The 57,112-nt window shown below is 38.6% G+C and overlaps 2 protein-coding genes across 4 annotated transcripts; one reads left to right on the top strand and one right to left on the bottom strand.

The window, feature by feature from the left end:
• Positions 1–1,129: 1,129 nt before the first annotated feature.
• POLD2 (DNA polymerase delta small subunit) lies at positions 1,130–49,826 on the top strand. 3 transcript variants are annotated; one of them, XM_088980074.1, is made up of 16 exons: positions 1,130–1,937; positions 2,655–2,739; positions 2,868–2,997; positions 3,231–3,337; positions 3,429–3,555; positions 26,508–26,615; positions 28,897–29,012; positions 29,116–29,199; positions 29,966–30,034; positions 30,335–30,406; positions 30,494–30,585; positions 30,703–30,830; positions 44,691–44,792; positions 45,103–45,170; positions 45,640–45,707; positions 49,487–49,826. In XM_088980074.1, exons 2-15 carry the CDS (start codon positions 2,680–2,682, stop codon positions 45,697–45,699), a joined length of 1,323 nt encoding a protein of 440 aa, XP_088836200.1. In that variant the 5' UTR covers positions 1,130–1,937; positions 2,655–2,679; the 3' UTR covers positions 45,700–45,707; positions 49,487–49,826. The 3 variants fall into 3 exon arrangements, with proteins under 3 accessions (XP_088836200.1, XP_088836201.1, XP_088836202.1); XM_088980075.1 differs by lacking the exon at positions 1,130–1,937 and having other exon boundaries at positions 2,288–2,739; positions 45,109–45,170; XM_088980076.1 differs by lacking the exons at positions 1,130–1,937; positions 44,691–44,792; positions 45,103–45,170; positions 45,640–45,707; positions 49,487–49,826 and adding an exon at positions 36,726–37,019 and having other exon boundaries at positions 2,288–2,739.
• A 2,156-nt stretch (positions 49,827–51,982) lies between these two features.
• On the bottom strand, positions 51,983–55,654 carry LOC148863865 (GDP-L-galactose phosphorylase 1-like). Its single transcript, XM_088979532.1, has 5 exons — positions 54,965–55,654; positions 54,426–54,853; positions 54,131–54,316; positions 53,736–53,996; positions 51,983–52,551 (listed from the first exon to the last, which is right to left on the bottom strand). Exons 1-5 carry the CDS (start codon positions 55,068–55,070, stop codon positions 52,210–52,212), a joined length of 1,323 nt encoding a protein of 440 aa, XP_088835658.1. The 5' UTR covers positions 55,071–55,654; the 3' UTR covers positions 51,983–52,209.
• Between the last annotated feature and the right edge of the window lie 1,458 nt (positions 55,655–57,112).

Raw genomic sequence — 57,112 nt, forward strand, 5'->3', positions numbered from 1 at the left:
TTTATTTTTATAGTTCTATCTTCATATCAATCTACCCAAGCCCTTTTTGTATATTTTTTGAAATTGATTTATTTTTAAATTTGCTCATCATATCAAGTGCGCAAAGATTAAGTTGCAACTTTAAACTATCCTTTTTTTTTTGTTCATAAAGTTTGTATTGATTTTTTTGTAGAAATCAACCTCAATAGTAATTGTATGGGCATTTTGGATATTTTCATGCTTTTTGTTAGAGAATTTTAACATAAGGGGTCTACCAACAATAGTGTTAGAAAGTTTAGGGGAGGTGATTGCAATTACTCAACATCTTCAATAATGGTCAAAAGTTTAATGGGAGGTTTTAGCAATTTACTCTCAAGAAAAGTAAGGGCCCACTTGGGGTTATGAATCATAATTGGAATTGGAATGGGCCATTCCAATTCCAATTGTTTGGTTGGGTGGAATCAAAATCCCATTCCCATTCCTGGTGGAATGGCATTCCCCCATTTGTGGAAATGGCCATTCCCTCCTCCATTGGGAATGAAATCCCTTTTCGACTGATTCCAATTCCTATATGAACCAAACACACTATGGGAATAGACCATTCTAATTATGATTATGGCAGATTCCAATTTTGATTTCATTGTGAACCAAATGAACCCTAAGTGTGACAAAGAATTATTATTATTGTTGATGGTATAAATAAAACACAAATTTAAAACCAACATAGAAATGGAATTATTTTCTTGTTCGATGTAGAATCAATAATTCAACCTAATATCATATTAAATAAAAATAAGTATGACAAATAAGAATAATTTGTAGGGAGAATGAAGGTTCAGCCTAGGATCTGAATTTTTAGGCCCAAAGTACGGTTGGGGTAGCTGCCAATTCGGAATTGACATTTTGAATGTTTATAGGTGTGCAATGGAATTCAAAAATTTGCATTGGACCTGTCCGTATTTTTCCATAATTTTTATATGTATAGAAATATAAAAAAATTGTATTATATTTTGAAAATATATTATTAATTATAATTATATATACATATATTTTTTGAATATACATGGAAAAGATATGGGATGAGATGGGTTATCCCAGGTAACCGGTTTCAAAAACAACCATTTTAATCACATTTCAAAAAAGGGGGACTGTTCACCTTTTGATTTCCTTCAAGCTCTCAACCTAGCAGCGACAACCCTCAATACCTCCGTCCAACTCGGTCCCCCTCTTTCTCATTTTTATCTCTTATGTCTCTCCCCAAACGCAAAATACCCAGTGGGTATTACCCACTATTCATCTTCTCTATTGGAACCAACAGCGGACATACAGAGGACTATTCACATCTTTCGAGCCCTTGACACAGCAAAAACTAGTGGCGGCAACCTTCCCTCCGATCTCTCCTCATCTTCTCTCTCTCTCTCTCTCTCTCTCTCTCTCTCATTTTTCTCTATTCTTTTCTGCCATATTCTTCATCTTCTTATCTTTGTTGCAACCACCTCGCCTGTTATTATCTCCACCATTGCAACCGGTACATTGTTCACTTTCATCTTCAAACTCTCAGCCGAAAAGAGCAGCAGCGGCAACCTTCCCCCGACTTCTTCTCCCCTTCTTTTTCATTCTCATTTTCTCATTCTTTTCTAGTTTTATCCATCACCATCTTCTTCCTCTTATTCTCTTCGTTGCAACTACTTCCCCTGTTCTCCCTTTCACCGCTACAATAGACCCCCCTGTTCACTGTCACCTCTATTGTTGCCGAATCCAAACTTTTCCCTTCCCTCTCTTTCTCCCATTATACCTTGTTACTGTAATTACAGCCAAACCACTACTACAACTCCAAGCAGCAAGCAGTGTTCTCTCAGAATCCCAGCTTTCTCTTCGTCTCTCTCACTTCTCTCGAACCCTCTCTCTCCCACAGCATCACCTCCACTCTAATTTCCTTGCAGCTCTAAGCACCGAAGGCAAGAGTGGATGACCTATACACTCTAATTTCCTTTTTTTTTTCATTGCTGACTTCTAATATCACTTTTAGTTTTTATTTTGGATATTTAAATTTTAATCATATTATAAAATGATTAGTTAGCGGTTATTAAAGTAAATCCGGTAATTGCTGTAAACGTGTACGAAGCATTGTTAAAGATTTTGAATACAATATGATTTTCCATATCATAATCGGGTACTGGCTTTGCAGGCCCGGGCCGGGCCAAGCCTCTGGGTTTGGGCGCCCAGAAATTCGCAGGCAGGAGTGATTACCCCTTGGCCCTGGCGGGAAAGTTAATGTATATCCGTATGGCTAGCATTGCTAAAATTTATTTAGATAAAAATTGATTCAGTAGTGTACACTTTAACAAGCATTTCAAAGGTGGAAGTGACAGTCGGGGAGATGGCGCGAAAAGCATAGATATCCGAAACCGGAGATATTTTTCAAGTTTTTCCATTTTTTTCTTTCTTTATCTTTATCTATTAAGAGAAAGAGCGCGAAGAGCAAAAATTATTATTGTTGTTGTTGTTTTTTTTAATTTAAAATTCTCAAATCTTCACCTAATTTCTTCAATTTCTGCTGAAGCAAGCCCAGATTGCTTATGTTTTGAGTTTTGACTTTGGAGGATCGTTTAGGCCTTAGGGTCTCCAATTTTTTGTTGAGAAGCGGTTTTATGGTGGTTGGTGCTGTCTGATAGGATTTTGAGTTGAAAAAAAAGAAGCATGGAAGTCGATGCTGTTGCAAAAAATTTCCAGAGGAAACTATCCGTCTATCAGTCTCTGGTATTGTAATCTCCTTTCCAAGTGTCTCTCTGTCTGTGCATTTCCGTTTTAGATTATTTTCTGTTTTGTGGCATTTTAAAGTTTCACGCAGGAAATGGGGTTGTTTTTCTTCCTTTCTCGCTCTACAGGATGAGAGGTTCGAGATTCAGAAGGAGATGTATAGAGGGCAGCAGTACAGCCACATTTACTTCATTCGTCTCCACAAGATGAGAAGTCTCCTTTATTCCGTCGTTGAGAAATGGAAGCCCGATGTACCCGGTACTTCCCAACTTACCGATTCTTGTAATTCATTGGCATGTTAAGAAAAACCCCATCGCCTTATGATGTAACAAAGGGAACTAATAACTAACCAATTGATCAGAGCTAGAAGCATAAAATACTGAGGTTTGGTTTGGCAAAGATGACTTTTAAGGTTTTATTTGTTAACTTTTGCATGTTTGAGTAGTTTAATTTTAATTTTCTATGCTTTTGGGGTTTTGATCCTGGTGCAGTTTGTACGGTTTTGGGACTTAAAGAAGGAAAAGAATGCATCATTGTTGGAACTTTATACAAACACATGAAGCTCAAACCTTCGGTTCTAGACGAGTACTCAAAAGAGGTATGAAGGTTCTTAAAGAAGGTTATATGAATGTAAATTAAGATTATCATCTGTTCTGTTCTGAGCAATTTTGTCTAATTTTATTTTTCAGAGATCTGTAGCTCCTCTGGTTAAACCTCATAATTTCATGCATCCTGATGACCAACTTGTTTTGGAAGATGAGAGTGGTAGGGTCAAGCTTGGTGGAACTTTTCTTGCACCATCTATGTTTGTGACAGGTCAGCTGGCCAAAAAGTTGGTTATATTTGAAGCTTACATTGTGTACAAGTTGTTAGGTTGTAGGATCTGTAAAAACTATTGGTCCTGTTGGATTGAAGAGCGTGTAGGAGAACCACCACTGTCTTGTATGTTTTAGAAAAGCCAGCAGGATTGTGAAAAAAAAATTTCAAAGGGGAATAAATTATTGACTTAATGTGGCAAACAATTTTGCATGGACACAAACATGTAATTAGCAGGTGGTGGAGATTTACATGTATCAAATACATATTTATATAGATAGAAAATAGGAAATGATTACAAAGAGTTGCAAACAATATAAACAAGTGAACAATATGTACCATGCATTCTAATCACATCCACTTAACGACAATATGATTCTTTAATGGAGTTTTGGGATTTCATTTCCATGTATACTTTGGTTTCTTTGAAATGGAACTAATTTGTGATTATTTATGAAGGATCAGAGCAGCATTGCGAAACTATGGAAAAATTAAATGGCTGCTAGAAATCTTGGGATAAAACTTTAGAAAATGAAATGGTGAAGACATGTATGATTTACATGATAAACAGCAAGTGGTAGAAGCTGTTGAGCAAGCCTGAAGCTAACAATCTAACATCCAAGTTATAAATGAATAATGGTTCATATCTATGGTCATGAATTTCAAAAATGTGAATGCTTAAATGGATTAGTGGTAAAACTAAAAAGGACAGGATTAGAAATGAAGTCGTACAAAGGAACCTAAGCATAGCTCCAGTAGGCAGTGATAAAATGAGAGATAGTAGATTGAGGTGGTTTGGTCATGTGCATAGAAGACCATCTACAGTACCTGTTAGAAGAAGTGATCTGTTACAAGTAGAATGGCCTAGAAAAGCTAGGTGAAGATTGAAAAGGACTTGGGTGGAAGTCGTGAGAAATGATTTAAGTGGCAATAATTTAACAATAGAATAATATGGCACTGAACAGTACGGAATGTCGAATGACAAAACAAGACTCATGTAGCCAACCTCATTTGGTTGCGACAAGGCTTAGATGATGGTGATCCATGGTCATAAATTTCATCTTCTGGCTTGTAACATAGAACTATAATGTTCATAGTGCTTTCTTTCAAAATATTGAATCCAAGCTAAAATGTGGATTGGTTGTAGATGAAAATATGTGAAATAGTTGGCCTTCATTATATAGATATATTTTTTTAATCATTGTATGAACTGTTGTGTTAAAAAAAATATATTTATTTTAGTTTATTGCTTTTAAATTTTGGAGATGTTGGCTCCTTGTTACTATTACTATTACTATCATCATCATCATTGTTATTGTTATTGGAAAGATCATTTCTTTTGACCTATTTATGGATTTATTTTGCCTCCTTTTTTTCTATGTATGCAAGGTTTGATATTTGTACTAACTCTTAGCTTAGTTCAGCAAAGCCTTATCCCAACCATGTGAAGTTGGCTGAATGAGTCATGTTTCATCATTGTGCTTTATTTAGTGCAATGCCCATTGTTGTATTGTGATTTGTAGCCCCCTATTTGCTAATGTTCATTCATTCATCCTAATAAAATATCTTCTTAAAAAGCAATTAAAATTATAAAATGATTATTTTTTGTGTGAGAACTAAGAATCTAAAACCCTAACATGGACTTGTTTAGGCTTGCCTTGAGGGGTGTGGCACAAAGGCGGCTCGTGGAATCAGGAATGTAATATGTTTTACATCACATTAGCTACTTGAAGTAACGCAATTGAGGAAAAAAAGAGATTGTGGGTTTTACATGCTTGAAAATGTTATATATGTTTGATTTTATTTTTAAATTTTCATTGAATATGCTTTACATGTCATGTTTATGTATTTTAGTTTTAGATAATATGTTTTTTTAAATGTTTATTTTAAAATTTAAGTTTATATTTTTATTAATATTATGTTTAGTATAGTATTGTTTGATTTTTTTTTTTTTGCATTTTTGACATTTTTTGGAGTTTTTAGCATTTATTTTTGTGCCTGTGCCTTTTTTGCACCTTACGCTTTTAAAACATTGGCCTAAACCATCTTAGTCACTATCCTTCATTTTATAAAGTCATCAAGTCTACTCTTAGGTTCTTGTGAATATTATTTTTTTTTCCAATCCTATCTTTTTGAGTTTTTCCACTCACCCATGACTATTCTTAACTTTGTTCATCTCTTTTTTTTTTTTTTTAATTTTTTTTGATAAGTTAACTGTATTCATCTTTTGGATTTGTTGCTTCTTGATTTGAACACTTCCCATAACACTGGTAGTTTTATAGTCATCTTATAAAATTTCCTTTAGCCTGATTTGTATTCCTTGATATGCAACACTTTAGATGCATCCCAAGGAATATAAGTTTCAACGAAATCATAAAAAAATTGTGATTTTGTTTTGGCTTCAGGAATGGCTGGAATGAAGTATGTAGAGTACTATTTCCTTAGTTTTGGTCTAAAATTGATATAAAATAGGAGTCTTATTGGTTGTTTGGGTGATATCAATCATCTTTTTTTTTTTTATAAGAGATTACTGTTAATGAATTTGCTTGAAATTCTGATTTTGACTTTTAAAATTTCATTGAAATTCCAAAAAAAGAGGTTTGGAGCCATTGTCAAAAAGCTAGTGTTATACCTTTATGCACCCCTTTATTTGGTTCAATCTGACTCTAATTTTATGGGCAACATCCTCCTCATGTCTCCCGTACTAATCAAGGTAGCAGAAGAGGTCACATTGTGGTATCTCTCTGTCTCAAATTTGAATTATACCGCACTTGATGGTTCTAACTCCCATTATTGTTATATTTACATTGTGCGCGCAGACACACATGTATATATATATATATATATATATATATATATATTCTGTTTTATTCATACTTATCTTAAAACCTTTATTTTTACAGCTTCTCTCTTTAGATCTTATTTTTGCATTTAGTCACATTCTTATTTCATCAATCAATACTGTATTGCCAGCAAACAACTTACACCATGGAACCTCCTAACATGTTTAGTCGGTTCATATGGAGTATGGACTAAGTGTTGATGGGTCCTATTACTATTTGATACTCCCTTCTTTCCTTAAAACCACCATTTTATCTCTCTAGGAACTCTATCATATGCCATCTCCAAATCAATGCATGTAATAAATAAAGTAGTTTGTTACCAATCAAAGAAAAATAAAACCAAATTAGAGCTTCATTGGAAATGTTTCCATGTTTCAATAAAACATTGTATTTGTTATTATTATTATTATTTTGTGCTGTGGATGTAACATTTTGGCCAAAAAAGAGCTGAGTCTTACCGAAGTCTGAGAGGAACTTATCAAAGCTTGTAATATTTTTATCCCAGAAGGATTTCTGTATAAACACCATGAAAGTGGAAACATTTTAATGGGAATAGCTTTTGTTTTGATAGAAGTCCAAAACCATGCATATTACCAGATGGTACGTTTTAGCATGATAGTGAGAGAAAAAGAAAGATGAAAGTGCTCCTTTTATTGGGTACTTTGTGCTACACTTGAGCAGTTGTATGTATTTATTGCCACATTATGCATACTAAAGCTTTAATTATATGCTAACCATATGGTTAGAGTTTAAAAAATGTTGTTAGAACTTTTTATATTAGAGCTTTTAAACTTGTTTCCTTTTATGTTTTTGGATTAGTAACTGAAAAACTTGTTTTATTAATGTATGGAAAGAATTTGTGTGATATGTACAAAGAAATATGTCTAGGCATCCCATTGTAATAGGCTAGATCTGCTACCTATCCAACCCTTTTAATCTTTGTTTTTTACTTTATCTTTCAACTTCAGTAGGGATGATTCTCCAATACAATTGTGTCTTACATGGTCTTTAAACCCACATGAAGCTTGCTTTGACCTCCCTAGCTAGAGTTCTTATTTCTTTTAGGGTGCATTGGTATTGCCATGGGCCATGGCCCTGCACTTATTTTTTTTTAAGACACACCATTATGCCTCTTGAATCTTCTTCCATCAACATGTCATAATAGTTGAGTTCTTTCTCTAATCTCAGCCCATAGAGGACAATCAACAAGTCTTGTTTGGTTGAATTTTCATACCCTATAGGCCGGAAGATAATGCTGCAAGCATTCCATCATGGCTTTTAAATGCTCCCCCTATACCTGAAAGACCTGGATTCCTGTACTGCATGCTGCACCCATGACCCATCAAAGTTGAGCTTGACATTGTCTTTTGGAGGGGGAGGCAAATAGGAGGATACCAAGTTGATAGTTAATGAAAAGATGCAATCTGCTAGCCTCTCATGATATCTCCCATTGAGAAACGTTAAAAATAGGCAATATTTTAACCCAATGAGACACTTTTACTGTGATTTTCTCAATCATTGCCTCTTGAGAGTGAGATACTTCTTTTAATGTTTAATTAGTGCATATTAGTGGGTTTCATAGATAGCATCACATGCGTGCCATTGTTACATGATAGAAACTTTAAACAATATCATCATCACCATCATCCATGCCTTGTCCTAACTATATGGGGTCGGCTGCACGAATCCTATCTCACCAATCTATTCTATTTAAAGCCATGTCCATTGTTAAATTATTAGTGCTTAAATCATTTCTTGCTACTTCTACCCATGTCCTTTTTGGTCTACCTTGAGCTCTTCTAGCCCCTTCAATGTTTAACAAATCACTTTTTTAATTGGTGCAGTTGGTGGTCTTCTTTGCACATGCCTAAACCTTCTTAGTCTATTCCCTCTCATTTTATCACATATTGGAGCTACTTCTAAGTTCCTATTGGATAACTTCATTCCTAATCCTATCCTTTCTAGTTTTCTCATTCATCCATCTTATCATTCGCATTTTTGCCACATTTATTTTTGAACATGTTGTTTCTTGACAGCCCAACACTGTTTTATAGAAGTTTCCTTTTAATCTAAGTGGTATTAGTCTATCACATAAAAGTCCATATGCACCCTCTTCATTTTGCCCATCTTGCTCTAATTCTTGTAGAGATAGTGAGAAGATCTAGCAATGGGGCTATTTTTGTACTTTTACTTCTTTTGTTGCACATCTATTTTCTATACTCTTTCTTTTGTACACTAAGGGCAGATTATCTTTTATGGTGTCAATAGTCGTAAGGTGACACACCCATGAAATTGTTTGTTCTTTTTTCTCTTCTATCTGTCTTTTCGACTTGACTCTGACATGGTATCAGAGCAGGTCACGATCTGATCTGCATATAGTATCTTTTTAATTATCTCTGTTACTGCTGTCTCAAGAACTCTCTAACAGTATTTAGGAGGCTCTTGAGTGTCTTTGAATCTTCTCCCTAGAGAAGCTTAAGGTTTGAACTTTACAGATCATTTCTTTGGATTGTTGTGCCATAAGATTTCTCCTTTTTCTTGGATCTCCTTGTAGAGGCACTGGATCAACCTGAAATCTTAGATCTGGTGTCGTCTAGATCAGATCTACTGGATCCTTTTGGTTTGGTTTGCATCGGGTTTGATTTTGAAGGGTTTCAATCCACTTTTTAGTTCAGCAAAATACTACAATTACCTTTTTTGGACCTTGACTAAAAGGTACTCTCTTTTCTATCCTTTGGTTAGAATTTTATTGATTTCTTGGAAGCGTATAATGCTGTCTTTTGTCCTTCAATGGCATTAGAAAGGATGGAGGTTCTCCCTATTAAATTTAGTGGCACAAACTATGTTTTATGGGAGTTTAACTTTCAATACCATGTCGAAGCCAAGGGTCTTTGGGGAAAACTGGATGGTTTTGTAGCTAAACTTGATGATTCAGATATTAAGGGTCTTGTTATAATTCGGGTCTGCCTTAGAGTTCGGCCTGACTGAGTTCAGTTATGTAGAAGAAGAAAAAGTGATAAAGAAAGAGAGAGAGAGAGAAAGAGAGGAGAGAATTCTGGTTCGAACTGAAAGAGTCAACTTGACTTCTCCCAGTCGGCCAGTAAGTATTTATATTATTATTAAAACATGACTGAAAAGACCTATGTGCCCTTACTTAAGTTAAGAGCACATGTTTCAACACAACATTACAGATCAACAACATCAATCATGGTATAAAGACAGAAATACCCCTACTCTAACACTCCCCCTCAAGTTGGTGAGTATATATCATATACTCCCAACTTGTTACATATGTAGTCCACTCTTCCCCAACTCAAGCCTTTTGTAAATAAGTCAGCCCACTGATTTCCTGTATTAACATGTGTAGTGTCTTTCTCTCCATTCAGCACCTTCTCCCTCACAAAGTGACAGTCAACCTCAATGTGCTTGGTTTTTTCATGAAACACTTGATTAGAGGAAATATGAACTGCAGCCAGATTATCACAATAGAGCTTCATTGGAGTGTTAATGTTGTACCCTACTTCCTGTAGAAGGTTCCTTAGCCACACTAATTCACAAGCGGTGTGCGCCATAGCCCTATATTCTGCTTTTGCACTGCTTCTTGCCACAACCGTTTGTTTCTTACTTTTCCATGTCACCGGATTACCTCCTAGAAACGTGCAATAGCCTATTGTAGACCGCCTATCAGACATAGAACCGGCTCAATCAGCATCAGAATACCCTTCTATTTCAAGTTTTCCCTCACTCTTGTATATCAGACCGCGACCTGGGGCCCCTTTTAGATACTTCACAATTCTCATAACCGCATTCTAATGAGGAATCAGAGGTTTTTGCATGAACTGACTTACCACACTAACTGCAAATGAGATGTCTGGTCTGGTAATGGTTAGGTAGTTCAGTTTGCCCACAAGTCGTCGCTATCTGCCAGGGTTTTCAAACACTTCACCTATATCACTGCTTAGCTTGGTATTTGTGTCCATGGGTGTTTCAGCTGGTTTGGCACCCAACAAGCCTGTTTCCTCCAGCAAATCAAGCAGTGAGGTCCCAAGTATGATTATGATGAAGGGCTGAGAGTTCTTCTTCCATAGCACGGCACCACCCTGGAGAGGCAAGGGCTTCTTGGACATCTTTAGGAACAAGAACTGATGATAACAAGATAACAAACTGGCGATGGGAAGTGGAAAGGTGAGTAAGATAAACATAATTAGAAATGGGATGAAGGGTGTAAGTGCATTTACCTTTCCGCAAAGCAATGGGTAGATCAACCTCAGATGCTAAGTGGGGTTCTGGATCCGGATCCGTCGACGGAGATGTAGCCGGAGGAGTAGTAGCTGGTGCACGTGGGCGATGTGTATACACATGACGGATAGGTGGACGTTCAACAGGTGGTGGCACCGGAGGCAAGGATTTGGTCACGACTGGAACAAAGGGAGGAGGATCGACAACGGTAAGTGGAAGAGGAGGTGATGAGGAGGAAGAAGCATCACCAGGCTCCAAAAAGAACGGAGTAGACTCAAAGAAACTAACATCAACACACACAAAGGACCGTCGAGAACTAGGATGGTAACACCTATACCCTTTATGGGTCCGAGAATAGCCAAGGAAGATGCACTTGAGAGAACGGGCATCAAACTTGTTGTTCCCGGGACCCAGATTATGGACAAAACAAACACCCTAAAACTCTAGACGTTAGAGGGAACAGAGACAAAGTGGGAAACAAGATCTGAAACGGAGACTGACCATCAAGGATGAACGTGGGCATCCGATTAATCAGAAAACAAGAGGTAAGCACTGCATCACTCCAAAAAGGTTTGGGAACATGCATGTGATCATTAGGGATCTTGTTGTTTCAAGGAGATGGCGATTCTTTCTCTCAGCCACCCCGTTTTGTTGTGGGGTGTAGGTACACGAGGTCTGATGTATAATGTCGTGTTGGTCCAGGTATTTCTGAAATGATGAGGATAAATATTTGCGGCCATTATCAGAACGAAAACTTTGATGTGGGTACTAGATTGGTTACGAATCTCAGCATACAATTTTTGAAAAATGGTAAACAATTCACTTATTTCTTTCATTAAATAGAGCCACGTCATCCTTGAAAAATCATCTACAAAAATGACAAAATATCTGTATCCATTATATGACGTTACTTTATAAGGACCCCAAACATCTGAATGAACTAAAGAAAAATGACTCGACACATGATTATCAACCCTAGAAATAAAGGGAACACGATGGTGCTTCCCAAACTGACACGACTCACAATCCAAAACAGAAAGCTGACCCAAGGATGGAACCAAGGACTTCAAGACTTTGAGCAACGGATGACCAAATTGGTAGTGCCACTGGAGAGGAGAAAGAGATGACTAGAGAGCTATTGAAGTTCTACGACCACCACCGTCAAGATAATACAGTCCACCTACTTCATGCTCTCCACCAATCTTCATCCCCGTCTTGAGATCCTGAAAGACACACATAGAAAGATAAAAGGTAATGGAGTAGTTAAGTGATTTGGTCAGCTTACTAACAAACATAAGGTTAAAAGGCAATTTAGGAACATACATAACTGATGAGAGGGATACAGGATCTAGGTCAACATTACCAATACCACAAATTGAGGATGTGGAACCATTAGCAAGGGTGACAGATTGTGATGTTGAGCAATGAGATAAGGAGGAAAACACATCTGGAGTTCCAGTCATGTGATCGGAGACTCCAGAGTCAATGATCCAGGGATTGGGTGTGGATGCCAGACAAGCCATACCTGAGTGAGCAAAAGTCGCCGTGTTCTGCTGTGATTGGATAAACCTCTCATATTCATCACGGGGAACACTCACCATCTCCTTCATGGGACCATCTGTGGATGTAGGAGGCAATTGGTCAGATGAATGATTCTCCTGTCTAAAGCTAGAACTTGAGTCACCGGTCGTGGCATGGTTGGCCCGGGTTGAGGGAGGACCATGTAGATCATAACAATAGTTGATGGTATGTCCATCCATACCACAATGAGTGCACTTCCTCGGGCCTGAGCTACGTCCTCTACCACGGGCTCCCCCTGAATCTCTGCTCCCAGTACGACCACCACCACGATTATAAGTAGACCCACCATTGCCACTTCGGCCATATGCAGAACCATTACCACCACCACGGCCAGATTGAGCTCCCTGAGCTCCACCTCTACCACCACGACCTCTAGATGCAGCAAAGGCAGATCTATCTGAGATATTAGAGTTCTCAGTAGATCCGATAGAAATACTTCGAAGTCGAGCAAATACCTCGTCTAGGGACGGAAGAGCTGATCCCCCTAATATCTGAGCCCGTACTGGTTCATATTTAGAATTTAGTCCCACAAAAAATCTAGTCACATCAAGTTGCTCTCTCTGTTGTTACTGAATCTTGACATAAGAAGTGAGAGGATGATAGACATTCAACTAATTACGTATGTTCCTCATGTTGGCATAGTACTCCTCAAGACTCTGATTGCCCTGTTGTAGATTAAAGTACTCTTGATAAAGCTGATAAACTCTGGTTGTATTGTCCTGCCCCGAATACAATTTCTTCGCATGGTCCCACACATCTTTGGTAGTATCAAGGAACATGAAGTTCACACTAATCCTGGGTTCCATACTGTTCCACAACCATGTGATGATCTGAGCATCCTCTTGCTCCCAGTCTTCATACTCGTGAGAGTCAGAGGAGGGTTTCTCCTCTCTGATGTGTTTTACCTTCTTCTTTTCCTTCAGAAAGACTTCAACGGATTTAGCCCAAGGCACATAATTCTCTCCATTTAACTTAATGGAGGTCATCTGAACATTCAGGTAGTCTGTAGGCACCATCATACTAGGTTTATAATCAGTATTGTCTCCCATTATGTTATCACCAATTCTGCACACTTGCTGAATTCTATTATCACTGAGATCTGCACACTACACACCACTAGGTCACACCTGTCACACTGATTGCAGCACTAATTGTTGTTGGAATGTGTGCTCTTTACACCACAAACCCTAGATCACACCTGTCACACTGATTTCAGCACTTATTGTTGCTGAAAAGTGTGCTCACACCATAGACCCTACTCCTACAACTACCTGAAATATCACCACTATATGATCATATCTCTTCCTTCAAAATGCACAAAGAAACCAGCATAAACCCTAGCCCTTAATGGCCGAAACCCTAGCAAATGGTCTGAAACACACCTCCTATTTAATCCATAATAGATATCATGCACTGAAATCTCTTACCTTATCGCTGAAGTAACACCCATGTGAGCAGGAGAGCAGTCCACACACAACAACCGCTTCACACACAACAGCCACTGCCCACACAGTTCGGCCCTCTATTCTTCCTCTAGTAGGAGAGGGCGATCTCAGAAATCACAGCAACCGACCACATACGACCTGATTGGAGGCATAGAGACCCCCAAGGGAAGAGGGCGATCACTCCTTTTCAACTCTTTCCCTTATCTCCAATCGAACACGGAAAAAAAGTGGAAAACCCTAGATAGGGTGCGCAGAGAATGAACACTAGGCAAGCAGAAATCTAGGCAGATTTAACCTTGCTCTGATACCATGTTATAATTCAAGTCTGCCTTAGAGTTTGGCCTGACTGAGTTTAGTTATGTAGAAGAAGAAAAAGTGAGAGAGAGAGAGAGAGAGAGAGAGAGAGAGAGAGAGAGAGAGAGAGAGAGAGAGAGAGAGAGAGAGAGAGAGAGAGTTCTGGTTCGAACTGAAAGAGTCAACTTGACTTCTCTTAGTCGGCCAGTAAGTATTTATATTATTATTAAAACATGACTGAAAAGACCTATGTGCCCTTACTTAAGTTAAGAGCACATGTTTCAACACAACATTACAGATCAATAACATCAATCAAGGTATAAAGACAGAAATACCCCTACGCTAACAGGTCTTAATTAGTGGAAGATCAACAATGCAAAAATTGCATCATGGATCCTATGATCAGTCGAAATTGACATTGCAATCCCTATGAGAGGGTACAAAACTACCTATGAGATGTATGGGTACCTTGAGAGAGTTTATCAACAATTGAACACCTCTAGGCAATACTAGATAGATGTTGACATCTTCTCATATTATTAGGGAGAAAGGAAGGTCTAGAAATACTATGTGTGGTTTATTAACCTCTAGATAGAGTATGAGTTAGTACACATGGGAAAGGATCTGTTGGACAGTTGCACGAAGTATATGAAGGAACACTTTGATAGAAGGAAGATTATGCATTTTTTAACGCATCTCAGGCTTGAGTTTGAATTTGTAAGATCTAATATCCTGAGTTGAGGAACACTTCCTGACTTAGATAGTATTCTTGGAGAAATTTTGAGAGCTGAAACTAGATTTGCTACACAGATCACTCTTGAATCTTGATGGGAGAAAAGATTTCAACATTGATGCTGTCTTATTAGGCATGTTGTCTCCCATTGTAAGAAAAGGAATACATGCATGTATTGCAAGTAGTTCGACCATATCGTTATTGAATGCTGTACTCGGCCTCTGAAAAGTGGCAGATCAAATCAGAAGAAAAGGAAGCTACAAGGCGTTTCAGACTGCTGTAGATGGATCAGATGCCTCCTCCATTACTTCTTTGGTTGGCCAAAATGACACCTCTGGTGGCATGTTTGAAGAACGGATTCGATAGGTTATGTCCTTGGTCATCTCCTCAGCCTTCTTTGCTATTGGCTTGTCTAGTAAGTTACCAACCTATTGTCCCTCACCAAATCACCTTTGGTGTATTGACTCAAGAGCCTCTAACCATATGATAAGGGCCACACTTAGTCAATATCTCAAGCCCCATCTTCCCAATAAACACATTGTCACTACAAATGGTGAAAAAGTAGACATAATTGGCTGTAATGATTTGTATTTATCTACCTCTAAGTCATCTCCTTTTCATTTGTCCAAAACTTTATTAGTACCTAAGCTCACCACTAATTTGATTTTTATTGACCAACTTGTAGAGAATGGTAACATTGTCTCATTCACTTTTGATGGCTGTTTGATACATGATTGGTAAACTGGGGAGGTGAAGGGGAAGGGGCGTAGAGTAGGACGACTATTTGCTCTAGAGTTTGAGAATAATAAGGCTGTACCTGTTTCTATTTCTTATTTGCTTTCTACTACTTCTGGTTTTGAGTCCTTTCATTGTAATAATGATGGGAATTTGTGGCATAAATGCCTTGGCCATCCGTTTTCTAAGAAATTTGATTAGTTATTTGCTTATGGTAGTTTACCTGTTTTTGCAATTTCCTTTAAGAATGTTAATAAAGATTGCATTACTTGTGGTTTATGTAAGAGTCATATTTTACCTTTTCCTTCTCACTCTGCGCATGTTACGGTTCATTTTCATTTAATACATAGTGATGTTTGGTTGTTTCCTTTTGTTTCACGCTTGGGTTATAAGTACTTTGTAACCTTTATTGATGATTGCACCCATTTCACTTGGGTATATTTTTTTCGAAAGAAATATGAAGTTTATTCTGTATTTAAGCACTTTCATACTTATGTTACCACCCAATTCGATGCCCGGATATGTGTTCTATGATTGGATTTAGGGGGAGAGTATTTTGTGGGGATTTCTAAATTTACTTTGAACATGGAATTCAATACCAAAAATCTTGTCCAAGCACTCCACAACAAAACAGGGTAGCGGAAAGAAAGAATGTGCATATTTTGAGTGTAGTTAGAACACTTCTACAAGATTTTCATGTGCCCTCTTTGTTTTGGGTGGAGGCGGCTAGCACTACTGTGTATCTCATAAATTGTCTTCCTTCATTTGTTTTAAATAATTCTTCTCTTTTCCAATCTTTCTTCCACAAACCTCCAGGTCTATTTATGCTTAGGGTTTTTGATTGTGCTTGTTTTGTTCACTTTCCACCTCATGAATGCACAAAGCTAACTACAGAAATGGCTTTATGTGCCTTTGTGGAGTACCGTTCTAAACATAAAAGATTCCTTTGCTCTGATCCATCGGTTTGTCGTATTCGAATCTCTCGTAATGCAGTTTTCCTTGAGAGTGTTTTTGTTGAACATATTGTAAAATGTCTAGCTCCTTCCACTTCCTTGTTACATAGTTTTGACTCTATAGGTACCTCAAGCATACCAATATCACCTTTGTAGCAACTTCAAACCTACTTCAGGAAGTAATGGTCTTCTTTAGTCTCAATGCCCCCTCCTCTCCACCACCAACTGCCGATCTAGTCACTCTAATTGCCCCAGTAAGTGCACTTGATTCTCCACTTGAACCCACTGTACCCATTTTACGTCGTTCTTCTAGAATTTCTTGCTCACATGACTGATATGGTTTTTTGTCGAACCATAGTTCCTTTGTTGTTTTATCTACTACAAACATTCCCAGATCTTACCAGTAGGCTGTAGTAGAACCACATTGGAAAGATGCCATGGATTCTAAGATTCGAGTTCTTCTTGAGAATGACACCTTGGAATTGGTTAAAGTTCCACTTGAGACATCTCTCATAGGGAGTCTATGGGTCTACTCTATGAAACTGAAATTTGATGGGAGCCTAGATAGATATAAGGCTAGGTTGGTTGCATAAGGCTATAAACAAGAATATGTGATAGACTATGGGGAGACCTTTGCTCTTGTAGCAAAAATGACAACTGTACTATTTTTGGTGGCTATATCTGCAGCCAAACAGTGGACAATCCATTACATGAACGTAAAGAATGCTTTCCTCCACGTGGAGTTGAAGGAGATAGTCTATTTGAAGCCCCCCTCCTGGATATTGTACAAACCCACAACTTGTTTGTCGTCTGAAGAAGTCACTCTATGGCTTGAAGCAACTTCCTTGAGCTTGGTTTGGGAAGTTCAGATCTGTTATCACTGATGCAAGCTTTTTAAGCACATTCCCGAGCCCTAATCCTCCCTCTTCTTTGCTTCTACCCACAACCCCCCACTTAATTAAATGGTCTTTTTTACCTTCTCTCAGTTCCCACATAAAATCTCATCAAATTTTCCAACTTCTTCGCTTCCCTAGACGGTATCCTAAAGACAGAGAGATAATAGGTAGGTAGATTCATGAGGGTAGCTTTTATCAAAGTGATGGAGGCCCACCACAAGGCCCATCTCACCCCTAGGGGCGACGACTCCTAGGATAGGTCAATTCAAGATAAGGGTAAGTCCAAGAATTCAAGATAAGCAAGAACTGATCCAAAATTAGCAAGATAAAGCAAGACTCTTCCAAAGATTAGCAAGATAAGACAAGACTCTTCCAAGACTCTTTGAAGATTATCAAGAAAGACACCAAGAAGCATCAAGGTTAGCAAGATAATCCAAGATTCATGCATCTAGGGAGATCGGACGGTGGAGATCAAACCAAGGAGAGTTCGATCCTATCAGATTAGATATTTAGATCTATCATAGTTGTTAATTCCTAGTTCTTTTACAATTTCCAAATGTATTATAAATACTGCTATTTTCCCAAAATTATTCATCAATTCATACTCATATTTTTCAGATTTTCTTGAGTTCTCTTCTTTCAGTTTTCGCCACCTTTTCTCTCTCCTAGAGAAATCGGTGTTATTCGCCAGGTGCTAGCGAACGCCCGGTGCTTGCATAGCCAGCTTCGGTTTCCATTGCTTCCACGCTGCGTCACAAAGTGATCCTCCCACCCAAAGAGATATAGTTTTTCTTCCAAATAGCTAGTCTCTTTTCTAACTTCTCCAAGACTGGGGTCCAGAACCTACTCTCCCTAGGGTTTGCTCCCAACGGAAGCCCTAAGTAAGACAAAGGCCAGGAGGAAATGGAGCACTCAAGACAACCTGCAATCGCCTCAACCTCCTCAAAAACTAAATTCACTCTGGCTATGCAGCTTTTTCCTAGATTGATTTTCAAATTAGAGACTCCTTCAAAAATTGTAATCAATTCTTTCAAAATTTCCACTTTCTCACCGAAACCTCCCTCATAGAAGATCATCAAGTCATCTGCAAACTGAAGGTGAGTGACTGGAATTCGGTTTGTGCCTACTCTCCAACCCCTTATCACATTTTCCCTATCAGCTTTAGTGATAATTCGACTAAACACATCAGCTACCAAGGTAAAGAGGAAGGGTGAAAGTGGGTCCCCTTGTCTGATTCCCCTACTAGTTGGAAAAAAATCCCTCACCACCCCATTTACTAGGATGGAATAATGAAAATAGCTAACACAACTAGTCATCCAACTACACCATCTTTCCCCAAATCCACAGTTCCTCAAAATCTCTAGTAGGAACTGCCAGTCCACCAGGCTTTCTCCGGATCAAGCTTACAAATAAAGCCTCTCTGCTTGGACCTCTTCATCTCTTCCACACATTCATTGGCAATCAGAATCTGATCAATTATCTGATGCCCTTGGATGAAAGCCCCTTGAGCCTGACTAATAATGGAGGGGAGGATTTCTTTAATCCTTAAAGACAAGACCTTGGCCAGGATTTTATAAATACTAGTCACCAAACTAATTGGCCTAAAATCTTTAGGATGGAGGGCATCAACTTTCTTTGGAACTAGGGCCAAGAATGTGGAATTAATGCCTTGACTGACTATATGCTTCTCTGCGAATTCATTAAAAACCTCACAAAGATCATCTTTTATCGCCTCCCAACAATCTTGGTAAAAAGCCATTGTAAAACCATCTGGTCTTGGAGCTTTGGACCTGTCCGTCAAAAACACTGCCTTCTTAATCTCTTCTTCCTCAAAGTTTCTTTCCAACCACCTAACCTGATCTTCCTCCAACCTTGACCAATCAATCCCTTCGATTTCCCTCCTTTCTTCCAAGGGTCTTCTGTAAATCGATTTGAAATGTTCAACAAACTTCCTAGCAATATCATCTTGGTTAGTGAATTCCTCCCCCCTACCTCTAACTTAGACACAAAATTTTTTCTCCTCCTCCCATTTGCTACATCATGAAAAAACTTAGTATTCCCATCTCCTTGCTTAATCCATCTATGCCTTGACTTTTTCCTCCAGCTTATTTCTTTCCTCAGTAGGACCTCTTCTAGGTCCTTCTTCAACTGTCCCCTCAGAACTCTCTCCCCATCCTCCATTCTAGATTGAGCCTCTCTTTCATCCAACTCTTCTTTTGTACACCTATTTTCCGTACTCTTTCTTTTGTACACTAAGGGCAGATTTGTCCTTTTTCTTTCTTTAATATAAATATCTCTTTTAGGGTCACAGTCATAAGGTGATACACCCACCAAACTGTTTGTTCTTTTCTCTCTTCTATCTCTGTCTTTTTGACTTGACTTTGAAAATTCATTGGGTAGTGTCCTCCTTAATCTCTCCTTTGTTATGAAATATTGAACCAAGGCAACGGAAATGGTTACCTTGTGTTATCCCTTGGTCTCCAATCCTAAGTGCATCTTGATTTACACTCTTATTATTACTAAACTTACATGTCATATTTTGTTTTGGTTCTACTTATTTTAAAACCTCTTGTTTCTAAGGCATTTGTCTATAAGATTAATTTTGCATTTAATTCTTCATTAATTTCATAAATTAAAACAATGTCATATGCAAACAACATGCACTACGAAATTAAGCCAAATTGGTTCTCCGATACACTAGTTCACTTATTCTCTCCCAAAGTTTCATATTCCCTGATAGTTATTACAATTTTGTACATCACATTTTTTTTTTAAATATAGGCACCATACCACTGTTTCTCCAACCATTAGGAATTTTCTTTTCTTTCATTATCTTATTAAATAGCTCGGTTAGCCATAAGAAGCCTACATCTCCCATATCTTTTCATACTTTTATTGGAATCCCATCAGGTCCTAATGCCTTTCCCTTCTTTATCTTATCTAGTGCCTCTTTTACTCCAGTAGGTCTATGAAGGTATGCATTATTTTTAACAATACTAGTATTGATAAATTCTCCTCCATTAGCACCTTCTCCTTTCCATTCCTTTAATAATTTTTCAAAATAGTTTTTCCATTTTTGTTTGATTTCCTCATCTTTTACCAAGACTCATTGATCTTCATCTTTAGTGCACTTTACATGGTTTAAATCTTTGCCTTTCCTTTTTCTCGGCTTTGCTAGTTTATGAATTCCTTTTTCTCCCTCTTTAGTGCCTAATTTATGGTAAATCTCATCATAAGCCTTAAATCTAACTTCTTTTACTTTATTTTTAACGTCTTTTCTTATGGTTTTATATTTTTCTCAATTTTCTACATTTCTAGCCTTTTGCCATTCTTTGTGGCATGCTCTTTTTAATCTAATTATATTTTGAACCTCTTCATTTTGCCACCAAGTTTCTTTAGTACTGTTGAAGTTCGACCTGCCCTAGAATTCTGTCTTGTTCGTTGACTGTAAAGTAAAGTGAATAGCAAGAAGTAGAAGTAGGAGAGGAAAGAAGAAGAGAGAAAAGAGAGGTCTGGTTCGAATTAGAGAAAAAGTTATCCCTAGATTCGGCCAAACCTGTTGTTATATTATTAACTTATTGGAAAAGACTTAAGTGCCCTTATTTAAGTAAGAGGCACTCGAACTAACATAATAGTACACATCAACATTCACAACAAGTGCAAAGACCAAAATACCCCTTCACTAACACCACTAACACTCCCCCTCAAGTTGGTGAGTATATATCATATAATCACAACTTGTTACATATGTAGTCCACTCTCCCCCGACTCAAACCTTTTGTAAACAAGTCTGTCCACTGGTTTCCTGTACTAACATATGCAATTTCTATCACTCCATTCAGCACATTCTCTCTTTCAAAATGACAGTCAACTTCGATGTGCTTGGTTCTTTCATGAAACACTGGATTGGAAGAGATATGAATTGCTGCCTGATTGTCACAATAGGGCTTCATTGGAGTACTGATGTCATATCCTATCTCTTGTAGAAGGTTCCTTAGCCACACTAATTCACAAGCAGTATGTGCCATGGCCCTATATTCTGCTTCTGCACTGCTTCTTGCCACAACTGTTTGCTTCTTACTTTTCCACGTTACCAGGTTACCCCCCAGAAAGGTGCAATAGCCTGTGGTAGATCGTCTATCAGACATAGAACCTGCCCAATCAGCATCAGTGTATCCTTCTACTACCAGTTTTCCACCACTCCTGTACAACAAACCACGACCAGGAGCTCCTTTCAGATACCTCACAATCCTTAGCACTGCATTCCAATGTGGGACCAAAGGTTTTTGCATGAACTGACTCACCACACTAACCACAAATGAAATATCTGGCCGAGTAATGGTTAGATAGTTTAGTTTGCCTACAAGTCATCGGTATTTGCCAGGGTCTTCAAATACTTCACTTACATCACTGCTCAGCCTCGTATTTGTTTCCATAGGTGTCTCAGCCGGTTTAGTACCCAACAACCCTGTTTCTTCCAATAAATCGAGCACATATTTCCTCTGACACAAATTAATGCCATGCTTAGATCTTGCTACTTCTATGCCCAAAAAGTATTTCAACTTGCCAAGGTCCTTTGTTTGAAAGTGTTCCTGTAGGAATGCCGTCAATCTGTCAATGCCCATTTTGTCATTCCTAGTCACAACGATATCATCCACATACACCACCAATATTATTTTGCCTGCTGAAGAGTCAAGACTGAAGACAGAGTGATCAATTTGGCACTGTTTCATACCAAACTTCTTGACCACCTCACTGAACCTACCAAACCATGCTCGAGGGGACTGTTTAAATCCATAAATAGCCTTCTTAAGTCAGCATACCTTACCATCCTCCCCCTGAGCAACAAACCCTGGTGGTTGCTCCATGTAGACCTTCTTGAGCAAATCACCATGCAAAAAGGCATTTTTGATATCTAGGTGATGGAGAGGCCAATCATACATAGCTGCAAGGGAGATGATGACACGAACTGACCCTATCTTAGCAATCGGGGAGAATGTCTCTATGTAGTCAATGCCATAGGTTTGGGAGTACCCTTTGGCAGGCGCTCAATTTATAAGGACCCCAAACATCTAAATGAATTAAAGAAAAAAGACTCGACACACGATTATCGACCCTAGAACGAAAGGGAACACGATGGTGTTTCCCAAATTGACATGATTTACAATCTAAAACAGAAAGTTGACTCAATGAAGGGACTAAGGACTGCAACACTTTCAGTGAAGGATGACCAAATCTACAATGCCATTGGAGAGGAGAAATGGATGACTGAAGGGCCGTTGACGTTCATCCGCCACCATCAAGATAATACAGTCCACCGGCTTCATGCCCTCCACCAATCTTCATCCCCGTCTTGAGATCCTGAAAAACATAGAGGGGTAAAATGTAATGGAGCACTTAAGGGACTTGGTCAGCTTAGTAACAGACATAAGATTAAATGGAAGCTTAGGTACAAATAAAACAGAGGATATGGATATAAGGTCTAGTCAACATTACCAACACCACAAATAGATGATGTGGAGCCGTTAGCAAGGGTAATAGATTGTGATGTTGAGCAATGGGTGAGAGATGAAAACACACCTGGAGTTCCCGTCATGTGATCAGAGGCTCCAGAGTCAATAATCCAGGGGTTGGGTGTGGATGCCAAACAAGCCATACCTGAGTGTGCAAAGGTAGTTGTGTTCTGTTGCGACTTGGATTGAACAAACCTTTCATACTCATCCCGAGGATCACTCACCATCTCCTTGCCCGGACCATCTGAGGGAGTAGAAGGCATCGGATCAGCTGCCTGGTTCTCCTGTCTAGAGCTGAAACTGGTGTCACTAGTCATGGCATGGTTGGCCCACGTCGAGGGAGGACCATGTAAGTCATAGCAGTAGTTAATGGTATGTCCATTCAAACCACAATGAGTACACTTCCGTGGACCCGAGCGACGTCCTCTACCACAAGCTCCTCCTGAATCTCTGCCTCCAGTACAACCACCACCACGGATATGTGTAGGTCCACCACTACCACTCCTGCTCGGCTGGGCTCCTCGAGCCCCACTTCTGCCACCTCGACCTCTCGATACTGCAAATTCTGATTTATCTGAGACATTATAATCCATAGATCCAATGGAAGTCCTCCGAAGACGAGCAAACACCTCCTCTAAAGATGGAAGAGCAGATCCCCCTAGTATCTGGGCTCATACTGGTTCATACTCAGACTTCAGTGCCACCAGAAACCGTGTCACATCAAGCTGCTCTCACTGTTGCTGTTGAACTTTGACATCAGAAGTGAGAGGATGATAGACGTTTAACTCATTACGGATATTCCTCACCCTGGCATAGTACTCCTCAAGGCTCTGATTTCCCTGTTGTAGATTAAAGTATTCTTGATACAGTTGATATACCCTAGTGGTATTATCCTGACCTGAATACAGTTTCTTAGCATTACCCCACACCTCTTTGGCTGTGTCAAGAAACATGAAGTTCACACTGGTTCTGGGTTCCATACTGTTCCACAACCATGTGATGATCTGTGCATCTTCCTGTTCCCAGTCTTCATACTCCTGAGAATTAGCGGGGGGTTTCTCCTCTCTTATGTGCTTCACTTTCTTCTTCGCCTTTAGAGAAACCTCTACAGACTTGGCCCAAGGGGCATAGTTCTCTCCATTCAGTTTAATGGAGGTCATTTGGACATTCAGGTAGTCAGTAGATATCATGACGCTAGGTTTACTATTACTGTTATCTGTCATTGCCGAACTCCCTTATCACTGAATTCTGAGCACTACACACTGCACACTTCACCGAAATCTGCACACTGATTTCAACAGTAATAAATGCTGAGAACTGCAACACCACAAACCCTACTCACCGAAATCTGCACCCTGATTTCAGCAATATTAAATGCTGAAAACTGCAACACCACAAACCCTACTCGCCGAAGTCTGCACACTAATTTCAGCAATATTACATGCTGAAAACCACACTTGTAACACCACAAACCCTAATCCACAGCTACCGGAAGTTTCACCATTAAGTAGACACTATTGCCCTTCAAATCACACACAAACCAGAATAAACCCTTGCATACTGCAATCTGAAAACCCATCATACGAACTGTACTACATCTCTCATGTATTCCATAACAGAAAATATGCATAAAAAGAAACTTTTCCTCATCGCCTGAAGGCCAACCACACGAAGGACTGAGACATCACTGCACTACACGTACCAGCCCTAATTAGGGCTTAGAAACCACAACAACCAATCACCAACGACACAATCGGAGGCATAGGAACCTCCATGGGAAGAGGGCGATCAATCCTTTTCAGTCCTTTTCCCAGTCTTCAACTCACAACTGAGAAACCCAAGAGAGACCCTAGTTTGAATGCGCAGAAGACAGAAATCTAGCAAGTCTGATTTGTTCAATGTGGCTCTGATACCATGTTGAAGTTTGACCTGCCCTAGAATTCTGTCTTGTTCGTTGACTGTAAAGTAAAGTGAACAGCAAGAAGTAGAAGTAGGAGAGGAAAGAAGAAGAGAGAAAAGAGAGAAGGTCTGGTTCGAATTAGAGAAAAAGTTATCCCTAGATTCGGCCAGACCTGTTATTATATTATGAACTTATTGGAAAAGACTTAAGTGCCCTTATTTAAGTAAGAGGCACTCGAACTAACGTAACAGTACACATCAACATTCTCAACAAGTGCAAAGACCAAAATACCCCTTCACTAACACCACTAACAAGTACTTTGCCATTTCCCTTTATATTCTCCTTAGACATCCTTTGCTAGTTTTTTTTTTTTTTTCTTTTTTCTTTTTTTATATTGTTTGTCATTTCAAACCAAATATCATTAATCTTTCCATCTAAATTCCAATTCCCTTATATTAGCATTTTGTTTCTAAATTGGGTTAGCTTTTCTTCGTTTAGGTTTTCCTAACTAATTCAAAATTTAAACAATATATTTACTCAAATTAAAAAATATTTACTATTAGGGGTTGTCTTGAAAATCGACCCATCATATACTTTATCTTGATTTTATGTAATGTGGTATCAATTCTCAAAGTAAGATTGTAGTGTTGGATGTTGATATCATATCAAATCTTCAAAAAATGTAGCAACGTTGGAATATTTTGTTAGGATATGGTAGATGTATGACTGAAAAAGTAAGAAAAACTTCATTCCGTGATGGTTGAATAGAAACCTTGAAGGGCAACAGCATATATAAGTATATGTAACTAGTTCCCTTTTAGGCAGTCCTCCAAGATTTGTATTTTTGGATACTCAATTCATAATCTATAAATTCACCCTTGTACATTGAAGGAATTTGACTCCATATTTGGTATTAGGTCTGCATTTTGCGAAGAAAAATTGTTTAGATGGCTATTAACTGAAGGAATTTCATGCAAATACCATAGGATGGGCAGGCCCTTAGGCATTGGGAAGTTAGAGAATACTTGGTGCTATTCTGTTTAGCTGACTAAGATGGATTACAATATAATGTAATGCTTGAGGCTGCGTTTGGTTACAGTGCAAAACTGCAAATTTCATTTACACTGGTGTAAATGCATGGGAGTGCAAATAGGTTGAGTGTAAATTCCGGTTTATTTTTGCTTCAGGTTTAACCTTGTCTTGTGTGTGTGTGTGAAAAGTAAAATAGGAAGTAAAATGGTGTGATCCTGCCTTATTTGCAAGGGAATGGAGGTAGTAGGAGGGTTATTTGTTCGGGAGTGAGGTAGGAAGCAAGATGGTGCGGTCCCCACTTTGTGTGAGAGAATTGATGTAGGAGGAACCGAGGAAGGTGGTACAAAATTTTCACCAGTTTTTGAGATGCAAAATTTACACTGCTAGTGAGTGCATATGAAACAAAAATACAAGTTTTCTATCTGGTAGGAGTGCAAATCATTATTACAAACAAATGGATGCAAAACTGAACTGGGTGCAAAATTTGTATTTGGTTCATATTTGCACTGCAACCAAACACAGCCTTAGTAGATGGCATAGCTAATGATGTGGGTAGAGAGGGGTTGTATAGTGATGGATCCATGCCATGGTAAATGTCTTTCTAGGATCTTTTGGTTCTAAGATAGGTCTTTTAAAGTTTTACTGTTTACTACATACTTATTATAAACATATGCATGCTACTTGTCAAAAAGGAAAGAGAATCATGTTTATTTAACAAAAATGTTTGGATCGTCAACTCCTTCATTAAAAAATCTCCAATTTGTTCATGTTGTGTTACTCTATTTCAGGACTTGTGGTGGCTTTGCATGGAAAGGAAACTAGTGCTGGTGACTTTTTGGTTCAAGATATTTTAGAACCTGGTCTACCACCACAAATGCAGCTTCCATGTGGTTCAGGTATATTGATGACCTTCCAGACAGTTCTGTTGTTACAGATTATAATATTTCCAAGGTGATGCTATATTCTAGAAAATGTCTTGAAAGATGGAATACCGGTTCAGACTGACTGGTTGTACTGGGAAAATTGGAGAGTGGAGAAGATCTTGGTTCATAGTTTTGGAACAGTTATCTTATCTCTGGTTTTATGCCTGTTGTGGTTTTAAACTGGGGATGACTAAACCACCAGTTAAACTGGGAAAATTGGGAACTAGACAGGTTTCTGTTTTTTGAAGACATTGATTGGAAGTATCCATTTCCCTCCATGTCCATGTACATTGAGGAAAAGGGCTGTGTTTAGTTCCTACTGGGCTCATGTCTGGACATAGATTTGGTTTGCATCTTCTTTTTTGGATATTCAACAGCATATGCTCGCTTCTTTTTTTTTTTCATACTTTCTACTATTCTATGTTATCTTATTCCGAACTATTTCACACCTTTTGTTCCTGTTATTCAGTGTTTGTTAAAAAGTGGAGACAAACTTTAACCTATGTGACACAAGAGAAGGTCAAAAGCATTGATAATTGAAAAAATTGTTTTTGATCAATAAACATCATTTCTATAATTAATAAGAAAGAGAACATATACAGCAAGTAAAGAGAGATAAGCCCTTTTATCTCTCCCCTCTCATTTCCTTACAATTGTGTCCAAAACATTTGTTCTCTCCCCACCCCTTGTTTGGCCATACAATTTGCAACATAATTAGCTGCTTTGTTAACCCAACAACATTTAACTTCCATATCCTTGGTCAAACATCTTTACTTCTTTAGTTCATTCTTGTATTGCCTAAAGCCCTATTCTTTAACCATGTCATTACTGATTTTGATTCCCCTTCAATTATTAGTTTTTATATGTTCATTTTATCTGCTCTTTGCACTCATTCCATCATAACCATGACTTCCCCTCGGTGAGTCACTATGCTGATCAGACCTGAAAAAACAGCAATTATATACCTTCTTCATTCCAAACAACTTCACCTACACCTGAGTTTGCCAGGTTGCCCATGCTACTGCCATCAAAATTAAGTTTAATGAAGCCTCTCTCTGGTGGAGACCAACTATGAATGATGGTTTCCTTAGTAGAGAATAAATTACACGCTCAAAGAATGTGGTGAATATTGTTATTATATCTCAAACCACAGAAAAGGTTGAGTCAAGTGAGTCATAAATCATATTGTAAATTGTTTATTTTTAGAGTTTGTCATGTTTGAAAATATGCATACTACAAACTCCACTAAGCTTGTCCCAACTGTATGGGGATGTCTACATGAAATACTGCTCTGACATTTCACTTTGTTTGGTATCATGTCCATTATTAAATCATGGGCCTTCAAATCATTAAAAATATTAACTAAAGAGATTTGAAAAAGATTTTAGTTCATTTTCTATCTACATCCTTCACTTGAGTATGCTTTTTATCAATAACCGAAGTAACTCATATTAAATCAAATGTGATTTTTACAGTCTTTACAATAGATGACTGCAAAAGCCTACCCTATTTCCATCATACATGCAAAGAAGCCCCAAAAGATGTTTCCTTGAAACCCATTGTTTAGCTAGGGAATTAGCTAAGCCATTTGCTGAATGCTTGACCCATTTAACATGGCCCCTACCTCCCTTGCAAGATGCTTGGTTTCTCTTAAGACTTGCCTATGGACCCCTTGGCTATCATTATTCATCCAACCCACCACTTGCATCAAATCCCTTTAAATAATTGCTAGAACAAAGTTACCATTTATGCACTGTAAGCGGTAGATAATACGATTAAGTTCAACTTCAAAGTTGATCAGTTCATGTACACAATAGTTCTTTGGCCCACATATTGATAAAGAAACGAATTCATAAGGCTCCTTAAATAGGTTTAGATAATGCAAATAGACCATTTAGTCTAGTAAGGGATGACACAATCTGATTGAAAAATTGAAAATTAAAATGGGAAATGTGTGGGTTTGGAATTTGGTACAAGTCAATTTGATTGAAATGGTATGAATTGAGTAAATCATAACATTCAGTAATTTAATCATAAAGCTTGAATAATAATTGATTTTTTTTAGAAAAAAGAATCAATAATAAGGTTCAGATCTTGAACCATTGGGATTCAGGATTCAAATTGTGAATACTATAGTAAATCATAGGTTTTTGATTACCATAACTTAAGCTCCATTTGACTACTGTTAATAGGACAAATCGTTGCTGCACATTCCTAGGTACACACTAAAGCTGTGTGGTTTCATTGCACTCAGGGGAAGACAAGTATGTTGTTTTTGTTTCGGGGCTGACTGTCGGTAGCAATACTTCTAATCCTCTCCAACTCCAGCTTCTTATTGATCATATCACAGGGCATTTAGGAGATGAGAAGGTCTCTACTATAGTTCCAAATTATTTTTTTTTCTTTTATTAATTTTCATGCTACTTAACTTCTTTACAACATAATCTGCATATAAACTCCATGAATTCAACAGGAGCAAAGTATTGCATCACAAATAGTTCGTGTGGTTGTTGCTGGGAACTCTGTTGAAATTACTCTTGGACTTCTTAATGGACAGGTAACATGACTTTATCTGGTCTTGCAAGGTTCAAAAAAATTTCAGTTCAAAAATTTTTATGGATAATTCAAGTTTATTATTGATGAAGAGAGTTATAATATTTACAATATGCCAAGTATCCCAAAGATTAGGTAGCCAAGGAGGCCACCTTACTAAGTATTACCGTACAGTGTGTATTACAAACTACTGACTTTCCAACCTGTCAGCCATTTTACATCGATAATTCTCTCCTTTTTAACTTTTTAATCTTCTTCATGGTGTTCCTTTTCTTGGGTTGGTATTTTTAGCTCGCCTTTGAATAAGTGACTTCAGCATTTCCTAATTTTGCTTTCTTTTGATTTTTTTTGGGTGATCTGTCATGATATCTGAGATATTTGAAGAAAAACATGTTGTACCCCTTCATGCTTTTGAAACTAAGGAAGCTGTAGTTTCTCATGATAGATTGATATCATTGAAGGGTTTGATTTTCTGTTCTCATGTTACAGCGTATAAAAGTATCATGAGGTTCTCATGAATCTTGACAGTTGTATGAATGATTGAAATATCTAAGTTCACTAACTTCTGTTGTCCAATGTATAGTCTCTTCCAGCATTCTTAATTAAATTCAGAGGAAAAAATAGAAACCAATTTATTTAATAATTTCCCATTATCATTGCTAACTGGAAAAAGAATTAATTAATTGCTTTTATGATGCTAATATGTGGTTGTAGCATACTTCTAAAATGCATCTAATTTTCCTGGTGTAACTTTTATCAAATTTGTGCAGGCTTTGGCTTCAAAGGATCAATCTAGGTTGTCTGAGCCAATTAAAGAGCTTGATATTTTGTTAACACAGGTTGTTATTACTGTAGTGATTCCTAAAGCTAAGTAATTTTTTGTTTTGATCTTTGTTTATTTGAAGTGTTGTCAGATTCATATGAGATGGATATTGGAACTGGTAAACCAATGATCTAGTGAATTTTTGAAGTTCTAGTTTTTTTCATGATTCTACAGGCTTAGCAATTTAATTGCCAGTAAAACCAGTAAAGTTGTGACCCAGTGATCGTTCTGGTTTTACATCTCATCCAGTTCTAGTGATGTTGGTTTATTGAGTTGCTTTCCTGCTACCCTTAATGCATTTATTTGCTTTGTGCAGCTTGCCGCAGCTGTATCTTTGGATATCATGCCAGGGCCTAGTGACCCAGCAAACTTCTCTCTACCTCAACAGGTCCCTCTGCATCATTGACTGTGGTCATGAATATGACAAAATAAAAGTAAAGCTTGTTTTGTTCTGAAATGCCCTTCTTTCTTTCAGCCTTTGCACCGATGCCTTTTCCCTGGGGCATCAGCTTATAATACTTTCGTTTCATGTACAAATCCTCACTCATTTGAACTTGACAATGTTAGGTAAATGAAGAATATCACTTGCATACAAGTTCTTATGAGATTGTATATGCATATAGCCGTATAGGTCATGTGTATCACTAATTCTTTATATGCAAATTGTAATACTATGATATCCAGATTTCTTGGTACATCGGGTCAGAACATAGACGATCTTGGAAAATACTCTGATGCTGAAGATAGCCTTGATTTTATGGAGAGAACATTAAGGTGGAGGCATCTAGCACCAACAGCACCTAATACACTTGGTAAAGATTTGGTTATGCTCTCTCTCTCTCTCTCTCTCTCCCCCGTACCCCCCCCCCCCCCCCCCCCCCCCCCCCAATTCCTCCTTCACTTTATCTAGATTTCATCTATAGCTTTTTGTATGCACAACTTCAATTTAAATGTATTTCTTTGGCTTGCACTAACTCAATTGCTTAGTGAAAGAAATATGGGGTACATACTATTGCTGGTTTATGTTCAGGCGTATACTGTATAAGTTTGTTAAAGTTTGACCTGCCCTAGAATTCTGTCTTGTTCGTTGACTGTAAAGTAAAGTGAATAGCAAGAAGTAGAAGTAGGAGAGGAAAGAAGAAGAGAGAAAAGAGAGGTCTAGTTCGAATTAGAGAAAAAGTTATCCCTAGATTCGGCCAAACCTGTTGTTATATTATTAACTTATTGGAAAATACTTAAGTGCCCTTATTTAAGTAAGAGGCACTCGAACTAACATAATAGTACACATCAACATTCACAACAAGTGCAAAGACCAAAATACCCCTTCACTAACACCACTAACACTCCCCCTCAAGTTGGTGAGTATATATCATATAATCACAACTTGTTACATATGTAGTCCACTCTCCCCCGACTCAAACCTTTTGTAAACAAGTCTGTCCACTGGTTTCCTGTACTAACATATGCAATTTCTATCACTCCATTCAGCACATTCTCTCTTTCAAAATGACAGTCAACTTCGATGTGCTTGGTTCTTTCATGAAACACTGGATTGGAAGAGATATGAATTGCTGCCTGATTGTCACAATAGGGCTTCATTGGAGTACTGATGTCATATCCTATCTCTTGTAGAAGGTTCCTTAGCCACACTAATTCACAAGCAGTATGTGCCATGGCCCTATATTCTGCTTCTGCACTGCTTCTTGCCACAACTGTTTGCTTCTTACTTTTCCACGTTACCAGGTTACCCCCCAGAAAGGTGCAATAGCCTGTGGTAGATCGTCTATCAGACATAGAACCTGCCCAATCAGCATCAGTGTATCCTTCTACTACCAGTTTTCCACCACTCCTGTACAACAAACCACGACCAGGAGCTCCTTTCAGATACCTCACAATCCTTAGCACTGCATTCCAATGTGGGACCAAAGGTTTTTGCATGAACTGACTCACCACACTAACCACAAATGAAATATCTGGCCGAGTAATGGTTAGATAGTTTAGTTTGCCTACAAGTCATCGGTATTTGCCAGGGTCTTCAAATACTTCACTTACATCACTGCTCAGCCTCGTATTTGTTTCCATAGGTGTCTCAGCCGGTTTAGTACCCAACAACCCTGTTTCTTCCAATAAATCGAGCACATATTTCCTCTGACACAAATTAATGCCATGCTTAGATCTTGCTACTTCTATGCCCAAAAAGTATTTCAACTTGCCAAGGTCCTTTGTTTGAAAGTGTTCCTGTAGGAATGCCGTCAATCTGTCAATGCCCATTTTGTCATTCCTAGTCACAACGATATCATCCACATACACCACCAATATTATTTTGCCTGCTGAAGAGTCAAGACTGAAGACAGAGTGATCAATTTGGCACTGTTTCATACCAAACTTCTTGACCACCTCACTGAACCTACCAAACCATGCTCGAGGGGACTGTTTAAATCCATAAATAGCCTTCTTAAGTCAGCATACCTTACCATCCTCCCCCTGAGCAACAAACCCTGGTGGTTGCTCCATGTAGACCTTCTTGAGCAAATCACCATGCAAAAAGGCATTTTTGATATCTAGGTGATGGAGAGGCCAATCATACATAGCTGCAAGGGAGATGGCGACACGAACTGACCCTATCTTAGCAATCGGGGAGAATGTCTCTATGTAGTCAATGCCATAGGTTTGGGAGTACCCTTTGGCAACCAGCTGCGCCTTCAGGGTACTATGCATTTGTTGGAGGTAACTTAATGTCATGGTGTAGCAAGAAGCACAATGTTATTGCCTGTTCAAGTGCTGAGGTAGAATACAGGTCCATGGCTCTTGGTGTGGCTGAAGTGTTATGGTTGAGATCCTTTCTTCTGGAACTAGGGATTGAGTATGAGAAACCATTGTGGTTTTATTGTGATAACCAAGCTGCTATAGATATTGCTCACAACCCATCTAGGATGACAAAACTAAACATATTGAGGTTGACCGTCACTTCATCTGGGAGAAAGTTGCTTCTCAAGATGTTTGCTTGTCTTATGTTTCATTTGATATGCAGCTTGCTGATCTTTTCACCAAAGCAGCCACCAAAGTCAAATTGGAATTAGATTTGTGCTAGTTGGGAATGATGAGTATCTATTCCCAACTTGACGGGGATTGTAGTGATACAGTGGACCAGACCTGATATTTAGGTGTGGTCCCATAAGTTCAGTTTCTTGTTGCTTATTTTTGCTTTATGCTTGCTTTCTTGTATTGTTATAGGTAGTAGGGCATTTTTGTCCTTTTACCTAATGTTATGTTAAATACATATAAATAATACTGCTTAGGGTGACAGTAATGTAACCTTTTTGCTCATTCCTCTGTTGTTCTTCTTTTATTTTCTTCTCTCTTATTCTCTTCGATTTCTGGGTTACTTTTCAACCTAAAATTTCTGCTAACAGCAGTAACTTCAAGTCTTTCCTATCATCTAAGAGAGGTAATATCCTTCACACTTGGTGAACACCTTGTTGCATTGGGTTACTAGAGTAGCTAACTTTGCAATTGAAATGAATGAATGGTTCAGCTAGGTAAGGTGTTGCGAACTTGCAATGGTTGAGCTATATTGGTGCATTTATCTTTTGTCACTTTAATCTCTTTGAATGGCATTAGGAATATGGGTTATCTGATTTAAAGTCAAATTAAAGAATACAAATACCCAGAATTCCAAATGACAAGAGGTGTAATACTTTCCCTTAAGCTGAGCATAGAGTTAACCATGCACAACTTGCACAATACAGCCCACTTCACATCTCCCCTTGAAATTACAACAGCAAATTGACACTCAACTTAAAAAGGGAAGACAAACTGTTGTTGACAAGTAATCATCCAAAAGAATGTTCAACCTTTAAAGTTTTGACACTCCATGAACCATGATCCTGTACTTGACTTCAGCATTGGAACTGAATATAACAAGTTTTTACTCTCTCTCTCTCTCTCTCCCTCTGTTCCCCTTCAGTTTTCCCTCTCTCCTTAGGAGTTTGGTTCACTCAACGAACCCTGAGTTAGGCAGCACCTAATAGTTTGGTATTAGAGCTATGACAAATACTAGAGCTACAACCATGGAGGCACGAGTGGTGTTGGCAGCAATGCAGGGCAGAAAGATTCTTTGAGTACAACGAAACGTCTGGACCAGATAGGGTGGTGTTGCCAGCAATGCATCTGGATGGAGACACAATCCTCTGGTATCAGTGGTATTGTTGAGGGAACCTCTGTATTTCATGGCTCAACTTCATTGATGCCCTATGTGTCTGATTCGGGGCTTCTGGTTATGAAGATTTTGACGAGTCTTGCAAAGATAAAGTAGGAAGTGTTTGTGACTACCAGTTGGAGTTTGAACGTCTATTGCTAAGAGTCCAAGGGTGGTCGGAGAAGGCACTGGTCGGAGCTTTTGTGGGAGGACTCAAGGAAGAAATACGGTTAGAGGTCAAGGCGATGCATCCATCAGCTGTGATGGCCGCAACAGCCCTAGTCCGCACCCAAGAAGAAAAGATAGCTTGAGCCCGACGTCTGAACCGCTCGTGGCAGCAGACAAACAAATCATTTACAACACCCAGATCGGAAGGGACGAGACCCAATAAAGAAGTTAACATCTTAGTTCAACCACCAGGTAACTTAGGCCCGAGCCCCATTATTCCATTCAAGAAATTAATGTTGACAGAAATGCAAAACCGTTGAGACAAAGGTCTCTACGGCAATTGCAAAGTGAAGTTTGGCCCCGACCATAGATGCAAGTCTCAACAAGGCTTCTTATTATACACCGGGGATGAAGAAGAAGATCAGCAACCGGAAGAAAGATCGTAAATGATGAACACCGGGCTGAAACCATACAACCAGAAATCTCGTTACAGGCCCTAGCGGGGTTTTCATCACCCCAAACCATGAGGGTGATGGGTCTAGTTCGGGGTCACTAAGTGTCTATCCTCATTGATAGTGGTAGCACTCTAAACTTTGTAACCACTATGCCAGTCAAATGATTTGGATTACCAGTTCAGCCCACAACCTCATTTAAGGTCGTGGTTGATCTTACTCCAAAACTTTGTAACCACTATGCCAGTCAATGGGACCTTACTCCAATGCAATGGAATTTGCATAGACATTGGGTTACACATCCAAGAGCAACAATTTGTGGTTGATCTTTACCCACTGGAGTTAAGTGGGGCCGATATTGTATTGGGAATTCAATGGTTGCAACAACTTGGGCCTGTTCTATGCGACTAGGCCCGTTTGTCTATGGATTTCATGATAGAAGGAACAAGAGTGCATTTACAAGGCCACTCAGCTAGCCGAGCCAGCCCAGTAAGCTTGGCATCCATGCTGAAAGAAGCATGAGACCCAAATCAGCTCATTATCTGGGAATAAAATCATACATGCCCAACATTATCCTAGGACCAAGATACATCGACTCAAGCTGATTACAAACAACAGCTCAGCAACATTCTCCGACAATATGCTGCAGTTCTCAAGGAGCCAACGAATCTACCCCCAACAAGGAGCCATGACCACAGAATTCCACTATTGCCAGATGTGTCTCCTACCAATGTAAGGCCCTACTGTTGTCCCTATTTTCAAAAACAAGAAATTGAAAAACAGGTTCAAGAACTGTTGGATAAAAATTTTATTCAACCCAACCACAACCCAATTTCTTCACCTGTTCTTGTCAAGAAGAAAGATGGGACGTGGCGATTTTGTGTGGATTAGCGGGCACTTAGTAATATTACAGTTAATGACCGCTTTCTGATTCTAGTAATAGACATGGTTTCAAATGTCGCGAAATTTCGCTAATGTCGCCCGATATATGTTGATGTCGAGGCTCACTGACATGAAAATGGATGGATATAAAAATTACATTATTTTGGAAATGTCAACCAAATCGATTTAAATAACCAAAAAAAAAAGACTGTTTTTCCTACTAATGTACATTAATAATATAATATATTAGTATATTATGTTAATATAATACAATATATTAATATAAATTAGTCCATTAATAATTTCTATTTAATATTTCAAATAAAATATTTATAAAAAAGAATTAACAAAAAATAAAAACAAAAGAATAAATTAATTACTTTATAATATAAAATATGCAATATTTTTCATGTAATAAAATATTAACTAGTTAGTATTTTTAAAATATTTATTAAAATCAGGAAATGTTTATTAAATTTTATAATAAATCATAATAAATTCATTAAGTTTTATAAGAAATCAGAATTTATCATAATCTTAATACTATAAAAAGGAAAATCAGTTTATTAAATTTATAATAAAACATAATGTATTATAACTTTAATATTTAAAAAATCAGAACAAATGTATTTCTATTTACTAGTGTGAAATAAATATATTAGAATTTATAATAAATCAGAATTAAAAATAAGAAAAGAAAATATCAGATAACCTTGTAAAAACATCAAAATGCATAATAAATCAGTAAATCGTCATTTATTAATTTGTTATCGATCTTAGTTTCTTAGCTTTATATAATGGTTAGGAATAAGATAATAGTCTAGAAATATGTATTAATGTTTCTTTTATCATTTTACAAAATATCATTGCATATTTCCACATATTTCATAATATTTCCATAATGTCTCTAAGTTTTACTATATTTCCCCTTGACATTTCTGACATATGTCCTATATTTTGGTAAGCGACATTTCCATCGACATTGACATTTTAAACCTTGGTAATAGATGAGCTCTTGGATGAACTCAAGACTACAAGAATCTTCTCAAAGTTGGATTTACTGGCTGGATACCATCAGATTAGAGTCCATGAAAGTGACATTCCAAAACAACGTTCCGGACTCATGATGGCCACTATGAGTCCCGGGTTATGCCATTTGGCCTCACAAATGCCCTGGCAACCTTCCAAGCCTTAATGAATGACTTGTTTAGGCCACATTTACGTTGTTTCATATTAGTCTTTTTTGATGACATTTTGGTGTACAGCCCAACATGGGCCCAACATTTAGTGGATTTGCAGATTACTCTAGACATTCTCTTACAAAATCAGTTGTATGCCAAAGAATCGAAGTGCGCCTTTGGGCAGGCCATGTACACTATTTGGGCCATGTGGTGGAAGATGGAATGGTCTTAGCAAATCCGGGCAAGATATCTACCATCAAACAGTGGCCAATGCCACGTAATACCAAGGAACTCCGGGCATTTCTAGGAACCACAGGGTGCTACTGACGCTTCATTAAAAGCTATGGGGTAATTGCAGCACCACTGACAGTCCTAAAGAAAGACTCCTTCATTTGGAATAACAAAGCCCAAGTAGCATTTGAAGCCTTAAGAGCAGCGGTGTCATCCCCACCAGCTCTGGCTTTACCAGATTGCAACAAACCTTTTGTGGTTGAGTGTGATGCGTCGGGATTGGGCGTGGGAGCAGTGCTGATGCAAGATGGTCAGCCCCTTGCCTTCTTCAGTAATGCCTTATCCAACACACAAAATCACTCTTCAGTCTACAACCGGGAATTGATGGCAGTTGTATTGGCAGTTCAGCATTGGCACTCCTACCTGCTAGGCCGTAAGTTTGTGATTAAGACTGATCACCAAAGTCTGAAATTCCTATTGGAACAATGGGTCCTTTCTCCAGACCAGCAGTGTTGGGTTTCAAAGTTAATGGTCTTTGATTACACTATTGAATACAAACCTGGAACAACAAATAGAGTTGCTGATGCGCTGTCGCGTCAACCTAAACAATTAGCGGAGAGCATACTCCAATTGCATGTGTTCCAACAACCTACTACAGCACTACTGGACCAATTACGGGAGGAAGCAGACAATAATAAGGAACTCCTTGCAATAAAAGCACAGTTGTTGCAGCAACTAGGTATCAAACCTGGGTATTCTATCCAAGGGTCAGTGCTGTACTATAAAGGTAGGATGGTGTTGCCAGCAGACTCAGCCCTTTTGGACCAGCTACTGAATTGCTTCCATGCGACACCGATGGGTGGATGCTCAGGAGTCCTACGCACATATAAGAGAGTTTTGTCCCAATTTTATTGAACGGGTATGCTAAATTCCATAAGGAAATACGTATCTACATGCCAGGTATGTCAACAATGCAAGTATGAGGCCCAATCCCCAGCTGGCCTCCTAAAATCATTACCCATACTTAGCCAAGTTTGGGAAGATATTTCTATGGATTTTATAATGGGCCTACCAACCTCTGCCGGTAAATCAGTCATATTAGTGGTGGTTGATCGCCTTTACAAAATACAGCCACTTCTTAGCACTGTCACATCCATTTGCTGCAATCACAGTAGCCGACACTTTTGTTTGGGAAATAGCTCGTTTTCACGGTTTCCCAAAGTCTATTGTTTTTGACAGAGATCCAATCTTCATCAGCCTCTTTTAGAAAGAACTTTCTTGCTTCCAAGGCGTACAACTAAGCAAATCCACAAGCTACCATCCACAATCAGATCGGCAAACAGAGGTGGTCAATCGTTGCTTAGACATATATTTGCGATGCTTCACCGGAACCAAGCCAAGACAATGGTTCAGCTGGTTGCATTGGGCTGAATGGTGGTACAACACTACCTATCAGATATCAGCAGGAATGACCCCTTTTAGGGCATTATATGGTCATGATCCACCTACATTGATTCCTTATGAGAAGGGCTCTACAGCAGTAGCTTCACTTGAAGAACACCTGCTGAATCGAGACATCATTCTACAGGAACTTAAACAGAACCTGCGGGCCCAACAATGGATGAAACAATCATATGATAGACATCATAGAGAAGTACACTATCAGGTTGGTGACATGGTTTACTCGAAATTGCTCCCCTACAAGTTACTTTCAGTACAATAACAATGATGGAACAAGCTGGCACCTCGCTGCTTTGGACCTTTCAAGATCTTGTAGAAAATTGGACCTCTTGCATACAGATTGGATCTCCCACCAGATTCAAAAGTGCACCCAGTTTTCCGTGTCTCAGTTCTCAAAAAATGCTTGAAACCAGATGCTATAACTCAATCATATCTTCCCAAATTCTCAAGTGATATGGACCTAGAAATAGAGCCTGCACGTATCACTAATTTCAGATGGGTCAAAAAAGGCTCCCACATTGTTCCAGAAGCTTTAGTCATTTGGTCGCATCTGCTGGAAGAGGATGCAACGTGGGAACCCTATCTACAACTGCAACACCAGTTTCCCCATATTGACCTTGAAGGCAAGGTCCAACTTAACCAGGGGAGTATTGTTAAGACCAAGAGCTGCGGCAAACCAAGACCCATGCACGAGAATAGCCAGCCTACATATCAAGTTTACAAGAAAAGGGAGAAGACACACCAGCAAGAGGTTAATCCAAGTGGCAGAATGTTAGAACAAAGTAACTGTCCTACAACAAACTGTAACAGTCTTGTAACAAACTGTAAACTGTGAACAGCTTACCTGGGCTATAAAGACCAGAGGAAGAAATGATGAACAGGAGAAGGATTCCATTCGAACATCTCTCTCTCTCTCTCTCTCTCTCTCTCTCTCTCCCTCTGTTCCCCGTCAGTTTTCCCTCTCTCAGGAGTTTGGTTCACTCAACGGACAGAGTTGGGCAGCACCTAACAGAATGCTTCAACATTGATTAGCATATAATTTATCTCTAACTAGTGACCCTTTCAAGTATGCCAACCATAGTTTTCAAGGTGCCAAGGTGAGACTGGGCGTCAGGGGGGCTCTTGCCGCCTAGGCGATGGATTTTTTTATATAGAAAACGTAGATCCTAGGGTAGTTCCCTAGGTACCATAGCCATATTTCTTTAATAATTATTCATAAGAAAAGTATAGAGTTCATGTTTAAGTAGTAGTAGTAGTTGATAGACACAACAATTTCCAATCAATCTCTGGAATCTACCTTTGTTATTTAAGAGTTAACTGCAACCAGAGGACAGATTATGATTAGGATCAATGCCAATAAAAAAATACGATTGGGTAACCAGCTTGCGGGTGTCTTTCAAAAGATTTTTAGCACACTTTAATTGAGAAACAAATATTACCATTCTTTGACATTGCCACTTAAATGCCCAAGGAATACTACAAGCTGTCCAAGTCTTTGATTTAAAATTCTGTAGCAAAAAAAAAAAAAAAACAGAAAGAGCTCTTCAAATTCTTAATCTCAGTAGTATCACTCCTTGTAACAACTATATCATCTATGTAGACAATAGGTGTTATCAAGGAGTTGTCCTTGTTTTTCATGAATAGGGTATGATTACCGTGAGAATGACTGAACCTAACCTTCCTGACTGCACTTTTGAACCTTTTCAAATTAGGTGCTAGGTGAATGGTTTAACCCATAGCTAGACTTTTTGAGATGACAAACTCATTTCACTTTCTGGAGCCTTGAACCATAGCATGAGGGTGAATAAATCCAACCTTCCTGACTGAACTGCTGAACCTTTTCAAATTAGATGCTAGGTGGTTGGGTTAACCCACCACTTTGAGACGATAAACTAATTTCACTTTCTGGAACTTTGAACCCTAACCATGGAAGCATATATAGTTCTTACAAAAGACTTCATTCAAGAAAGCATTTTTATATCTATCTCATACAGTGGCCAATCATAAAAGGCTGCTTCTCCTTTCCTGTGAGATACCCAACTGACCTCTGTCTCTATACATTTTTGCCAATTGTGACCACTTGAGGAAGTTCTCCCTGTTCAGCCTTACTGTTGTAATTTGTAACTTGAGCATTAGTATTGTCATGGTGACCTTCTAGAGAAAGCTGCCCTCATTTTCTTTGCCTCGTAATCAGAAGTCATGGATAAAAAGGCCATTACAATAGGTCATTCAGACCCAGTTAATTTCTCAATCAAATATTCCTTCTAAAGAGCACCACCTGCAATCTGCCCCTCTGGAAGAGGCTTCTATGAATTAAAAAGGAACAACAGTTGTCAGTAGATGTCTCCCTACACTCCACTAATTGTTTCCACAAGAAAAGAAACCTCCTATAGGTTTTTCCACAAACAGAAAAGTCCTCAATAAAAAAATACAAGGGCTGACGGTAATATGCAGCTTGGAAAAAATTCGTCAGAAATTTATTCTTTCATAAGAACCACAAGACCATTTCTTATGTTTCAAGGAATGTGCTCTGGGGTTTGGAGAGGAATCTGCAAAGTTTTTCCTCATTCATTAAAGGTTGAAGGTACAAACTGGGGGATGGGAGCTGGCAAAAGAAGAAATTCCAACTATTGGGAGCTGATGCAGGTGGCAGATCTGCTTTCTGTGGTATAAAACCGGGTTGTTAGTCTTCAAGCCCAAGATGCAAGGTGAAGTTGAATGAACTCTGGGCTCTTCAAGGTTAAATCCTTTTACCAAGGTCTGATTGGTGAGAGCAGATCTCCTTTTCCAAGCAAGGATATTTGGGGAACTGTTGTCCCTTCAAGTTATTTTATTTTATTTTGTTTTTCTGTAGGTGGTGGCCTGTGATAAATGTTTGACAAAGGAAAATTTTGGTCAGTAGGGGAATGGGACTTGCAGGCGACAGTCTTTTCCCACCTGAACAGGAATCCAAGACTTCCAGCCATCTATTCCTCCATTCCAGATTCTCTAGTAGAATCTGGCACCACTTCCTGAAGGCCATGCCATTTCAATGGTGCTCTCCATATTCAGTTTAAGCCTTGTTATCAGAAGGGCATATAAAAATCATGAATTAGAAAGGTGAAATGCTATTGCCTGCTATATTCCTCTGGCCATTTTATGGGCCATTTAGCTCAGTGTTTTAAAAGAACAAGGCATAAGAAAGCACCAAAAACATTTTTCTCTAGAGGTGAAATAAAAAAGCAAGGAGAGGCATGCACCTTTTTGAAGCAAGGTGCAATGAATTAAGAAAATATTAAAAATAATATTATTCAAACTTTAATTTAAACTAAATGTTTTAAAAGCCTATTAGCTAAATTTAAAATACATAAACATTACATATAAAACGTACTCAAGGCTTTGAAGAATGTCAAGCTTCCAATTTTTTTTTGCTTCTTTCCCAATTGTATTATTTCAAATAGGTAAGTCCATGTTAAGCATCTTTCATTCCTTATTTTCTGAGCTGCCTTGTACCAACCCCCTTGAAGCAAGCTCAAACAAGTCCATGTTAGGGTCTTAATTTCTTAATATCTACAAAAAACGGTTTAATAACTAATTATCTTTAAAAAATATATTTTATTAGGAAGAATGAATGAACACAATTAGCAAATAGTTGTGGAGGGAGTTAATAACAGAGAAATATGGCTTAAATGATAATGGGATTCCGATGTCTTTTGGATGTGGGGTGTGGAGGGGGATCTATAAAGCCTTCCTTGCCTTCTCTCGAGAGGGATAATGCTCCTATTGGGCAATGATCTAGAATAAGGTTCTCGTTGGACCCATGGTACGATGCATTAGCTTTGAAGGATAAGTTTCCTGACCTGTTTATTTTAGCTGGCAACAAAGAGGCTACCGTGGCTGAATGCTTTCAGGTTGATGGATCTTTGGGTGCTTGGAATCTTGCTTTTAGAAGAAATATTTTTTGACTGGGAGGTGCAATCTGTTGCAGAGTTGATGTCTCTATTGAACAATTAGCAAGTCATTGCGAATGGTTAGGAGATTTAAGGCAGTGGAGATGGTCCAAGTCAGGAGAGTTCTCAGTTAGTCTTTTTATGCTAGCTTGGTGGGTGAGCAGGATAGTTCATTTCCTTATGGAGAAATTTGGGGAACTGCATCTCCCTCAAAAGTGAAATTTTTTGCTTGGATGGTGGTCTGGGAAAAATGCTTAACCAAGGATTCACACTGGTCAGGAAAGGAGCTAATCTAGCAAACATGGATTGGTCACTTTGCAATGCCCATAGGGAAACTGTGAAGCATTTGTTCCTACATTGTAGCTTTTCTTCTAAGGTTTGGAATCATTTCAGAAATGCTGTTCCAGCTGTTGGGTGCTTCCCAATCTCTGTGAAGGACCTGTTAGCAGGGTGGAGGATTCAAGGAATGTCCAATAGAGGGAAAGCTTGTTGGGAGGTGGTTCCTCTAGCAGTGCTGTGGGCAATCTAGTCTAAAAGGAATAGTAGAACTTTTGAGCAGAAATCGAGTCCGGAGGTGGTTATCAATGCGGTGGTTGGCATGTTGAGAGCATGGCTGACTAGCTGTTAACTCTGACATTTTTCAGTCCTGATGACCTCTTGTCCACTTTCTTTAATGTAATTTTTTTTTGGGGGGGGTCCTTAAAGGAGTTTTTTGTGTAAAATACTATTGTACAGAGGACCATACTTGTATAGTTTTTCTTAGTTAATATAATTCTATACTTTTCTCATAAAAAATAGGGGCTCCTCAAAGCTTCGGTGAGTGAGCGTGCTTCAAAAATTTCAAAAAAGTGCAAAATTTAATAAAGGCACACACCTGAACTGAGGTGCAAGGCATACTAGGTGCATACCTTTTTGCAAGGGCTGTGCCTGGACCTAGACGAAGCATAGACCTTAAAATGCATCTTACTTGTGCGTGTAGGCACACCTTTTAAACCATTTATTTGGCTAGAAAGAAATTCTAGAATTTTTGAGCCAATAAAGAATCCTGACAAGGCTGTGATTAACTTCTCTTTTTGAGTGTTGCAGGACCTGGATATCCACTTATAGATTGTTTAGAGGAGTTTCTCTTTTTTTGAGTGTCATTTTTTTTTTGGGGGGGGGGGGTGTCTAGTTGAGTTTTGTCCATATGTACAGAAACTCTTTGTACAGAAGACCTTTGTATACATTTTGAATTTTTATACAATCTGTATCATACTATACCTTTTTTTTTTTTTAAAAAAAAAGGAAAAAAGTATATGCGGATCAACTTCTTAAATCCAATCAAGATAACCTCTTCTGTTCAACCATAGTACAAATAGAAGTCACCAACAACTGTATTCAATCAACTGAAGCGCTGATACCAAAAAACATCTAAACTCATACCCTACCAAAGTCTAGGATTTTCAGTCTGAGATGTCCATGCTGATGTCAGCAGGTTCCTGTGAGATACTTCAAGACTTAGGAGGTGAACTCAATCGTGTCTTGCTGTGATAACAAGTTGTATCTATGTTTTACATTTTGTCTTTAGACCACTGTCAATTCAGTTATAATAGAAAAATCATGTAAATTGAATTGTAAGATTTGAACTCTAAATGGTAGCAAGGTTCAAAATATCGATACGTTTTGATACTTGTTTTTTTACCTTATTTTATTTTTTTTTTCAAAACTGGTTCAGGGGAGCCGGTCTAGGACCCCTCCATCCCCTGAACCGGTCAGACCCCCGATACACCCACTGTAGTGGCATATCGGAAGGGTCCCGGAACGATACGTATCGGCCGATACGGGCCGATACGTAACGATACTTTGAACCTTGAATGGTAGATTATCTCAGAAAAGGATTCAATAGAAGGATACTAAGCTTCAAATGGAAAACATTTCAATTTGCCTATCAGCAGGATACTAAACATAGTTATATCTTTTTCTTTGTTTTACCTCTTGCCACTTAGTTGTTTGGGTATATGTTGTCTTCAAATGGAAAACATTTTAAATTTAATAAGTCACACAGACTGTAGCTCAGTTCTTACTTGAAGCATTGAATATGCAGTGTATGTTTACATCGCCATTAACATTCTTTTCTTCCTAAAATTATGTTTGTCCTCTTTCTTTGGCTAAATTTTCCTGATTGTTTCAGGGTGCTATCCCTTCACTGATAAGGATCCTTTCCTCATAGAGAGCTGTCCTCATGTTTACTTTGTTGGTAATCAGAATAAATACAAGACCCGCTTGTTAAGAGGTGCTTTCTCTTAATTTTTTTGATGGGATGTTAGAAATCATATCAAATGAATCATTTCTCTTTTGTTTTCATTGTTCTTGTTCTTGATGCATAATCAATCACCTAAAATGGATTTCTCATAGGATGTCGATAGACATGCAGATTATTTTAGGTTTTCAATAAATGAAATGATATGAAATTTTCTTCTTCCTGGTGATGACTCCATTTTGGATGGTCACATGTCCTCAAATGTTATGAGAAAGAAAAATACAAATTGAACCATTTTATTACACATGCTCTCATACAAATTGATGGTATTTCTTGAATGTAGGATCAGAGGGACAATTAGTAAGGCTTATTTGCATCCCTAAATTCTTGGAAACTGGTGTTGCTGTTGTGGTAAGTTGATCCATACTCCATTTCTTTTGACTAACTAAGATTAATAAACTAAATTTTCCCCTGTAAAATGTTGGCTGTTGCTAAAATAGTATTGGCAACATGGACAATCATACCCTGAATTCTGTCTGGTGAAGTGCAAATCCAGGCTAAAATCAAAAGATCCAATCTCATTATGTCTTTTCAGAAGACGCTCCACACCCAAAAAGAAAAGGAAAAAACAGATAAATGAAATCACTAAAAGATGTACTACATTCTGAAAATATCGGAACCTCATTTAAGCACATATGTCAGATATCTAGTTGTATGGGAGTGAGACACACTTCTATTCATTTTTTTTTTCTTTGTCCTTTTGCATGGAATGCATGGTTTTAGAGAGAGAGAGGTGGTGTTTTACAGATAATATTTGAAAATTTTCTGTAGTTTTTTGTTCTTGTTCCTTCTCATGATTTAATTATGTTACATTGTGCAGCTTAACATGAGGAATCTTGAGTGCCATACTCTCAGTTTCTCAACACACTTTGACCCATAGCAAATGGGGTATAACTTGCAACCCTTTGTATCTGTTTCTATGCAAATTGTTTGTTTTTGTTGGCTGCTAGCATGCTAATACCTAATAGTCCATTATCATTATGATACTTCATAACTTGATTTACATGGAAATAAGTTATCTTCATCTTCCTATGTATCTCCCACTCCCTGACAAATTTACCCATGCCTATGCTTGAACTCACACTAACAGAGACAACCACAGTAAATGAAAAGAAGGATGAAATGGAATGAAATTAATATATACTTTCTTTCAGTTAACCTTCTTTCTTGTTTTGCTTATACCTTCCTATTTATCACTATTTTGTTTTACTGTAGTTAAAGACTGCTTAAACCATTGTTTTATAGGTAAAGTATATTTTCATTAATGCAAAACCATAAGAGTGGCCAAAGCCCTTACAGAAAGTGTATATGGCCTATTATGCACTCACTAACTCAGAAGTGATGCTGGTATAATCATAAAAATATTCTGAATTCAAGCCTGGAACTCTTCCAAATGGATTCCCAAAGTGGATGAGGCACTATTTTTCCCATAACACTAGGACCTTCACATTTCTCTTCATTGGTTCTCTTATTTTTCTCCTTCCATATGCTCTAACAAATAGCAGGGGAAACAAGGTATCATAAGATGTTACTCCCATTTGGGAAATTGCCAATTTGGGACAGAATTCTACCCAGAAATGCTCATCACCTTACTTTGATCAAGGCCACTCTAACTAATCTGCCAGTGTATTACCTCTGTCTTTAAGATCCCAGTGGGGGTGAGTAAAAGATTGGAAAAATTGATGAAGGGCTTTTCTTGAGAACCAGGGGAGGAGAAAAAGGATCATAGGGTTAATTGGAAGATGCTCTGTAGGAGTAAGAATTTTGGAGCTCTAGGAATAGGAAACACTCAAACGAGAAATGTAGCACTTCTGGTAAAATAGCTATGGAGGTTTCCAATAGACAGGGATAAGCTGCGGGTTAAGGTGATATTGAGCATTCATGGGTTGGCGGCTAATGGCTGGGACGCTGGAGTTTTGGCTAGGGCTACAAAGGGCCTCCCCCTGGAAATCCATACATGATATCCTTCCATCCTTCTATTGGTCAACTACAATTTGTGCTCTGGTAATCTTGTTAAATTCTGAGAGCATATTTGGGTGGGGGATAGGACACTGAAAGATCAGATCCCTTGTTTGCTTTATCTACTTTCAAAAATGAGCCTGTGTCCTCTTTTCTAGTTTCCTCTAGTTTGGGTTAGGGTTTGATTGGGATTTGGGTTTAAGGAGGGGAGTCAGAGGCTATGGACTAATTTGCAGGGTGTTTTCTCACCAATCTACTGTGGGTTGTCATGTTTGGACCCTTCCTCCCATGGGTTCCTTCTCCTGCACCTCCTTTTTTCAGAGTCTAGTTCAACCCTTTGCATCTCCTGGACAATCTTTCCCTATTAAGGAAGTTTGGGGTAAACCTATTCCCACTAGGATTGCAGCTCTTTGTTGGGAGGTCTTTTAGGAAAGATTCAACTCCTGTGAACTTCTTCAAAGAAAAAGACCTAATTGGTGCTTATCACCACGCTGGTGCATTTTATGTATGGCTAATGGTGACTAGTGAGACATGCTATCACTTATTAATCTCCCACCCTTTTGTTTTGTATATTTAGGATTGGTTTCTCTCTGTTTGGTTGTAGATGGACTCCCCCACCAGATTCACAAAGTTTGTTTGCTTCTTTTGTTAGTTGGCCAAAGAAGAGGGGCTGGATGCTTTGGAGGTGTACTAGAGCAGCCATTTGTTGGACGATTTGGGAAGAAAGAAACTTGAGGATCTTTTCTGAAAAATAAAGTAGAGAAGCTCTAATTGAAGTCATTTCCATCAGAGTGGTGTAGTGGGTTAAATATCTGGAGCTGTTTGATGGTATATCTACAGATGATTTGCTTAGAAACTGGAAGGAAGTGGCCAATTTTGCTCCGTTAAAGGCTGAAATTAGGCCTCTTTGGTCCCCACCAATTGAAGGTTTCGTTAAGTTGAATTTTGATAGTAGTGAGGGTAATCCTGGTTCTTCTGGTATTGGAGGTGTATTCAGAAATGAAGAATAAAAGGTCGTTGCATTATTCTCAGGACCAATAGGTACAGGTGATTCACTCAGAGTCAGAGCAGAGATTATGACTGTCTTGGAAGGGTTACAGAGGGCAAAGGAACTAAATATTAGAAATTTAGTAGTTAAGGGTGACTCCAAGCTGGTGATTAATTGGCTACATTGCTGCAACAAGAGGAAATTGGGTTATGGAGTTACATCAATGAGAAAAGAAGGTTTCGATGGCTGTCACAGAATATGGAAGTAAGACTCCAATAGATAAAGCGAAGTGCCAATTCTTTTACTGATGCTCTTGCTAAACAAGGGGTGGGAAGGGATACCTTGTTTTAGACTCTTGTAAATTGTTCTGTTTTGGTGGGGAGGGCTAAGAGAGTTTATCTCTCCCCTCTTCTTTGTTCCTTGTTGTAACCTTCTATTCATCTAATGAATTGGTTCAGTTATTGATAAAAGAAACTCATCACCTCCCAAAGAGCTTAATTGAATTCTACCAAATGTCAGACCAAGAAGGTGCAATGGAGCAGATAGGGGATTGACTTATAGGCTATGTTTCCTTGATATGTCAAGGACATGGTGTAGGATATGGAATTTACACAAAATTTGAAGTATATGACACCCTTTTATAGGAATCTGGGTTATTATAGCTTAGCCATGGGGAAGAGAGCATTCATTGCATGTCTTTGCCATTGGATGTGAGGTGATTATTGGTCCAAATCTGCATCCCATTATGATATCCACATGAAAAAGTTACTTTCTTTTTCCATATGGTCCAACAAAGGGCAAGGGAAACATTGTTAGACAAAGTGTTACCTTTCTTTTGGAAACTCATAGTTGATCAAGCACCAATCTGGGGTGGAATAAAAAAGGCCATTATCCAATGTTGATTGTAGTTATCTAGGGTCTTGGGAGGGGCGGACTGGATGGGGACCTGACGTTTGGCATTTTTTGCACAAAGTGGCTGATCTCATGCTTGAACCTGTGATATCATGCTTAGTCAGCCTGAGATTCATCGAAAACCAACCAATCTGGGATGGGATGCTACCTAAAAATATTCATTGCCACCGAAAGAGCTTAATTAAATTCTGACAAACGCCAAACAAGGTGATTATTAATTAATGTTCAAAACCTTACCCAACTATGCCAACTACATGAAAAGATCTGAGGGGATATTAGAAGCTGAGTTTCTATCCCATGAAAATGGGGGGATTGTTCTGCAAAAAAGCATTATTTCACAGCTGTGTTTCTTCCTGGTCTTGTACCTGTCTCCCTAGTTAACTTTGATTTCCCCCTAGTATCAAGGTGGAGGTCATAGTGCCTCATTGGAAACCAATTCAAGCGTTCTTCCACTGTTGCTCCTTTATCAACAACCATATTATAGATGACTGGAAAATTCTCATGTAATGCATGTCTTTACTATTTATCATCCAAAAAATGAGCAAAGTTTTTCTTGCTCAACTACAAAAGGTGACTGGTCAAATCATGTTAGTGCATGGAAACATCCCACCATTCCCTGCAACTATGAATTCGCTTGGTTTAGGGTTTTTTATATTTGATTCAATTCATTTTTTCTTTGATGTCTTGTTTGTTATACATATTGTGCAATAGTCCATCCTTGAAATCATTAGGAGAGTTTTTAATCCAATGTGTAGCATCAGTTAGTAATTTGTGCGTCTTTCCCTTCAACTTTGATTTCTTGGTTCAGGACTGTTCACAAAGAAGGCATGTTGGGACTTGAGATCTGATGAACAAAGGGATGCGGGTTTGATGACAAATATGGAATTTGTTTACCTGCATATACGTTCATTTAAGGGTTGAGGATACAGTCTCTAAACAAAACTCTCGCAGCAGCCATGAAGCTCCTCGCTTGGAATTGTTGGGGTTGCAGTGATTGATGCATAAAAGATTTGATACGATGTTTCTGATACCAAAAACAACTTAAAGCAAAAATGCTTTCTTGTTAGAATTATTATTATTATTATTATTTTGGTGAAGTTACTTTTAGAAGATTGAGCTTTCAAAAGTAATCACGGGGTTTCTGCAAATGGTCTTCTTAGCAGTCTATTTATTTGTTATAAATATCGAGTACTCTGACATTTTTGTTTGTTTCTAATCATAATATCATTCATGTTTTCATCGGTTTCCATGGTATTTAACCTGTTTGGTGCCCAGGAACCACAATCTAAAATTTTCATATGGTTTGTATAAGTTTTGTAATAGCATTACATTTTTTTTTTATTTCCGAAAAAGTACAGACAGACCCAATGCAGATTTCTGATTTCCACTGCAGAGCTATAAATACTCAAAATGGCAAAACCCACTCTATGCCTATAAATTCTAACCCTGGGCTGAACTGTCTTTCTCCCTTTTATTTTTCTTAGATCTTAAATAGAGCCTGAACCGTGCGTCTTTTACTCAATTCTCTGGTCATTTTACTAATGGTGCACCACTCTCTTTTTCCCAGGTTACTCTTTCTGATCCTAACAAACATGTCGCATTTTTCAAATTTATCTATGTTCAAAGTGATTATTTTTTATTAATTATGATAGCCTACTAAAAATTGGTAATTTGAAAGCCGTCATTGTGTAATCCAATTACATTTATATCCCAAATCATTCGAATTTTTAAAGTATATAAAACTATTGGCCAAAATAATTCTCAGAAAATAATAATATAGTGCCCGTTTGGGAGGGGCTTTCAAAACTGGCGGTGGCTTTTGATCTACAACTACAAGCGATTTGACCCGTCTATACCCCATTATCCCTTAAGGCTTAGTTTGAAAGGAATACAAATATAAATATGTAGAGTGCAAAATCTTGTCTTTTATATGATTTTGTATGTATTTGCAGAGTATATATTCGTATTTATACTCCTTTCAAATTGAGCCTAAAGAATACAAATGCAAATATGCACAGTATAAATAGATACAAAATAATACAAAATACAAGACTTTACACACTATATATTTGTATTTTATACTCCTTCCAAACTGAACCTAAGGTTCAAATTTAAACTGTCGATACTTCCTAATTTGTAGTTTCCACGTATTACTCTTTCCAAAAATCGAGTGATACTTCTTAATGAATATCAAGGTTCGGGTCAAAGATCTAGCCACTCTCTAATTCCTAGTATTTCAGCTTTCAGGTATCACTTGTTCCAAAAATCTATACATTTCAATTGAATGATACTTCCTAATGAAGATCCAAGGTTCGGTTCAAAGATCTAGCAACTCTCTAGTTCCTAATTCCTAGTATTTCACGTATCACTTGTTCAAAAAATCGATATACTCGCTGCACATTGAGAACATCTCTCCGGGAGATATTCCCAGGGTGAGGAGAGGATGTGGGAACAATTTGTAGGTTGCAGATCCAAATTCCGGAGTGCCCAGTGAAGCCCCCTCTCTCAAGTATAAAGTTGAGGTGCATGAGCTGGCATTGGCGTCAGAGCTGTGTTATATCATCATCCCATCCATCATCAAAGTCAAAGCAAAAGGCGAAAGCCACAAGCCACTACTCTTTTTCATGCTCGAACTCTGTCCTAGATACAAAAATTTGATTAGAATAATTCTAAAAACGATATATTCTGATGCTATGGTCAGGAATAGTGGATGTGGATTTGGGAGGACCATCAAACAGGCACTGAAGATGAAATGTGGTGGGATATTTGGGTGCTCAATCACTAAAAAACAATCTCGTCTGGATTAACGAATGCAGTTGCAGTGTTCACCTCATAATCTAATCCTCTCATATGAATATCACCATTCTATAAATGGCAAAATCTCGCAGGCAAGGTTCAAATTATCGATATGCCCAATATATTGGTAGGGGCGTATCGGGTAATATCAACAGTGTTTTTAACCTTTTAATTTTTTTTTTCAAAACCAATTCAAAAGGGCCGGTTTAAGGCTTCTCCACCCCTGAACCGGTAAAAACCTTAATACACCCACTATAAGGGCATATCGGAAAGCCACCGGCACAATACGTATTGAACCTTGCTCGCGGGTTTAGTTTACGATGCTCAAAATGGTGAATCTGGATCCGAGTTTGCAGTCACCTGGGAGGTACATTATGTGGAGTGGATCATAGCTGTTAGTCTACTGTTTGTTTTGCTACATCATTGATTATATCTGGTACTGAGAGTCAGAGATTCAATAACCAAAGGAGTAGAGGCTAGCTAGAGACCTTCACTCAACCAACGCATATAATGCAACAAACATATTAAGAGATAGTTTATCATAAAATGAGCACAAACTAGAGCATGCACAAGATTACCGCAAATCCAATTACAAACAAACCTATTGACCTTTTGTAGATCTATACTACTAATTCACCAAGCATCCACCACTTCTTTTATTCAATAATACAAGAGATCAAACCACACTATGCCAGATGGGACCTTGACCAGGAAGTCCTTACAAGTATTGTATCTTCACTGCAGAACCAGACAATCTTGGGGGAAATGTGGTGCAGGGGTTGGCACTGAGGGCTCAAATAGAGCTTCTTCCTGCTCCTCATTTCCAACATTGGTCTCCTCCACACAAGCCTCTTGAAACCCTGCAGCTTCCAATATGTAAGCCTTCACCTCTTCAAACCTCTCATCTGAAAGAGAGACCTCAGCTAGAAGCCTCCAAGCATAGTCTTCGGATGCTTCTCTGTAGTCGTCCTTCCTCTTCAACACAATATGTCCACTTATCTCCCACACAGCAGGATTTACTTGGGTGTCTAGAAGCTCCTGGCTCACTTCTCCTAGTGCTTGCTTCTCCGCATAACACTGTTCAATCATTTAGCAGCAACCACTAGTTAATTTCCAATGCAAAATCTAAGATTGTAATGGCAAGTTAAGAAGATTCATGTGGTTTGAATGACTAAACTGGCAAGAGTATTAAAAATTATAACTATCAATCTACCTGTCTAATATATATACATATTATCTTTGTCGTCTTAAATCATTTTTGATAATTGCGCTGTTATCATGAAGTCCTGGTTTGCTTGATTTATAAACTCAATACTAGTGGTCTAATGAGATAGAAAAGGAACCTTATAATGAGAAATAAACTTGTGAAGAAATTGCTTTGTTACTAATGGAATGAGCCTAAGTGAATATGAGCTATTTTTCAGAAAAAAAAAGGAACCAAACAAAAGAAGTGATTATTATTAATATGCATCTCTGAATGGGTGTATGAGGCAGGCTTGAGGACACTTGCTGTAACTAGAAGTGTAAAATCCTAAAATTGGGTACCCGAATTGCACCCCTAGCTGTAACCAAACTGAAATTTCTCATATTGCCTACAACGGTTTTAGTTGGGGGGGGGGGGGTCTATAAAACTTACTGGATTTCATATCAGAAGAGATAGAAAAAGAAACAAAATATTATTGCAGCTTAAAAGTTTGATCATGAAAACCAAAAAAAATGTTGTCAGGAGTAGGTGGTGACATAATGGGTATACAGATACACATTAATGGACACATTAGTATAGTGGTTAACTGGTTATTACCAATTACTGTTTTTGTGAGTATCGCCTAATTAAAAAACAAACCCAAATCTAACAATCAAGGGCGGGGGTAGGAAAAAAGTTGAGGGTATTATTGGAATTCAGAAGTTTGATCATTGACGAAATGCAGAGGGGAGTGAGACTCTCTTTTATTATAGGCTATGGATTAGGAGATTTCACAAAAAAAATGTCTTATCACACCAATTGAATGAATTTGCACAACAGTCTCCATGGTGAACATAAGCATTCTAAAATTTGTTTTTGTACAAAGTAGTTGCCATAAGGGGCTCTTCACATTAATAAATCGTTCAGATTTCAAAGTAGGTAAATATAACTAATTCAACTCGGCTATCTCCACTAATCAAGCTAGAACAAACGAAGATATCTGCAACCTCAAGTAAAGCAAGTACTCTAAATGAACAACCAGTTAAGATTCAACGTAGAATTGGGAAGGAAAAAATACCTGAGGGAAAATGAAGACCCGTTTACCACAATCGGAGATCAGGACATTGTAAGGAATGTTGTTTTCTTGGAGGCAAATGCAAGAATTTGCAACAGCATCAGATAAATGTTTCATTGTTTTTCCACCCTCAAAAACCAATCCCCTTACTGGATAATTCAACAGCTTGGACACTGTCACTCCATTGTCAGGCACATTCTTCACTGTGTTTAGTTTTTCAGTGGGGGTCTTCTCCACGGGGAAGGGCATGGATAGGTAATACGCCTGCAACAATGGGGTAATTGTCAATCATAAATGTAACTGAGCCAATGTGGATAACTACTGGTTGCATTTGTAAGGACAACATGTGGGAATTCAAAAGAAACGAGACTAGAAAATAAAATAAAGAAATTTATTACCTGGAAATGGAGGTGATTAATGGTTGCGAAGGCACCCAAACTATTGTATCCCAATCTAAAGAAGGGATCTGCTGCTTCAGATGCCATATGAAGAGCAAGCAAGAAACTCTCATGGTCAATCCTCTGAGGCAAGCAATCGAGAACTCGGGGAATCAGAAGTACATGCCCATACTCAATTGGACTCACCTGAAAACCAAATGGAACAAATGTTAAACAAGAGTTGTCTTATATCAATTTGCCTTAAATATTCTACCACAACCATTGATGAAGTAATTCAGAATCGAACTGGACTCACGTTTATGGCAACAGCATTTGGGGATTTGGAGTTCTGGCCGATGGGAGCATTGGGGAAATAGTGAGTCCCATTGTCCTCACTCTGCTCGAACCTGAAGAGCGCCTCCTCTTGGCCAACCTTAGTGAAATTGAACTTCTTTTCATCAAAGGGCTGAAGGACCCGATCCACACGGAACTCGGTGGGCCGTTTCTTCAAGTGGCGACCTTCGTTGAGCTGAGCAATGAATCCATAATCCCCAGGAATAACCTTGGTCTCGCAGGTTGTCACGTCGTAGCGGAAGAGCCCTCTGCTCATCCGATCCTCCCACTGCGCCAGCAGCAATTCATTGAGGAAAGAAACCTTAGGGTTGTCATCCGGTTCAATTGCTGCCCCACCTTTGATCAAATCGCTGCCGTCTCTCTTGAAGGCATAGAGAGGAAGCTTTGATACTGAAGGATCAACACAGCGACCAATTTCAATACAATCGAAAACTTAAAACAAAGAAAAGAGAAAGAAAGGAAGAAAACTGAAGAGGAAGGAGATAAGGGTCTGAGCCTTACCGGGAAGGCAACACTTGCCGAGGCAATTCCTGCCACAACCGAGAGCTCCAGGAGTGTCTTCCTGGAAGTTGGAGACGACGGTTGGAACCCTTTTGATGGTCAACATCTTGGACGCAGACGATCGCGAGAAGAAGAAAAAGATTGAGAAAATTAGGTGGGTTTGCGACGTTAGTTAGTTCTTCCCCAGTTAGACCTGAGCGGAGAAGGTGGAAAAGGGGAGGTGGGTAAGGGGGAAAGAGGAAAAGAAACAACCGCCGCCGGCGAGGAAGAGGAGATCGGAAGGGCTTCCGCCTTCAGAGGGAAGAGCACCCCTACCACCGTGAGGGGAAGGAATCCTCTTCTCGAACAAGTTCTGTGTTTGATCCACTTGTGATGGGCTTTGTTGCTGGAGGCGTTGTTGGTGGTGGAGATTCCACCCGACCGCTCCAAGTACAGCCGTGATGACTCAACTCGATTCCTACTCTCTTCTCTCTCTCCCTCTCTCTCTCTCTCTCTCTCTCTCTCTCCCCTCTGTATGTCTGGTCGGTTTGAGCGGGGGAGAACTGGAGAAGGGAAGACCATATATAGGGCTGCTGGCTGGGGGAGAATATTCCAACCTTTACGTGTTCAACTGTATGTTTATGACTTTTATGTACCTTTGTCTGACTCTGGATACATACATTCTCTCCAACTTCTTGGAGACGGAGAAGTGGAGAGGTATTCCATCCTGTCCGGTCTTAATGCGGATCTTGAGGACAAAATATTGACACGTGTAATTTATTTTTTGAGAAGAAAATCTAGACCAAGTGTACATAATCTTGGTCACAGGATTTAGACCTACAAATGTCCCACTCCCAGCCCCCGCCTGCCTTTCCTTTTCTACTTTTTTGCTCTCCTTTTTGTTTTGTTATTACTTATTTCTTCCAATGAATCCCAATTCCCACAGCACAATTCAACAAACCATGGTTTTTAAAATCGACCCGGTGACCGAACCGGTCAGGATCCGCTTATTGGGTCGAATGGTCTGGTCGTTTGAACCAAATGCTTGGCCCGTTTTAACAAAAATAAAAAATAAAAAAATGGTTAAAAACTGTTCAAACGGTTCGTTGACCAAAATCAACCATTTTGGGGAAAATGGAACTGGTCTCCGGTCCGGTTCGATTTTGAAAACCATGCAACAAACAACCCTTCATTTTCGTTCATTTGTTTTTCTTCCATGTGGAAGGATATTCGGCCTAGCCAAACATTCTCTTCTCTGATAATCAGCTAAGTTGCCACGTGTCTAATTCTTAGACATTATATGAACCTATTTAATTGCAGATCCAATATTGGGATCCTTAGCTGTGAAGTTTGCTTGGCTTGTATTGTCCAGAAGTGGTATTCGTTTTTGCAGCAGTTGATACTTGATGGATTAAAATCTCAAAGAAGACAATTTTGTCTTTGTCAATAGCTCTAGTTTTTCTTTTTCCGTATCCAGATAATTCTTTCATCCATACACCAATTAACTAGAAAGAAGAAGATGCACCTGTCACAATACTTTCTCAGATTTCCATTTTCTTGGGGAAAAAGGTAAAGAAGCAAAAGAGAATAGGGTCAGATAGTTTGAACCCAAATATTGTTTTCGCCAGTGTGCATTACAGATATATGCTATATTAATACAAACTTTGAACTTGAGGTGTACTAGCCCTTAACCCAGTACCAAACAAAGTAGAGATGTTTCTCAGAAAATCACTACCCAAACCTCCTAACAAAACAGAGCTATTTCTTAGGAAATCATAATCATGCCTTCTATAGGGATGTTTCTAAGAAAGTCACAAGCAAAAACCAACAAAACGTAAGTGCTTTTTCGAAAATTCCAATCCTGTCTTTCTTTTGCCAAAAATTTCCTCAACATTCCCATTCCTAAGAAGCAAACCCTATCCAAATTGAATTCATTAGCCTATAATTCATTAGATAACTCAGTAGACTCTTCTACGACAATTTTCTTCAAGAATACAAAAGTATCTGTCTGAAAGAGAAGAGTATGACAGACCTGATAAAGGAAGATTTGGTCCGACCTCTTGACCAAGTACAAAGAGAAGAGCATGACAGCTCGGCACGGTAGTACATTCAAGGCGTGAGCTCCGAGAGGAGGAACTAGTGGTCCGAGCTCCCAAAAAGGAGCCCCAA

Source organism: Nelumbo lutea, chromosome 3, assembly GCF_056320005.1.
Source record: "Nelumbo lutea isolate HS-2025 chromosome 3, American lotus-T2T, whole genome shotgun sequence".
Classification (NCBI taxonomy): Eukaryota; Viridiplantae; Streptophyta; class Magnoliopsida; order Proteales; family Nelumbonaceae; genus Nelumbo; species Nelumbo lutea.

Coding starts and splice junctions, on each gene's coding strand:
- LOC148863865 (XM_088979532.1), bottom strand. CDS start 55,070: ATGTTGACCATCAAAAGGGTTCCAACCGTCGTCTCCAACTTCCAGGAA. Junction 53,997..54,130: donor TTAATCACCTCCATTTCCAG/GTAATAAATTTC, acceptor CCATTGTTGCAG/GCGTATTACCTATCCATGCC. Junction 52,552..53,735: donor GGGTCTTCATTTTCCCTCAG/GTATTTTTTCCT, acceptor ATGATTGAACAG/TGTTATGCGGAGAAGCAAGC.
- POLD2 (XM_088980074.1), top strand. CDS start 2,680: ATGGAAGTCGATGCTGTTGCAAAAAATTTCCAGAGGAAACTATCCGTC. Junction 26,616..28,896: donor GCAGCTTCCATGTGGTTCAG/GTATATTGATGA, acceptor CATTGCACTCAG/GGGAAGACAAGTATGTTGTT. Junction 30,831..44,690: donor AACAGCACCTAATACACTTG/GTAAAGATTTGG, acceptor TGATTGTTTCAG/GGTGCTATCCCTTCACTGAT.